Consider the following 72,089-nt stretch of genomic DNA (forward strand, 5'->3'; position numbering starts at 1 on the left):
GCCTCCACCATTTTCAATAGTCCCCTGCTGATATGCATGGTCCATGGATTCATAAGGTTGTCTTCTTACGCGTGATCAACAGTCAAATGTCATTGTTGAGGGGTCCAGGCGAGGTGTAAAGCTTCGTGTCGTGCAGTCATCAAGGGCACACGAGTGGGCGAAAGCCGATATCGATGATGCGTCGTTGAGTGGTTCGCACGCTGACACTTGTTGATGGCCCAGCATTGTAATCTGCAGCAATTTGCGGAAGGGTTGGACTTCTGTCACTTTGAACGATTCTCTTGAGTCATCGTTGGTGCCGTTCTTGCAGGATCTTTTTCCGGTCACAGCGACGTGGGAGATTTGATGTTTTACTGGGTTCCTGATATTAACGGTACAGTCGTGAAATGGCCGTACGGTAAAATCACCACTGCATCGCTACCTAGGAGATGCTGTATCCCTTCTCTACCGAGCCGACTGTAACAGAACGTTCAAATTCACTTAAATCTTGATAATCTTGTCATTGTAACAGCAGTAACCGATCTAACAACTGCACCAGACACTGGTCGTCTTATATAGGCGTTGCGCCCGCAGCGTCGTATTCTGCCTGTTTACATATCTCTGTATTTCAATAAGCATGTCTATACCAGTTTCTTTGGCGCTTCAGTGGAGATGTCCCATTACCAACACCACTCAGTGAAAGGGATTGGTATTTAACTTAAAGTCGAGCGCCCCGTATGGTGCTAACAATGTTAATACTATCGGCATGTACTTTAGTCGGCGGGAAAACTCTTTTTGTTCAGTCCGTGCGCTTGTAGTCTAGTATTTGTTAGTGTTGTTTATTAGCGCACTTTGTGAGTTTAATTTTTGTTAAGTGTCAAAACAACCACTAATACAGTGTTTGTATGTTACATTACATTAACGTTATTGCATTTACAATGATGCGTTCATTTATACTACTACTTAGGAATGATGTGTACAGTTTTAATGTGGATTCTAGAACAATATCTATCCACAAACTATCTAATTACTTCTACTTTTAATTACATGCATGCATAATGATAAATAAATTGCGATTTTTAACTGATGTTCATGTTACTTGTTGTGTATGTTTTATGTGTTTTGCGTTGTATGTATTTTGTGTATTTATGCTATGCCAGTGTTGTCACTGTCACTAGTTTCATTGTCAGTACCCGAGCTACTCGAACTACCTACCTCGGCCTGTCTTTGTCTTCTGTTCCTTCTATGCTTACGAGTCTGTTTATGTATGTCATGATATGCGTTTGAAATGTTGTTGGCGATTGCACTCAGTTGTGTCCGTGTATTTGGGTTCCTCAGTGCTTCGTATAGTGGAGTCTCTGTTATGCGTTCTATATTGTTACGTTAGTGCCTGTATCTAAAGCATTTCAGAAGAAACTGTTCTGGGGAACCAGTTTCCCCACATGTGCAGTGTTTCCTTTCTGAAAGCGACACGCGCTACTAGTGCGTGGTTCAAAAATGGTTCAAATGGCCCTGAGCGCTATGTGACTTAACTTCTCAGGTCATCAGTCCCCTACAACTTAGAACTTCTTAAACCTAAGTAACCTAAGGACAACACACGCATCCATGCCCGGGGCAGGATTCGAAACTGCGACCGTTGCGGTCGCGCGGTTCCAGACGGTGGTGCCTAGAACCGCTCGGCCACCCCGGCCGGCTCTAGTGCGTGGGATAAAGGCCGTGTCCACTCACAAAATGAACCACGCTCACGGGTAATGGGGAAAAATGAACAGACTCGACGGCCTTTATCGCTTCCGTCCCACTGTTTTTGCCAAGTATGCACACGCCAATATTTTAGTTGGCGCGTATTTTCTATTGTTTGAATGTTGTACAAGGGGCAGTTGAATTTAGTGAAACTAAACTTCTAATTGTTATTGTTTATAGGTCCCCTAACTCTGACTTCAGGGAATTTTTGCTCAAGCTAGAGAGAGTTCTTGATTCACTTTGTAGGAAATACCAAAAATTAGTTACATTTGGTGACTTCAATATAAATTTTGTGTATGATGATGCAAGGAAAAGGATGTTACTAGATCTCCTAAATTCATATGATCTGATGCATACTGTGTTTTTTCCAACTAGGATGCAGGGGAACAGTATCACAGCCATAGACCATATTTATATTCATTCTTCATTACTAGATGGACATTCTGTTAGTAAGAGGGTGAATGGCCTTTCAGACCATGATGAAAAATTGTAACACTAAAAGGCTTTTGTACTCAAACAAATGTCACATATAATTACAAACTCTGTACGAAAGTTAATCCAACAGCAATAGAGAGTTTTTAAACCTTGTCAAGGAACAAGAGTGGCAGGATATTTATAGTGCCGATAACATAGATGATTAATATAATGCTATCCTCATGCTCTTTGAGAGTTGCTTTCCATTAGAAGGTTCTAAACAGGGTACTAGCAGTAATAGGCAACCTGGGTAGGTGATTAGTGGGATAAGGATATCATGCAGAACAAAGTGGGAATTATATCAAAATGTTAGAAGTAGTCACAATCAAGCTACAGTAACCCATTACAAACAGTATTGTCAGGTGCTTAAGATGTTATTAGGAACGCAAAGAGTATGTGGTATGCAAATAGAACATCTAATTCACAGGATATAATTAAAACCATATGGTCAGTTATGAAGGACGTGTCTGGTCAGCAGCACAAGAGGGACGATATAAAGTCAGTTCTTTGTCAAAATATTTCTGCTGCTGATAAATCAGATATATGCACAGTATTTAACAATCATTTTCTGAGCATTGCTGGTGAATTAAATAAAAATTTAGTTTCTATGGGGAATCATATAACTTTCTTGGCAAATGACTTTCCGAGATGAACGTCTGAAATAGTCCTCTGTGAGAGGGGGGAGTTTGAGTCAGCAATTAAATCACTGAAGACTGAGGACTCTCATGGTTATGATGGAGTGCCTAGCAGAATATTAAAGTACTATGCCGCACATGATAGCCCTGTATGTAGCCATATTTGTAATTTTTCCTTTGGGAATGGTCACTTTCCTGAATGATTAAAGTACTCAGTAGTAAAGCCCCTTTATAAAAAGGAAGAAAGGGATAATGTAGATAATTTTAGACCTATTTCTATGCCACCAGCGTTGGGTAGAGCTATTGAAAAGACTGTATATGTAAGGACAATTGATCATTTTATATCACATGATTTGTTATCAAATGCACAGTTCGGCTTTAGAAGTCGTTTAACAACTGAAAATGCTATATTCTCTTTTGTCTGTGACGTACTGTATGAGCTAAACGTAAGGTTTCGAACGCTAGGCGTATTTTCTGATTTAATTGAGGCGTTTGATTGTGTTGCTCGCAAAATATTGCTCCAGAAGTTGGACCATTACGGAATACAGGGAGTAGCTCACAGTTGGTTCACCTCTTACTTTCGCAACAGACAGCAAAAGGTCATTATTCACAAAGTTGAGAATGGCTGTGGGGTCTGGGTGGGGTATGGTCAAATGGGATGTGCCACAGGGATCAGTGCTGGGGCCACTCCTGTTCCTTATTTATAAAAATGACATGCCCTCTAGTATTACAGGTAACTCTAAAATATTTCTGTTTGCTGATGACACTACCTTGGTAGTAAAGGATATTGTGTGCTAACATTGGCTCTGTTTCAAATAGTGCAGTTCATGGTTTGTAAAAAATAAACTAACGCTAAATCTCAGTAAGACTCAGTTTTTACAGTTTCTAACACACCATTCAACAAAAACTGACGTTTTAATTTTACAGAATGGGTAAATGATTAGCGAAACTGACCAGTTCAAATTTCTAGGTGTTCAGATAGATAGTAAACTGTCATGGAAAGCCAACGTTCAGGATCTTGTTCAAAGACTTCATGCTGCCATTTTTACTATTCTAACGGTATGTGGAGTAATCGTTTGACACGAATATTAGTCTACTTTGCTTATTGTTGTTGGCTTATGTCGTATGGTATTATATTTTGGGGTAACTCTTCCCCTTCTAAAAGGATATTTTTGGCTCAGAAACGGGCGGTTCGCACAACAATTGGTGTAAGTTCACGAACCTCTTGTCGATTCCTGTTCACGAGTCTGGGTATTTTGACATTGGCTTCTCAGTATATATATTCCTTACTGTCATTTCTTGTTAACAATATTAACTTATCCTCACGAATAAGCAGCTTTCACTCAGCTAATACTCTGCAGAAATCCAAACCGCATTTGGATCGGACTTCCCTAACTCTTGTGCAGGAAGGTTTGCAGTATACTGCTGCATCCGTTTTCAATAAGCTGCCACTCGAATTCAAAAATCTTAGCAGTAATCCACGCGCATTCAAATCGAAACTAAAGAGTTTCCTCATGGGTCACTGCTTCTATTCTGTCGAGGAGTTCCTTGGAAAATGAAGCTGATTCTTGTTGTATTGTTGATTGTTTTTGCTTAAACTTGTGTACTGACTTTTTGCTAGTTCATAAACATCTTACTTTTATGTGTTATTATTTTTATGCTGTAATTTCATGTACTGACACGTCCCATGAACTTGGAGTTTTGCTCCTCAATTTGGCCCTGTGGAACTTCACGTCTGAATAAATAAAAATAATCAGCAACACTCTTCACCAACTGATGTTTTCCCATGATCTCTCCATGCAGACATGATAGTAGTTTCAGTGTGCCTGGACACACCTAGCAGATCTGCGACGTTCGCCAACTATCTGCCAACTAAGCGAACGCAAACAATATTTTGTCGTTGGGAATTTACGGCGCTCGAAATGATGGTAGGTGAAGGCTACACTACTTAAATACCAGAAGCACTAGTCTCTTACACCGAAAATAGGTGATGTCCCATGTGACTTTCCCCCTCGTGCGTGTTTTAACTAAGCTTAACAGTAGCAGTCCCGAACTTCAGCACTGTATGGTGCTTCTATAAAACCTGGTATCCGTTGTCGAAGCTGGTACACTTAGAGATAGTTAAAGTATTCAATCGTGCTCATAATTAGAATTAATAATTCGATTTTTATAATTAAACTGCTTGTAATCATTGAAATCCAAATATATTGGTCGTGCGTAAAGTATAATTATCAAAACTGTATCTTCTGAGGACCACCGTGCGTAGTCATTGTCGGCAGCGTGCCAGTGTTTATATGTACAGGGTGACAATTATTGAATCTTGTGAAAAGAAACGTAAATTAGTTTGAAACGACGACATGCACATACCTTATTCAACATTTAAACGTCACTACATATATATGGATTTAGGTTATGACATGTTCGATATGCCTGCAGGCATTGGCGATGATGTGGCGCAAACGAATAGCTAAATTCTGGATGACCCGCTGGAATGTCGGGACACCGATGCTGTCGATGACCTCCGGAATGACTAACTCAGCAATGGTTTTCAGCTTATTGCTGTACAACTTGTTCTTAATATAGCCACACAAATAGGAGTCCCATGTGTTCAGATCCTGAGAATATGGCGACCAATCGAGGCCCATGCCAATGGCCACTGGTACCCCAAAGCCCAACGTGCTCATCCAGGAGATCAAACTCTCTCCTGCTTCAATGGGGTCGAGCTCCGCCTTTCATGAACCAACTCTTGTCGAAATCAGGGTCACTTTGAATAAAGGAGATGAAATCATCTTCCAAAACCTTCACGTACCGTTTGGTAGTCAATGGCTAGCAAGGAATAACGCACCGATTATTCCGTGACTAGACATTGCACACCACACGGTCACCCGTTGAGGGTGAAGAAACTTCTCTATCGGTAAATGTGGGTTCTCAGTCCCCTAAATGCGCCAATTTTGCTTATTGACGAACCCATCCAAATGAAAGTGGGCTTCGCCGCTAAGCCAAACCATAATAATGTCCATCATGTCCAGCGGCCAACCGCGCAGTTTGAACATCCTAACGGAAGTCGTTCAGAAGTTATGACACTTTTATTTAATAGAGTGCAATAATTGTCTCTCTGTAAGTGACAAAGCAGAGCAGCATCTGTCGAGAATCATGACAGTGTGCTTCTGGTCAGCATAGGTACTTTCACCTCACCTCTATTTCATTCCAGCTTTAGCTTCGTCTTGCTAAAATCTAATGTTACTTCTTTCCACTGTTATACGATCCAATACTTGTACGTTATCAGGAAGTAGAAATCGATTTATGTGCTGTAAAAATTACATAAGCATATTAGTATTACTCGAATGTTTCCAAGATGTATTTTCACTAAGTGACGACAAACGCCTTTTGTGAGGTTACATTATACCACTCAATTCTTATCTAGGGAATTCCATTATGGTAAACAAATGCACGAAATATGATCCCAGTTTCCAAATCACAGAAAAGTGACATAAAAATAATGACCAGAATTAAGAAGCTGGCTGATGGTGAAAGTTTCAATGAAAATACCTGGTTTCATTTGTGGTCTATATGATATATGGTCTAAAGTAATAAGTAAGTTCAGTCTCAATTTACCAACATCCCTGCCATGTTTTCTGTCGGACTGTATCAAGGGACCTGGGAACTTACATCGTGGCACGACTGTAAACGCCCCCAGGTTGAGATTTTTCGTCACAGGAACTATACAGCGTTTTGTGTTCGTCTAGGCGACTGTTAGCCATGTTCTTCTGAGATGGTAAGAACAAGGGAACGTGACCAAACCTCTGGTGGACCTACTACACTGACGAGTGCAGGAAAACGAAAACTTCCTTCCATTCCATCGTTGTGGCTGATACTGAAACCAGCGTAAAATGTGAGTCCGTATTTTTATCTCAAACGAAATCTCATAATTTTCATGGCTGCGCTGCTCCCAAGAACACAATGACCTAAAGACAAGTGTCACATTTCTCAAGTATATGTCATTGATGGTTACCATGTCTGTGTTTACACAGTGTCTGTATCTTAAAAATACAAGCACGCATGTCTGAAGGAACAGACTATGTTATTGACGATCACAGCTGTGGTGAACCTTACCAAATAGATTCGCATCCTCCTACTAGTTATTGACGTCAGCTGCTTCGACACATTAAATTTTGTGCCTGACCGGGACTCGAACGCAGATTTCCCACTTTCACCTTAACCACTTCGGCTATCCGAGCATGCTTCCTGGACCGATCAAAACTTCCGTATCTGACATAGTCACAACCCTTACGCTCCCACAATTCGTGGTTCCGCACAGCAAGACAAATTTTATATAATTTTAGCCTGCCGAGCCTTGGATACACCATTGACAGTCACAATGTCTGTTCCTTCAGATATGCACGCATTGTGAAGATATAGACACCGTATCAACATACACATTGTAACCATCAATGAAGTGTGCTCCGATAGCCGAAGAAGTGCTTTTAGGTGACCGCTCGAAATGAGCAGCAAATTCAGCTTCGAGTCTCGGTCCGGCACAAAAGGATGTAGAGGCTTATCTCACTACGGGTAAGATAGATACTGCCTACAGGAAAATTAAAGAGACCTTTGGAGAGAAGAGAACCACTTGTATGAATATCAAGAGCTCAGATGGCAACCCAGTTCTAAGCAAAGAAGGGATGGCAGAAAGGTGGAAGGAGTATATAGAGGGTTTATACAAGGGCGATGTACTTGAGTACAATATTATGGAAATGGAGAGGATGTAGATGAAGAAGAAATGGGAGATAAGATACTGCGTGAAGAGTTTGACAGAGCACTGAAAGACCTGAGTCGAAACAAGGCCCCGGGAGTAGACAACATTCCATTAGAACTACTGATGGCCTTGGGAGAGCCAGTCATGACAAAACTCTACCATCTGGTGAGCAAGATGTATGAGACAGGCGAAATACTCATAGACTTCAAGAAGAATATAATTATTCCAATACCAAAGAAAGCAGGTGTTGACAGATGTGAAAATTACCGAACTATCAGTTTAGTAAGTCACAGCTGCAAAATACTAACGCGAATTCTTTACAGACGAATGGAAAAACTGGTAGAAGCGGACCTCGGGGAAGATCAGTTTGGATTCCGTAGAAATGTTGGAACACGTGAGGCAATACTAACCTTACGACTTATCTTAGAAGAAAGATTAAGAAAAGGCAAACCTACGTTTCTAGCATTTGTAGACTTAGAGAAAGCTTTTGACAACGTTAACTGGAATACTCTCTTTCAAATTCTGAAGGTGGCAGTGGTAAAATACAGGGAGCGAAAGGCTATTTACAATTTGTACAGAAACCAGATGGCAGTTATAAGAGTCGAGGGGCACGAAAGGGAAGCAGTGGTTGGGAAAGGAGTGAGACAGGGTTTTAGCCTCTCCCCGATATTATTCAATCTGTATATTGAGCAAGCAGTAAAGGAAACAAAAGAAAAATTCGGAGTAGGTATTAAAATTCATGGAGAAGAAATAAAAACTTTGAGGTTCGCCGATGACATTGTAATTCTGTCAGAGACAGCAAAGGACTTGGAAGAGCAGTTGAACGGAATGGACAGTGTCTTGACAGGAGGATATAAGATGAACATCAACAAAAGCAAAACGAGGATAATGGAATGTAGTCAAATTAAATCGGGTGATGCTGAGGGAATTAGATTAGGAAATGAGACACTTAAAGTAGTAAAGGAGTTTTGCTATTTAGGGAGTAAAATAACTGATGATGGTCGAAGTAGAGAGGATATAAAACGTAGACTGGCAATGGCAAGGAAATCGTTTCTGAAGAAGAGAAATTTGTTAACATCGAGTATAGATTTAAGTGTCAGGAAGTCGTTTCTGAAAGTATTTGTTGGAGTGTAACCATGTATGGAAGTGAAACATGGACGATAACCAGTTTGGACAAGAAGAGAATAGAAGCTTTCGAAATGTGGTGCTACAGAAGAATGCTGAAGATAAGGTGGGTAGATCACGTAACCAATGAGGAGGTATTGAATAGGATTGGGGAGAAGAGAAGTTTGTGGCACAACTTGACTAGAAGAAGGGATCGGTTGGTAGGACATGTTTTGAGGCATCAAGGGATCACAAATTTAGCATTGGAGGGGAGCGTGGAGGGTAAAAATCGTAGAGGGCGACCAAGAGATCAATACACTAAGCAGATTCAGAAGGATGTAGGTTGCAGTAGGTACTGGGAGATGAAGAAGCTTGCACAGGATAGGGTAGCATGGAGAGCTGCATCAAACCAGTCTCAGGACTGAAGACTACAACAACAACAACAACAACAACAACATCCTTACATTTGTCCTCTATCCATCCCTGCTTAGCCATTTTGCACTTCCTATTGATCTCATTTTTGAGACGTTTGCACACAGTCTTAATCTGCCATTAAGTTTCAGAATGGCACACATTCCCATAGAGAAAAATTGGAAATTTGTGGTAAGGTCTAATTGGACCAGGTTCGAATCCTGCCTCGGACATGGATGTGTGTGATGTCCTTAGGTTAGTTAGGTTTAAGTCGTTCTAAGTTCTAGGGGACTGATGACCTGAGAAGTTAAGTCTCATAGTGCTCAGAGCCATTTTGAGTTAAATATTTATCGCTCGATCGATTGTGATGTGTTTTATGTTTATTTACTCTTTTGTAAACCTGAATTCTGTTCACTGAAGTCTCTTTTTTATCGAAAGATAAACGTGGGTAAACGTAAAGTGATTACAAATTGTCTGAAGGCTGTTAAGAAAACGAGAGCTATTGGGAAGCCAAATGGTAGTTGTTATTACCGTAAACAATAAAAACGATAACCGAGTGTGTAAATCTAACCTTGCTGGTACACCTGCCCATTGTAATGAAAGTTAGAAAGAAAGTACCTGTACTTCGCAGAGGAAGCTTGGTTCAGTTAGTGAAATGCATGAATCTTTTATGGGCGGATCGGATGTAAATGAAATATTTGATATGTCAGATCTCAACGGAATTTTTGCAACCAGTAGAAGACGTATTCACTGTAGTGAAGTCGGTATGGAATTCTCTATAAAAATAAATCACGTAGGACTTTCGAGTAAAATATAACTGAAGTGTGGTAAATGTTCATATGTGACCACCTTTTGGAACAGCGTTGCAGTAGCTCCAAGTGAAGAAAATGGTAGCATAATCTACGAACACAAAATTACGTTTGTTTATGCCTTGTGTGCAATTGGTAAGGGTGCTACTACAGGTGTACTTTCCTGTGGTATGATGAATCCCCCAATCCCTTTTACGGACTATAATAGATTTATTGAGTCTAAAGTAGCTGACGGAATAGAATCTATGCAGGAAGCTGTAGAAGAGGCAGTAATAGAAAACAGTGGTAACAGAGACTTGACTGCAGACTTCGATGGTACTTGGCATAAAAGGGGCACGCATCTCCAAATGGCGTAGTATCTGCCACCAGTATATATACAGGGAAAGTTTTAGATGTAGCAATAATATCTAAATATTGTAGGTGTCCACAAAAAAATAAAGGTAGACATGGAAATAATTGCACAGTTAACTATAGTGGCAGTAGTGGAGGAATGGAAGTACCGGTGTTGCGCGTGATAAAGTGTGATATGCGAATTACCTTCATGACGATGATTCTAAAAGTTTCAAACATATTCAAAAACTGAAGTCTTATGCTGATGATGTTGTAGCACAGAAATCTGAGTGTATTGGACACACACAGAAAACGAATGGGTTCAAGATTTCGGCTACTGAAAGCTTCTTGCAAAAAACAAAAACTCAATGATGGTAAAGGGTTAGATGGAGGGGAAGGTTAACTGACAGCGTAATTGACAAAATACAGAACTGCTATGGAATGGCTTTTAGGCAAAACACATACAGTGTCGATGAAAAGAAGAAGGCAGTTTGGGCTCTTTTTTTTTCATACTTTTTCAACCGATGAAAGTCCCTATCGTTACTTGTGTCTCAAAGGAAAAAACAAGTGTTCTAGGTGCTTCAGTTTGGAACCGCGCGACCACTACGGTCGCAGGTCCGAATCCTCCCTCGGGCATGGATGTGTGTGATGTCCTTCCGTTAGTTAGGTTTAAGTAGTTCTAAGTTCTAGGGGACTGATGACCTCAGATGTTAAGTCCCATAGTGCTCAGAGCCATTTGAACCATTTCAAAAAACAAGTGGTGTAAGTACAACAAGGGATTGCTAGCTGCTGAAGTGTACACTTGTAAACATAGTCTGCCTAATGCGATAATGGAGGTAATAAAACCTATTTTCAGAGACTTAGCAGCAACTGAACTATTGAAAAAGTATATTCATGGAAAAACTCAAAACCCCAACGAAAATGTAAATATCGTTATATGGTCAAGAATCACCAAGACTATGTTTGTTGGAATAGAAACACTTCACTTTCGTGTGTATGATGCTATTGCTATTTTCAGTGATGCCAACGTTCTAAGGCGCAAAGTATTTCAGAATATGGGAAGGTAGGTAGGTTTCAACATGGTACGAACGATGCTTGCTTTAGACAAGGAAGGTCTTCGGTCTGCTGATAAGGCTGTAAATAGCCTAGAAATACAAGACAGAGTAAACAGGAGGAGGACAAAGAGGATGCTGGAGGAGCCGTTTGAAGAAGATGAAGATAATACAACCTGTGGACCTGAAATGTACTAAAATTTATCCAAACTTTGTCGCCTAATATACGAAAGTTTTACTTTTTCATACTAATTACATGTTTTCCCAGGATCTACCAAACCAATTTGCTTCAAATTTTCAAGAAATGTTACATAGTTCCTACTGAGTATCTTAACACAGCCTTTTTCCACAAACCTTTATACGGTTGAATTTATAAACAATAAATGGCACAAAAAGTAGAGAATTTTCATTACAGAAGAAAATATTAATTTCTGACAACTGAATGCAAATTTTTAAAAATCCCTGTGTTAAGTTGTAGCTACTATTCCAATACGTAACCAGCAAAACTTTCAATTTCCTAGCTCAAATACTTTCTGAGAAAACACGTAACTTATAAGCGCTATTTTAACATTGGAAAGATAGGGCTTTCCGAAGCCGCATAAGGATAGAAATTTCAAAATAAAATGTGTGTGCGAGGAATAGCTTGCCTATGTTTTGATGTGCACGTTAAAGCAGACTGCCTCGATCAACAATACAGCATCCATATACCCAAAGTGAATAATATAGCTAAGTTTAAGGCCGCATACTGAACATGAACTATACTGGGAAATTTTCAAATATCTGTACGTTACAAAAACTCTGTCAATAAAGGGACCGTCTGGTTCCTTCTAAAGTGAACTGTGTACACTATAAACACGCGGATGTGGTACTGGGAAAATCTCCAGCGCAAGGAGCGTTCACGCGTTAACCCTAGAACACTAAAGTTGGAAAATGGCACAGTGGTACCCAACAAATCTTATTATTTCATATTTTATTCAAAGGAAGTCGTAATTTATAGTTTATGCACTAGTTAACTACAATTATAAGGTCTCCAGTGGTATGTCACACACAAAATAAGTACAAATGTCCTGCTCCGCACCCTATACTGACAATACCTCATTGAAGGGAATCGCGAATTGGTACAAACTGCAATCGTAAATTTTACGAGGCTTTAATAATCTGGGATTAACACCACTCGCCAGTTCGACGAGTGCAGGAACAAAGAATGTCGACGGAAGTTGCAATTCTCTACGTTTTATTCATTGTATGATGTTTTCAAAAATGGCCCTGAGCACTATGGGACTTAACTGCTAAGGTCATCAGTCCCCTAGAACTTAGAACTACTTAAACCTAACTAACCTAAGGACATCACACACATCCATGCCCGGGGCAGGATTCGAACCTGCGACCGTAGCGGTCGCTCGGTTGCAGACTGTAGCGCCTAGAACCGCTCGGCCATCGCGGCCGGCGTTGTATGATGTTTCCTCGGAAAGATGTTGCGGTTAAAGTGAGGATATTTTCACAAACCCAAGTCGCATCGCTGTTCTGGATGGGGAGAAACTAACAAACACTTTAATAACATTTTTTATGTCCCAAATACGTGTGGAGAGGTGTTTACTGGTTTTGTGGTGATTTCCAGTGACATCTTGAAAATGTATTACGTTATGCTACGAATGACGAGGGGAACTTCATATAATGAAATGTAAAGTTATTTATTTCACGAAATACATCCCTGGAATGAAGGCTGAATAAATCACAGAGGGAGTCAGTCATTTAATACAAATAAAAATATAATTAAACGACAATAATGATTCACTCATGGGTACAGCACTAACTAGGTTGCTCTGCGCAGGTGAACCACTAGACAATAACACTTTTCAAAGAACAAGACGTATGTACCAATTTTTTTACGTCGTATATGAGACTAGTGCTACTGTATGTGGGACCCACTACCATTCTTCACACTGTGAAATAAACCAACACATATTACTGAGTAATAAGTCATGGCTGCAAAATACTGACACGAATTCTTTACAGAAAAATGAAATAATTGGTGGAACCCTACCTTAGGGAAGATCAGTTTGGATTCCGAGCACTTAGGAACACACGAGGCAATACTGACTCTATAAATTATCTTAGTAGATAGGTTAAGGAAAGACAAACCTACGGTTATAGCATTTGTAGACTTACAGAAAGCTTGTGACAGTATTGCCTGAAATACTGTCTTTGAAATTTTGAAAGTAGCAGGGGTAAAATACAGGGAGCGAAAGGCTATTTACAACTTGTACAGAAACAAAACGGCAGTTATAAGTGTCGAGGAGCATGAAGGGGGAAGCAGGGGTTGAGAAGGAGTGAGACGGGGTTGTAGCCTACCCGCGATGTTCTTCAATCTGTGTATTGAGCGAGCAATAAAAAAAAAAAGGAAATTTGGCATAGGAATTAATGTCCAGGGAGAAGAAATAGAAACTTTGACGTTTTCCGATAACATTTAGATTCTATCAGAGACAGCAAAGGACTTGGAAAAGCAGTTGAATGGAATGGACAGTGTCTTGAAAGGAGGATATAAGATGAACATCAACAAAAGCAAAACGAGGTTACTGGGATGTAGTCGAATGAAACCACGTGATACTGAGGGAATTAGATTGGGAAATGAAATACAAAAGTAGTAGATGAGTTTTCTATTTTGGCGGCAAAATAAATCTTGATGGTCGCAGTAGAGAAGATATAAAATGTGGATTGGAAATGACAAGAAAAGCATTTCTGAACAACAAAAATTAGTTAACATCGAGTATAGATTTAAGGGTCAGGAAATTATTTCTGAAAGTATTTGTACGGAGTGTAGCCATGTATGGATGTGAAACATGGACGATAAAGAGTTTAGACAAAAAGAGAAAATCCTGAAGATTAGATGGGTATATCATGTAACTAATGAGGAGGTACTGAATAGAATTGGGGAGACAAGAAATTTGTGGCACAACTTGACCAAAATAAGGGATCGGTTGATAGGACACGTATGAGACATCAAGGGATCACCAATTGCCGGCCGGAGTGGCCGTGCGGTTCTAGGCACTTCAGTCTGGAGCCGCGTGACCGCTACGTTCGCAGGTTCGAATCCTGCATCGGGCATGGATGTGTGTGATGTCCTTAGGTTGGTTAGGTTTAAGTAGTTCTAAGTCCTAGGGCACTAATGACCACAGATGTTAAGTCCCATAGTGCTCAGAGCCATTTGAACCATTTGATCACCAATTTAGTATTGGATGCAAGTGCGTGTTGTGAAAATCGTAGAGGGAGGCCAAGAGATGAAAACAGTAATCAGATTCAGATGGATGTAGGTTGCAGTAGGTACTGGGAGATGAAGAAGCTTGCACAGGATAGAGTAGCACGGTGAGCTGCATCAAACCAGTCTCTGGACTGAAGACCACAATAACAACAACTTTGTGCCGGCGTACGTCAGTAACTCGATGTGGCGTGGACTCAACAATACGTTGGAAGTCCCCTGCAGAAATATTGAGCCATGCTGCTTGTACAACTGTTCATAACCGCGAAAGTGCTTGCGGTCCAGGCTTTTGTGTACGAACTGACTCCTCGATTATGTCCCATAAATGTTCTATGGGATCCACGTCGGGCGATCTAGCCGAGTCATTCGTTCGAATTGTCTAGTACGTTCTTCAAATCAATCTCTAACAATTGTGACCCGATGACATGGCGTATTGTCATCCATAAAAATTCCGTCGTTGTTTGGGAATTTAAAGTCCATGAATCGCTGCCTGTGTTCTCCAAGCAGCGACACATAATCACTTCCAGCCAATGATCCACGTAAACACAGCCCACACCCTTGTGGAGCTTGCACAGTGCCTTGTTGACAACTGGGGCCCACGGCTTCGTGCGATCTGCGCCACACTCGAACCCTGCCAACAGCTCACACCAACTGAAGTCGGGACGCATCTGAAGAGGCCACTGTTTTGCAGTCGTCTAGTGTGCGACCGGTACGCTCGGGAGCCCAGAAGGTTCGCTGCAAGGGATGTCGTGCTGTTGCCAATGGTATTCGCGTCGGTTTGTAGGGAAGCAGCCTACTCACGCCATATAGAATTCATATGCTTTCCATTGTGTTCAAAAATGGTTCAAATGGCTCTGAGCACTATGAGCCTTAACATCTGAGGTCATCAGTCCCCTAGAACTTAGAACTACTTAAACCTAACTAACCTAAAGACAACACACACATCCATGCCCGAGGCAGGATTCGAACCTGCGATCGTAGCGGTCACGCGGTTCCAGACTGAAGCGCCTAGAACCGCTAGGCCACTAGGGGCCGGCTTTCCATTGTGTGCCAGCCTACTCCACTGTAACTAGCTATGACATCACAAATGTTGCGCAATACCTTAAAAGTAAAGCAAATAATCTGAAAAGTTAATAGCATGTCAGGAGTGATGCTAAAATGATATTGTGTTAAGTTTCAGTTTAGTAACTTTAACAGTTTTCGAAATTTGGACGTTTTACATAAAAATTATCGGCGCAACAGGAAGGAGATAGAAACTTCAGAATTTCCTTTTTCATTGTAATTTAATGGAAACAGCATGCTGGATCTCACAAAGCAATATTTTGGTTGAAATTCATGATTTTCTGTTTTTGTGTCCTAAGAGGACGGAAGCAAGATAGATTAAGTAAGTGATTAGATAAAGCTAGCATGTTTAGATTTAGGTAGTATGGAGATACGCTATAATAACAAAGATGTGAGACGTTTCCAAAAGGTAGCTATAAAACTATAACTGTAGCGTCTCTCCAAAGGGCGAGCTCATCTATTGCGCGCAGTACAACTAAAATAATTCTCTCGCCAAAAGTATTTAACCTAACCACACAGGAATTTTGTTATAGATACTTACCGATGTGCTGATAGCACAATTAAATTGAAAGCATCATTGGCCTTCAGGGAATGAAGCAATTAATTATTTCGTAACTTGAAGTGGTGCTCTACTAGCCCAAGCAGCTAGTCAGGAATGCAAATTTTGTCTGCTGCCCCTTCGGCGGTCCGCACCGCGGTTATATAAAGAAGAGCGCTGCGAGCTGGATTCAGGCCCCAGTTCTCTTCTAGATTCATGTCAGCACGCACTCCGTGTCGGAAGCTGCGTCGCGTCTGTGTAGTTGCAAGGAACAGCCTTGGATGCCGTATTACATAACTCGGTATGAACGTAACAATGAGTTCGCATTGGGGTAAAGTGTTAATTGCGGAACGACTTCAGTGATTTATTCTCAGTTTGTGTATGTCGTAATTTCACGTGTCGACACAGGACAGACCTTCTACCATTAGTAGTGTGGCATTTGATGAGTATTAACATAAAATTTTGGCGAGAATTCACTTTGAACATTTACATTGATAATGATTATTGAACTGTTTCATTATCTAGGGATAATCGCATCCGAGCAATAGACTCTGAACAGCTCCGATAGTTACAAGAGCTGATAGTAGCATTGCTTGGGTAAACTTTTGTCTGGAACTTTACGCTTTATCGTTTTCAGAATATAGTGAAAATTTTCTATGAATCCCAGACATCATCCTAAATCCGCAGCGTAATGAACTTCAATGATCAATGGCTTTATTTCTCCATGAGAGTGGGCACAGTCAACTTTAATTACAGGCATCACGTTTTTGCTAATCACTTTCTGGTTGCCAACATTGTAGTTAGAGAGCTTGTGTTGAGAACGGCAACAATAACAATTTTCCATCCACCACCCCACAGGTCGTCTGCTGCCGCAGCCCGTTAACGCCAAATTTCACCGCACTGTCCTGGCGTATACGTTCGTCGGACGATCCACATTGGTTTCTGCGGTTATCTCACGCAGTGCTGCTTGTTTGTTAGCACTGACAACTCCAGGCAAACGCCACTGCTCAAGGTCGTCAAGTGGACACTGTCGGCCACTGCGTGTCGGTGGCGAGAGGTAATTCTTGAGATGTGGTACTCTCGGCACACTCTTGATACTGTGGATCTTAGAATACTGAATTCCCAAACGTTTTCCGGAATGGAATCTCGCATGCGTCTAGCTCCGGCTACCAAACCGCGTTCAAAATCTATTACCGGTCGTGCGGCCACAACCACGTCGGGAACCTTTTCTCTTGAATCACCTGAGTACACGTGACAGCTGCGCCAAAAATGGCTCTGAGCACTATGGGACTTAATATCTTAGGTCATCAGTCCCCTAGAACTTAGAACTACTTAAACCTAACTAAGCTAAGGACATCACGCACATCCTTGCCCGAGGCAGGATACGAACCAGACTGAAGCGCCTAGAGCCGCTCGCCCACTTCGGCCGGCTAGCTGCGCCAATCTGATACCCTTTTATACCTTGTGTACCCCATACTAGCACCGTCTGTTTATGTGCATATCGCCATCCCACGACTTGTGTGGTCCCAGTGTACATGCATATTTAGAGGTGAAAAAAATGGGAGGAAATATGATGAGAAAGAGATGAGGAGGAAATAATGACTTCCTGCTTCACAGATCAATGCGGCAATGCAACGTAGAGAGTTTAAAATTTGTACGAACGCCGATGCTTTGCTTCTCTATGACGGTTGCCTTCCGTCTCAACCACCTGGGGACTCTTTCCGTCAGACCCAGCTCCCATGTTACCGAACGTCGCACCACAACGGCCCCCGCCCATTGTCCGACAGAAGAGACACCACTCATGTCTGTAATAGTATGTGCGTTATGTGTGTTTGATGAAAAAGATTCAGTGGGGATGCACAACCAACATACGAACTCCTACGGGAATCGGACATCTGGGAGTAGGTAGTTATGGAAGAAGGTCGTTGCGGTACGACGAACGGGAAGTTGGGAATTGGAGTCTGACGGACAGCGTGTCCGACCGGGCGAGGCGATCCACGCAACCATTCTAGAGAAGCGGAGCATCCGGGTTCGAGTCCCGGTCCGCCTCAAATTTTCAACTCTTGCCTTTACATTGCCGCAATGCCCTATGCGATTAAAGCAGTTATTTTCTTCCTATCTCTTTCCCACCCCGTTATCTGCGATGCCTTTCCCCCAAAATATACAGTTAAGACGAGGGTGTCGCAGGACGTCGCCCAGACAATGATTTTTTGTCCCGAATGCGGCTGGAAGCAGGTCGTCGACACACCAAATGGGCCACTATGCCGTATAAATAACTGTCAATTTGAGCAGAGATGATAGCAGCAGCGCTTACCACGAAAAGAGGCTACGCTAGATGCCGGAGCGGTACGTCAAAGCGAACACATGCTGCGAGTTCCTCCTTCCTGGGCTTCGTGCATCTCCACTGGTGAACCACCTCCGGGCTCACGCCACAGCAGCCAGGTTGATGCCCTCGAGGGTTTCCGATCGAGACTGGGCTAGTACAGCCGCTCACCTCTCTGCAGTCTTACGCCGCCAGTCGCAGGGATAAGATGCAACACCAGAGGCTCGTATCCACAGCAAGTATTCAGGGAGTCGTGAAACTTCGTGGCAGATTAAAACTGTGTGCCGGACCGAGACTCTAACTCGGGACCTTTGCCTTTCGCGGGCAAGTGCTCTACCATCTGAGCTACCCAAGCACAACTCACGGCCAGTCCTGTGTGTGCTGTGAGGACGGGGAGTGAGTCATGCTTGGGTAGCTCAGATGGTAGAGCACTTGCCCGCGAAAGGCAAAGGTCCCGAGTTCGAGTCTCAGTCCGGCACACAGTTTTAATCTGCCAGGAAGTTTCATATCAGCGCACACTCCGCTGCAGAGTGAAAATCTCATTCAGGCAGTCTTCTGCGCCAACGACACCATCGGCGAGCAGCTGTGCTATGTCTAAATGGAGCGCTTGTCGCTGGACAGACTCCTCGAGTCAGCATTCCTGGAGCCAGACATGACAGTCTTCCAGCCAAGAGCTAGCCGCACCAGGTGCCGGGAGAGGTGTGACTACTACTACGTGACTCTATGAGTGTACTGACATGAGCTATAATAATGTATTTTACTTTTGACATTGTTTATCTCAGCTGCAATCGGCCTTCATCCTCGAAACGATTCATCGTCGCAACCAACACATACGTACAAGTGGCCCTTCACCCCCAATTCACAACATAGCTTGCTAAAACTTGGACCATGTATAGAAAGAACTGCTACAGTCTAGTAAAGAAGGTAACTGAAACAAATACGCATTGAGACAAACAGAAATATTTGTTTTGTCCAAAGATATTAACGGCACAATAGTCACCGCGATTTATGATGGTGCTTTGGGTATTGCAAAACGCAGAAAATGGTTCTTAATTGGTTTGTCATCACAACGGTTAGCGGTCCGTGTTCTGTAACGTGCACCCAAGCTAGCCACAAGGTTGGTCAGCACTTCTTGTGGTACGGCGTCCACCAGCGCCGTTGACAACTGCTGGATAGTCGTTGGTACATGTGGACGTGCTGCAGTACGTCTGCCCAACACATTCCACATGTGCTCCATGGGATGTAAGTAAGGGAACTGGCGGGCCAGTCTAATCGCCGAATGTCCTCTCGTTCCAAGAGCTCTTCCACGGACGCTCTTCCATGTGGTCGCAAATTCTCATCCACAAAAATCGAGTGAGTGCCGAATGCACCCCAAAGACACTTATTGCGAAGAAGTACAAAGGCACAGTAACGTTGACTGATCAGTGTACAGTGTTAAAAGATTTGGAGGGAAGTCCGCCCACGCAACGTTATGCCTCCCCACTCCATAACACCAGGACCACTATAACGAGCATGTTCGACGGTGTTCCTGGGTGCGTTACGCCTTCCCACCTCTCGACATATGACGGTACGTCCAGCATTGTCGAATATGATCGTCTTGGAGGTCCACTTGTTATGGCTTGTGGCAGCGTACTGATCTCCACATCTCTGAACACGGTACACTCATCTCCAAACGCTATTGTGAGACTGTACTTCTTCCCCAGTTGAGACTTTTCAAGGGGTGCCTTCCGTCGTGACTTCATTTTTATGGGTGACAGTTCAGAACCGGAGCTCTTGGAGCGAGAGGATATCCCGCGAATGGACTGGCCTTCCAATATCACCGACTTAAATCACATCGAGCACGTGTGGGAAGCATTGGGGAGGCGTACTGAACCACGTTCGCGTGCACCAGCTACCATCCAGCAACCATCAATCACTCTGGTGGAGGAATTCCTTGCCAACCTTACGGTCAGCTTGGGAGCACACGTCAGAGCATGCACTTCCGACCATGGTGATCACGCAACCTATTAATAACCATGTCCCGCCGTTTGTAACGTTCGTAGGGCCATCATGAATAGCGGTGACTTCAGTGTAATAAATTGTTTGAATAAAAGTGTCATTCCTGTTCGTTTCACTGCGTCTTTCTTTCAATTATCATCTGTATTATATTGTACCAGTCCTTCCTATGTATGGTCCAAATTTCATAGAGCTATGTTAACTGGCAGTGACACATCGTACGACAGTTTCTTTCACCTTTCAACTTCTGCACACCAGTGTACTTCCTTAACCCGTGCATCGAACAGTATGCACTATTCTGCAGGTTCCATTTTCAAAATGCTTGCAAAATAAATGGAAAATGTGAGAGAAAATCTTCAGATTTTCAAATCCAAGTCGGGAATCTTCTGTCATATGGAACAAGGCTTGTTTGTTGTATTTTCGAAAGTTTCGCTCTTTGTGCATGCTATAGCATTTCTTTTTTATGTTGTTTTTCATTAGTATCCTGTCAATTATACATACAGTGAAATTTAAGAGAATATTTTTCAGGTTGAGATATTTCTAAGCAGCTCCTGAAATAACTTTTTAGTCTAAAAATTAATGGTCGTCTTTTTCAGTTAGGTTATGGATGGGCAAACCAGAAACCCTTCCCGGCAACGCGCGCATTAGAACTCTGTGTGACAAAATCCATCTGCGATTGTTAGAAATGCACGAGGATGAACAAAAATAAGTCTATGGCAGTATGGGTGCTAGAGTGCTTTATCCAGCTGAATAAGCCGTTCAACAAAGTTAATTAATGTCCCAGAAATAGATACGGTAAGCCACTTTTTCTAACGTAAACACTACAGAAGTTCGCGAATTCACATTGCATAAAAAATGTACGATTAGAGAAGCTTTACTAACATTTTTGAATTACCCCTTTGCTTCTGCAACTGCAGGCGCACAACCATAAATACACTCCTGGAAATGGACAAAAGAACACATTGACACCGGTGTGTCAGACCCACCATACTTGCTCCGGACACTGCGAGAGGGCTGTACAAGCAATGATCACACGCACGGCACAGCGGACACACCAGGAACCGCGGTGTTGGCCGTCGAATGGCGCTAGCTGCGCAGCATTTGTGCACCGCCGCCGTCAGTGTCAGCCAGTTTGCCGTGGCATACGGAGCTCCATCGCAGTCTTTAACACTGGTAGCATGCCGCGACAGCGTGGACGTGAACCGTATGTGCAGTTGACGGACTTTGAGCGAGGGCGTATAGTGGGCATGCGGGAGGCCGGGTGGACGTACCGCCGAATTGCTCAACACGTGGGGCGTGAGGTCTCCACAGTACATCGATGTTGTCGCCAGTGGTCGGCGGAAGGTGCACGTGCCCGTCGACCTGGGACCGGACCGCAGCGACGCACGGATGCACGCCAAGACCGTAGGATCCTACGCAGTGCCGTAGGGGACCGCACCGCCACTTCCCAGCAAATTAGGGACACTGTTGCTCCTGGGGTATCGGCGAGGACCATTCGCAACCGTCTCCATGAAGCTGGGCTACGGTCCCGCACACCGTTAGGCCGTCTTCCGCTCACGCCCCAACATCGTGCAGCCCGCCTCCAGTGGTGTCGCGACAGGCGTGAATGGAGGGACGAATGGAGACGTGTCGTCTTCAGCGATGAGAGTCGCTTCTGCCTTGGTGCCAATGATGGTCGTATGCGTGTTTGGCGCCGTGCAGGTGAGCGCCACAATCAGGACTGCTTACGACCGAGGCACACAGGGCCAACACCCGGCATCATGGTGTGGGGAGCGATCTCCTACACTGGCCGTACACCACTGGTGATCGTCGAGGGGACACTGAATAGTGCACGGTACATCCAAACCGTCATCGAACCCATCGTTCTACCATTCCTAGACCGGCAAGGGAACTTGCTGTTCCAACAGGACAATGCACGTCCGCATGTATCCCGTGCCACCCAACGTGCTCTAGAAGGTGTAAGTCAACTACCCCTGGTCAGCAAGATCTCCGGATCTGTCCCCCATTGAGCATGTTTGCGACTGGATGAAGCGTCGTCTCACGCGGTCTGCACGTCCAGCACGAACGCTGGTCCAACTGAGGCGCCAGGTGGAAATGGCATGGCAAGCCGTTCCACAGGACTACATCCAGCATCTCTACGATCGTCTCCATGGGAGAATAGCAGCCTGCATTGCTGCGAAAGGTGGATATACACTGTACTAGTGCCGACATTGTGCATGATCTGTTGCCTGTGTCTACGTGCCTGTGGTTCTGTCAGTGTGATCATGTGATGTATCTGACCCCAGGAATGTGTCAATAAAGTTTCCCCTTCCTGGGACAATGAATTCACGGTGTTCTTATTTCAATTTCCAGGAGTGTATAAAAGGCAGAACAAGAAAACTTGGCCCCTTATGCTCATGCGTGTGACGGGGCTTACTTTGCAACTGTACGTTTTCCGATAATTACTCTGTTTCCCATGTTATACAAAACAGAACAAAGTTTCTTGGAATACAACTGCACTGCATTTTAATGTTTTATTATTCAAGTAAACCCCTCGCAAATACATCCAGATCAGACCACAGGATTTTTTTGAGTTGTGAACGCGTGGCGCGGGGGAAGGGGGGCGGGGAAGAGGAGGCCGGTAGTAAATCGGTTTTTTATATCCTTCTTTTCCAACCTGTCGAGTCCAATACGTTCGTTTCTAGAGTGTGCTACATTCTTTTAGCTACGTCATGCCAAAGTATAAAGCATAGGGTACACAAACGAACTGTGGGTTTACGTAGGCCGATCACAAGCTTCAACTGGAGGATTTTAGTACGGAAAACAAAACAAATGAACGTGTGAAAATATCCCATAGGGGCAACGCTCAGCAATGTATTAACAACACGTTCTCAGTGTGCGACCCCTGTCATAAAGCATTGGTCTTTTGGTTGCGATTCGGCCGGGGTGGCCGAGCGGTTCTAGACGCTTCAGTCCGGAACCGCGCGACCGCTACGGTCGCAGTTTCGAATCCTGCCTCGGGCATGGATGTGTGTGCTGTCCTTAGGTTAGTTACGTTTAAGTATTTCTACGTTCTAGGGGACTGATGACCTTAGAAGTTAAGTCCCATAGTGCTCTGAGCCATTTGAATCATTTTTTTTTTTTTTTTTTTTTTTTTTTTTTTTTTGCGAGGCCGCCTGAAATACAATGTAATACGCTGTTTCTGTTAGCGGTGTGGAAAGAGAAACGGCTGTACCGCTGTTCCGTGCTGTCCACATTCATCTACTGCCTTCACAGGAAACCGCTGAGGCATGTTCACGCATAGATTGCAGTATACTTAGGGTATCCCCTTTGATGTGTCCACCGCACGCGCTGTAACGCTGGAGCATGTAATTCGGTTACAGCGCTTGCGACGAACCGGCTCTCTTCGTCCCTAGTGTAACAGACCACACAGTACTGAAATTACTTGGCAACAATGGCATCCACACATTGTCCGCGCAACTAGAAAATTAGCGAAGCTTTGCTGAAATAGGTAATGTAAATCCATAGTTACAAATTGGGTTTGGCCTCAAAATGTTTCTCCAAAGCAGTGACAGAGTTCATTCTTAATCCTATGTTTTAACAGTCTTTGGAATTGTAGTGGATAGCTGGTGCACTAATTGGGGCGAGGGCCAATCATTTGTCATTCGCAACGTACACACAGGTGACAAAAGTCACTGGAGACCCATAAGCACATGTACAGATGGCGGTAGTAACGCGTACACAACGTATAAGGGCAGTGAATTGGCGGAGCTGTTATCTGTACTCTGCTGATTCATGTGAAAGTGTTTCCGACGTGGTTATGGTCGCACGACGCTAATCAGCAGACTCTGAACACGGAGTGGTAGCTGGCGCATGGGACATTCCATTTCAGATATCGTTAGGGAATTCCGTATTCGAGAGTGTGCCGAGAATATCACATTTCAGGCATTACCTCTCACCACGGACAACGCAGTGGCCGCAGCCTTCACTTAACGACCGAAAGCAGTGGTGTTTGCGTAATCAGTGCTAACAGACTAGCAACACTTCTTGAAATAACCGCGGACATCAATGTGGGGTGTACGACGAACGTATCCGTTTGGACAGAGCGGCGATATTCGGCGTTAATGGGCCATTGGAGCAGACGACCGACGCGAATGCCTTCGGTAACAACACGAGATCGTCTGCAGCCCCTCTCCTAGACTCGTTACCATGACGGTTCGACCCTAGACGGCTGAAAAACCGTGGCCTGGTCATATGAGTTCCAATCTGAGTTGGTAAGAGCAGATGGTGGGGTTCGAGTCTAACGCAGAGCCGACAAAGCCACTGATCCTACATGTCCACAAGGCACCGTACAGCTATTGATGCCTCCGTGAGAGTGTGGGCTGTGTTTTCATGGAATGGACAGGGTTCTCTTGTCCCATTGAAGCGATCGTTGACTGCCAATGGCTACGTTCGGATAGTTGGAGACCATTCGCAGCCATTGGTGAACTTCACGTTCCCAAGCAACGATGGGATTCTTATGGATGACAATGCGCCATGTCACCACGCCACATTTGTTCCCGATTGCTTCGGAGAACATTCTGGACATCTCGAGGGAATGATTTGGCCATCCAGATCACCAGACATAAATCCCAGCGAACATTAATGGGGACATAAACGAGAGGTCAGTACGTACACAAACCCTGAACTGGCAACATTCGCAATCATGGAAGGCTGTAGAGGCAGCATGGCTGAACGCGTCCGCAGGGGACTCTCGACAACTTGTGGACTCCATGCCACGTCGAGTTTCTGCACTGCCCCCTGAAAAACGCCGGCCGACACGATATTAGGAAGCATCTCATCACTTTTGTCAAATCATGTGTATAACAGAACAGCGTTACTTTGAATTCACGTAGTGTGTTGTCACACCGAGCGTGAGTGAGAGCTTCACGAACCCAGCACGACCCTACGACTCTAGCCGGCCGCGGTGGCCGTGCGGTTCTGGCGCTACAGTCCGGAACCGCGGGACTGCTGCGGTCGCAGGTTCGAATCCTGCCTCGGGCATGGGTGTGTGTGATGTCCTTAGGTTAGTTAGGCTTAAGTAGCTCTACGTTCTAGGCGACTTATGACCTAAGATGTTGAGTCCCATAGTGCTCAGAGCCATTTGAACCTACGACTCTAGTTCTACTACAACTGCTAGTGAATGTTGAAAACCAGGGAAAACGCAACATAGAGAGAGAGAGGGACAGAGAGACTGCTTAGACACTCAAGGATACATGTATATGTAGCTTTTATAGCGAATATATTTTGAACAAATAAATTTATGTTTAAGTTCTTTTATAGTGTTTGATGTGTTCTAGAGCCAGCTCTTTACACCGACGCACACAGCACCAACTACAGCTGTAATCGCACAGAAATGTAATTCAGATAGAGGTTATCACTCGGAACATGAGGAGGATGATATGACGGGAAGAGAAATTAATAGTACTGCAGGACTAGTTTGATGTTGCCAAAGGAGGGATATGATGCAGCTTCTTGTGGCAATAGGATGTATCAGGAGAACATGTTCTGAAGTGTTGATGTTTGTTTAATGAACTTGGTCATTTCTGTGATGGTTCCAGTGAATAGGAGAATGAAAAGGAGGAGAGAATAAAGAATGAAGGGAGATCTGATATGCGTTCTATCTTATCCAATTACAACAAAGTGTAAGTAATAGAACATATCGCAAAGACGAATGCCGAAGAAGAAATAATTCCACTTTCAAATAAAAGAAAATAGGCTCGTTCCAAATAAAGATTTAACTTTCGAAGATAGTAAGAACGATCCTGAAATGTTTCTCATAGAAATCCTCAATGATTACAACTTTTATGAGGTTGAAATTGATATGTATTATAATATGTGTGGTGTACAAGCAGGGAAGAGTAATGAACATCATGTATCCAACGACAATGAAACAGTACCGCCCAAAAGAGTGAGTAATTGAAGTAACCACTGGCTGAGCGGTTCTAGGCACTTCAGTCCTGAACCGCAGGTTCGAATCCTGCCTCGGGGATGAATGTGTGTGATGTCCTTAGGTTAGTTAGGTTTAAGTAGTTCTACGTTCTAGGAGACTGATGATCTCACATGTTAAGTCCCATAGTGCTCAGAGCCATTTGAACCATTTTTTAAGTAAGCACTCTCAGAAAGGATCAGAGGTTGACAACAAACAAGTTGTCAGGCAGAGTCAGGCTGCAGTAGAAGACCTAAACAGACGCAGCAACAGGGAAGTAACCGCTTTTGTGTCATTTACGAGTTCCTAACCAGGAGCGAATTTTATTGTATCATCTGTATGCTTTAACAGTTTAGTTTCTTGAGTTTCTGCGTTTTCGTTTGCATCGGAAAATAAACCGATATTTTGACATATTGCAAGTTCCTAATCAGGGGCAAATTATTTAGTTTCACCTGAGCGCTTCGAATATCTCTGTATTACTAGACACAGTTCGTGCGTTTCCGTCAGGGTCTAGAGTAAAGTTGCGCAGCACGTGCCGATAGCCCGTTTGTCTGCATAGTTTAGTTTTCCGCGTTCTTTCCCACCTGCCCACTACCACCCTCCTATCCCTCACCCCCCCCCCCCCCCGTCCCCGTCCCCTTTCTGTGACCATCTCCTTCCTTCCCCTGCCTCTGTCCATCTCTTTCTCTCCCTTTCTCTGTCCACCTCCTCTGTTCGGTACACATATCCCTCACCCTCACCTCTCTGTCCATATCCTACTCCCCCTCTCTCTGTTCCCGGACTTGTCCCCTCACTCCCACCCCCACTCGTGCCCCTCCTCCCCCTCCCTGTCATGTCACCCTGTTTTCAGTCCTCCACTCAGGCAGGTGGTTCCCCCCCCCCCCCCCCTCACTTCCCCAACACTGCTTCCTTCCAGACAATAAGTATTGTGTATACAAAATTACGTTGAAATCGATCCAGTAGTTTAGGAGTAGATGTGGAAACGACTCACATATGTTACACACACATCAAAAAAGTTTTGCATCTCCCCAGTTTCCAGAACTCCTGAACATATTGTATCACAGACATAGGCCCTTTGTTTAGAGATGTCACTAAATCCGTACTAAAAAGTAAACAACCATGCATGAGCAGCGCCTATTACACGGAGGGGGTCCGACAACCGATCAGTTCCAGTCATTCCACCAGGAAGGAGGTACACGGCTCGTGTTGTCTGCAGTTCAACCATGCCTAGACGGTCCATACCGCGGTTCGATCGCGTCCGCATTGTTACTTCGTGCCAGGTAGAGCTCTCGATAAGGGAAGTGTCCAGGCGTCGCGAAGTGAATCAAACCGATGTTGTTCGGACATGTAGGAGATACAGAGAGACAGGAACTGTCGATGACATGCCTCGCTCAGGCCACTGAAGGGCTACTGCTGCAGTGGATGATCGCTGCCTACAAACTGTGGCTCGGACGAACCCTGAGAGCAACGCCACCATGTTGAATAATGCTTTTCGTGCAGCCACAGGACGTCGTGTTACGACTTCACTCCCGACGTCCATGGTGAGGTCCATCTTTGCAACCACGAGACCATGCAGCGTGGTACAGATGGGCCCAAAAACATGCCGAACGGACCGCTCAGGATTGGCATCACGTTCTCTGCACCGATGAGTGTCGCATCTGCCTTCAACCAGACAATCGTCGGAGACGTGTTTGGAGGCAACACGGTCAGACTGAACGCCTTAGACACACTGTCCAGCAGGTGCAGAAAGGTGGAGGTTCGCTGCTGTTTTGGGGTGCAATTATGTGGGGCTGATGTACGCCACCGATGGTCATGGAAGGCGCCATAACGGCTGTACGATACGTGAATGCCATCCTTCGACCAGTAGCGCAACCATATCGGCAGCATACTGGCGAGGAATTCGTCTTAAAGGACGACAATTCGAACCCCTATGACTTCCTTCAGGATGACGACATCGCTCGACTAGAGTGGCCAGCATATTCTCCAGGCATGAACCCTACCGAACATGCCTGGGATAGATTGAAAAGGGCTGCTTATGGACGACGTGACCCACCAATCACTCTCAGGGGTCTACGCCGAACCGACGTTGAGAAGTGGGACAATCCGGACCAACAGTGCCTTGATGTTCAGAAATGCCACGACGAATACAGACATGCATCAGTGCAAGAGGACGTGCTGCTGGGTATTAGAGGTACCAGTGTGTACAGCAATCTAGATCACCACCTCTAAAGGTCTCGCTAAATGATGATACAACATGCAATGTGTGGTTTTCATGAGCAATAAAAATGGCGGAATTGATGTTTGATCTCTATTACAAATTTCTGTACAGGGTCTGGAACTCTCTTAACCGAGGTGACGCAAAACTTTTTTTTGCTGTGAGTATGTGGTGTCTGTTCTTTTGGACATGTCCGAAAGAACAAACATCATTTTGATACAGCAGTTACTATGTATTAAGACACAAAAGAATTACAGACATCGGCTGCGAGTGGTCATTGTTTTAAATCAATGGGGAAAGTTGAAAATTTGAGTCCGAATGGGATCCGAACCCGGGTATCCCGGATCTCCTAATACTAACCCACCTGGACACGGCTGTCATTTTAGCTGCACGGACAACCCTAGCACGCATCCCGTCAGGCCAAATTTCTCAACTTATCCAGCCACTACTAATGTAATGACCCCTTACCAATTATCCTCATTACTTGTGGCATTTTGATGACTCCCTTGACTACACATATGTGGTTCCCCTTCTTATGGGCGTCCTCCTCCTCTCTGCCCATCTCTCTGTCTATCTCATTTCTCCTCATCTCTCCTAAACCATCTCCTCCTCCTTCTCCTTCTACTCACGTCCTCCCGGAGCCTATCAGTCCTATCCATCCTCAACTCTCTCTCCCTCCATCCAATCCTTGCCCCCTCTCTCCCAAACCATCTCTTCCCTCTCCCAAACCATCTCTTCCATCACTGGTCTCTCTACCTCCTCCCCACCTCTCTCTCTTCATCTCCTCCTCCCCACTTCTCCCTCTTTATCTCCTTCTCCCCATCTCTCTGTCCATGAGGTTGAAATCGATCAATTCGCTTAGCAGCATATGTGGAGCGTACCCCCCCCCTCCCCTCCCATAACACACACACACGAACACGACAATTTTTGTATATTTACAAGTGCAGATACAGATGCATCTAGCAAGAGACAGTCGAATGCACGAAGTCAGCCAACGTTAAGAGCTTCATACGAGTGTACTTTTCCTACTCAGTTGCAAACATACTTACATAGACAGTAGTATTTTAGGATGTATTTAATGTCAATGGGCTTCGGTGAATTCAGTCACGAACTAAGTAAGCCTGCTTGCTTATCCCAGGGGTAGACGGGTAAGTTGTGTTGCCACTGCAGGGATAGAGAATTTGAGCAGGGAGGATTTTTATTGTTTCTCTTCAAATACAGACAATTTAAGGACGTGTGTGACTTTTACCGAACGCCTGGAAGGATATAAATTTTGACAGCAAAGTAACATACACTATGTGATCAAAGGTATCCGGACGCCTGGCTGAAAATAACTTACAAGTTCGTGGTACCCTCCATCGGTAATGCTGGAATTCAGTTTGGTGTTGGCCCACCCTTGATGACAGCTTCCACTCTCGCAGGCATACGTTCAGTCAGGTGCTGGAAGGTTTCTTGGGGAATGGCAGTCCATTCTTCACGGAATACTGCACTGAGGGATGTATCGATGTCAGTTGGTGAGGCCTGGCACAAAGTCGGCAATCCAAAACATCCCAGAGGTGTTCTGTAGGATTCAGATCAGGACTCAGTGCAGGCCAGTCCATTATAGGGATATTATTGTCGTGTAGGAGTAGGTTTAATAATGAATAGGAAAATAGGAATGCGGGTAAGCTACTACAAACAGCATAGTGAACGCATTATTGTGGCCCAGATAGATACGAAGCCCACACCTACTACAGTAGTACAAGTTTATATGCCAACTAGCTCTGCAGATGACGAAGAAATTGAAGAAATGTATGATGAGATAAAAGAAATTATTCAGATTGTGAAGGGAGACGAAAATTTAATAATCATGGGTGACTGGAATTCGAGTGTAGGAAAAGGGAGAGAAGGAAACATAGTAGGTGAATATGGATTGGGGGACAGAAATGAAAGAGGAAGCCGCCTGGTAGAATTTTGCACAGAGCATAACATAATCATAACTAACACTTGGTTTAAGAATCATGAAAGAAGGTTGTATACATGGAAGAACCCTGGAGATACTAAAAGGTATCAGATAGATTATATAATGGTAAGACAGAGATTTAGGAACCAGGTTTTAAATTGTAAGACATTTCCAGGGGCAGATGTGGACTCTGACCACAATCTATTGGTTATGACCTGTAGATTAAAACTGAAGAAACTGCAGAAAGGTGGGAATTTAAGGAGATGGGACCTGGATAAACTAAAAGAACCAGAGGTTGTACAGAGATTCAGGAAGAGCATAAGGGAGCAATTGACAGGAATGGGGGAACGAAATACAGTAGAAGAAGAATGGGTAGCTTTGAGGGATGAAGTAGTGAAGGCAGCAGAGGATCAAGTAGGTAAAAAGACGAGGGCTAGTAGAAATCCTTGGGTAACAGAAGAAATATTGAATTTAATTGATGAAAGGAGAAAATATAAAAATGCAGTAAGTGAAACAGGCAAAAAGGAATACAAACGTCTCAAAAATGAGATCGACAGGAAGTGCAAAATGGCTAAGCAGGGATGGCTAGAGGACAAATGTAAGGATGTAGAGGCTTATCTCACTAGTGGTAAGATAGATACCGCCTACAGGAAAATTAAAGAGACCTTTGGAGATAAGAGAATGACTTGTATGAATATCAAGAGCTCAGATGGAAACCCAGTTCTAAGCAAAGAAGGGAAAGCAGAAAGGTGGAAGGAGTATATAGAGGGTCTATAAAAGGGCAATGTACTTGAGGACAATATTATGGAAATGGAAGAGGATGTAGATGAAGATGAAATGGGAGATATGATACTGCGTGAAGAGTTTGACAGAGCACTGAAAGACCTGAGTCGAAACAAGGCCCCCGGAGTAGACAATATTCCATTGGAACTACTGACGGCCGTGGGAGAGCCAGTCCTGACAAAACTCTACCATCTGGTGAGCAAGATGTATGAAACAGGCGAAATACCCTCAGAGTTCAAGAAGAATATAATAATTCGAATCCCAAAGAAAGCAGGTGTTGACAGATGTGAAAATTACCGAACTATCAGCTTAATAAGTCACAGCTGCAAAATACTAACACGAATTCTTTACAGACGAATGGAAAAACTAGTAGAAGCCAACCTCGGGGAAGATCAGTTTGGATTCCGTAGAAACACTGGAACACGTGAGGCAATACTGACCTTACGACTTATCTTAGAAGAAAGATTAAGGAAAGGCAAACCTACGTTTCTAGCATTTGTAGACTTAGAGAAAGCTTTTGACAATGTTGACTGGAATACTCTCTTTCAAATTCTAAAGGTGGCAGGGGTAAAATACAGGGAGCGAAAGGCTATTTACAACTTGTACAGAAACCAGATGGCAGTTATAAGAGTCGAGGGACATGAAAGGGAAGCAGTGGTTGGGAAGGGAGTAAGACAGGGTTGTAGCCTCTCCCCGATGTTGTTCAATCTGTATATTGAGCAAGCAGTAAAGGAAACAAGAGAAAAATTCGGAGTAGGTATTAAAATTCATGGAGAAGAAATAAAAACTTTGAGGTTCGCCGATGACATTGTAATTCTGTCAGAGACAGCAAAGGACTTGGAAGAGCAGTTGAATGGAATGGACAGTGTCTTGAAAGGAGGATATAAGATGAACATCAACAAAAGCAAAACAAGGATAATGGAATGTAGTCTAATTAAGTCGGGTGATGCTGAGGGAATTAGATTAGGAAATGAGGCACTTAAAGTAGTAAAGGAGTTTTGCTATTTGGGGAGCAAAATAACTGATGATGGTCGAAGTAGAGAGGATATAAAATGTAGGCTGGCAATGGCAAGGAAAGCGTTTCTGAAGAAGAGAAATTTGTTAACATCCAGTATTGATTTAAGTGTCAGGAAGTCATTTCTGAAAGTATTCGTATGGAGTGTAGCCATGTATGGAAGTGAAACATGGACGATAAATAGTTTGGACAAGAAGAGAATAGAAGCTTTCGAAATGTGGTGCTACAGAAGAATGCTGAAGATTAGATGGGTAGATCACATAACTAATGAGGAAGTATTGAATAGGATTGGGGAGAAGAGAAGTTTGTGGCACAACTTGACCAGAAGAAGGGATCGGTTGGTAGGACATGTTCTGAGGCATCAAGGGATCACCAATTTAGTATTGGAGGGCAGCATGGAGGGTAAAAATCGTAGAGGGAGACCAAGAGATGAATACACTAAGCAGATTCAGAAGGATGTAGGTTGCAGTAGGTACTGGGAGATGAAAAAGCTTGCACAGGATAGAGTAGCATGGAGAGCTGCATCAAACCAGTCTCAGGACTGAAGACCACAACAACAACAACATTGTCGTGTAACCAGTCCGCCACAGGCTGTGCACTATGAACAGGTGCTCCATCATGTTGACAGATGCTACTGCCATCCCCGAATTGCTCTTCAACAGTGGCAAGCAAGAAGACCTTTAAAACATCATTGTAGGCCTGTGCTGTGATAGTGCCACTCAAAACAACAAGGGGTGCAAGCGCCCTCCATCAAAACCACGACCACACCACAACACCACCGCCTCCGAATTTTACTGTTGGCACTACACACGCTGGCAGATGACGTTCATTGGGCATTCGCCATACCCACACCCTCCCATCGGATTGCCACATTGTGTACCGTCATTCGTCACTCCGCACAATGTTTTTCTACAGTTCAATCGTCCAATGTTTACGCTCCTCACATCAAGCGATGCGTCGTTTGGCATTTACCAAGTTTTCTCACCTTCCGCCTATCTGTCATAGTACTTGCTGTGGATGCTGATGCAGTTTGGAATTCTTGTGTGATGGTTTGGATAGATGTCTGCCTATTACACATTACGACCCTTATCAACTGTCGGCGGTCTCTGTCAGTCTAAACACGAGGTCGGCCTGCACGCTTTTGTGCTGTACGTGTCCCTCCACGTTTCTACTTCACTGTTACATCGGAAACAGTGGACCTAGGGTTGTTTAGGAATGTGAAAATCTCACGTACAGACGTGTGACACAAGTGACACCCAATCACCTGACCACGCTCGAAGTCCGCGAGATCCGCGTAGCGCCCCATTCTACGACTACTGTGGTCGCTGTTATTGAGTACCTGGCAGTAGGTGGCAGCACAATGCACCTAACATGGAAAACGTATGGTTTTGTGGGTGTCCGGATACTTTTGATCACAAAGTGTAGATTCATTAATGCACATTACGGAGATGGTCACCTTCAAATTCGGTACATTTCTGAAGCAAGGAATATGAAATTAAATTTAGGCTGTTGTAAACTGTGTAGTGAGCAGAAGCAATATGACATTCGAAACATGTAAACATTTGTAACCGTGTCTCATATTGCATTATTCATTTAAATAAATTACTATTATTAATCAGTTACCATCCGCTCACACAGACAACATGGCACGACTTCTTCAGTCAGTTACTGTCATATCTTCGCGGTCACTGAGGGCGGTAGAAATCTGAAAGAGAGAAAAGTCGACACGAAGTATCACAAACTGTGCCGAGTTCTAACGACCAGTACTTGGTTGCTGGCGGCCAACTGATCGTGGCCTTGCTGTAGCTGATCTTTTAGGAGCCCATAAAATTCTAATCTATGTGGGTTACTAGTCAATATTAAGATCAGTACGAATACAGCCCCAGATTCCGCTCTCCGCAATGTCGTTACATTAGGGTGGCAAATGTCATGGAATAGCGATATGCACATAATACAGACGGCGGTAGTATCGCGTACACAACGTATAATAGGGCAGAGCATTGGCGGAGATTTCATTTGTACTCAGATGTTTCACGTGAAAAGGTTTCCGACTGTGATTATGGCCGCATGAGGGAATTAACAGACTTTGAACTTGGCATGGTAGTTCGAGCTAGACGCATGGGACATTCCATTTCGGAAATCGTTAGGAAATTCAGTAGTCCGATGTTCACAGTGTCAAGAATATGCTGAGATCATCAAATTTCACTCGTTACCTGGCACCACGGACAACGAAGTCGCTGACGGCCTTCACTTAACGACCGAGAGCAGCTGTGGTTGCGTGGGGTTGTTGGTGCTAACAGAAAAGTAACAATGCGTGAAGTAACCGCAGATATGAATGCAGCAAGTACGTACGACGAATGTATTTCTGCGGGGGACTTGCACTGACTTGTTGAGCCCATGTCATGTCGAGTTGCTGCACTACGTCAGGCAACAGTAGGTCCGACACGATATTAGGAGGTGTGTCTTGACTTTTGTCACCTCTTTGTATTGGCTCTGGAGCAAAAATGTTTGTCGACGACTGGTCTAGACAGTAAAACTTTAAATATGGAATTGGGGCTACTTAGCGCATATGTTTCTTAAATCGCACCACAATAATTTTGGAAATGTTTGAATACTTCAATTAATGCTAGCACGAGAAGTGCCCTCAGTCTCAGCTACGTGAACCAGAGTTGTATGTAGACAACTGGATCAGCTAACAGAGCTAGGTGCACGCGGTAAAAGTTTGAGTAGTGGTGAGGAGATGCGCAGAGACAGCAGACGTGTTTCGAGTCGGAGCTAGATGCCTGCAGGAGGCAGCCGGGTCATGACAGCATCAAAGTAAGAATTGGCGCTACGCACATAATAAGCTATATATTGAGCGAAACTCGGCACATACCTGGGGAAACTAGAAATAATAATTAATAAAATAGGTTTTCTTTGGTTAAATAATGTCTAAAAGCTAGATAGAAATCCCATTGTTGATGCAATAAGCGTTTTGTGAAACTTTCTCGTAAATCCGTGCTATAGAAGTTTTTCTTACTTTTTCACATGTGCCTTAAAATTTTGAACAATAAATATTTGTCAGATAAAATTAGAGTTACATCTCACACCTTATATCATTCTCCGCATCCTGTGCTTGCTTTGAACCAAAAGGTACATTAAAGTAAAATTCCCATGAGTAAAGCTAATAATTTCATTTATCAAAGTAAAGTAATCTATATGCCATTGCACAGTTGGCAAATTATTCAGGTCAGAACAGAATTTTTATTAAGTAATAAACAGGGCCAAAATGAGTAAAGTTATCTAGAATGACAATTTTATGCCATTGCACTACGGCTGAGTTGAATATATGTTTTATTATCGGCTAAACGGGAAGGAGTGCACGAGCTAAGTCCACAGACGCAGTCAGATGCAGGTTGGTGACTTTCATTTATTTTTACCACTAAACTTTCATGCAGTCAGATGTGTATTTTGAGTATTAATTTTCCAACAATATTTTCATGCAGTCAGATAAAGTTCAGTTCAGTTAAATACGCAGTCAGATGCAAGTTTTATTAAAGACTAAAGCAGTCACATGCAGTTCAGTCTAGTTTAAATAAAGAAGTTTTATTAACAATACTTTCAACACCTCCCGTAAACTCGATCCTCCTCACCCGCTAGTCTCACCCATCCTCTCCCGCCCCCGTCCGCTGCCGCGCCTGTATTTCCATGACCCACCTGCTCTCCGCTCTCCATACCCTCTCCCAAGGTGGCTTCCGCCAGCTCCCCCTCCCTGATGATGCCCTCCTCCCCTCCCTCTACCTCTCCTACCAACTTTGATCCTCCCTCCCTCTTCCTGTGTTTGTTCCTATGGGCACCCGCTCTCCCTCCTCTCCCCCTTCCCTCCCTCCTCCCTTTCTCCCCACTCCTCCCCCGGGCTTCCCCTACCCCCATACCTCCATACTTCCTCCCATTGGCATCTTTGCTCTTTGCTCTTCCCTCTCCCTTCCCCTCCCCCTTCTTCCCCTCTTGGCAGGTCCCCGGACTCGCAAACGTTACGTGGACATTCGCATTTTCTCATTGTTAACTCTGAGGCTGAAGAGCAGCGTAAGATGCTGCTGCCAGCATACCTCATGTACAGGTGTTGAAATAATAATAAAGAAAAAAAATAGCTCAGCCTGCACCCTTCTTATGGGTCAGGTCCTCCATCGGCTCCTTTCCCCTCCTCGCCCCCCTTCGTTTTTCCTCTCCTTCTCCCCTTTTTATTTTCTCATCATCTGTCCAGTTTCCCCCCACCTGCCCTCGGCTGTGGTATGTCACATTTGCCAACTTTTTAGTGCAGTGTTCAAGTGAATGTTCAGTGTTGTTCGTCTTTCCAAAGTGTTGCGAACAGAAGTCATGCTGTCGCTGGGTGTGAATTTTATGTCTCTTGCGAACAGAAACCAGACTGTCGCCGTATTTTTTAATTGTCTGTCTATTATTTTACCTGTCTGCTTCATATTTATTTTATTAGCATCATGATCCCTTTGTTTCTATGTTTTAAGTTCCACGACTTCTTCCGCCATGTTACCGTTTAAGTCTCCGATTTTATCGCCTGTTTTTATTGTTTATTATCTTCCTCTTTTTAAAACAAGTTCTGTAGGCTGAAGAGCGGCGTACTAAGCTGCTGCCGGCCCGCCCCCTTCGGGGGGCCAGTCTAACCTTGAGTACGTCTCAGGACATATCGCCTCGCATTAGACAGCATATTTACTTTCGTGTTTTCTTTACGAGTGGACGTGGTCGTCTTGTTTGGTTTTCTTGACTCTGTTGTCCGTTCTTCTTGTCGTGTCGCTCTGTCCTCCGCTGGTCGTGTCCCTCCTCTCCCGCTGTGTTGTTGTTCGCAGGCCGCTCGGCAGGTCCCGCCACGTTTCCGTCACTTCAACCCCGCGACTGTTCAAAAAAATGGTTCAAATGGCTCTGAGCACTATGGGACTTAACATCGATGGTCATCAGTCCCCTAGAACTTAGAACTACTTAAACCTAACTAACCTAAGGACATCACACAACACCCAGCCATTACGAGGCAGAGAAAATCCCTGACCCCACCGCGCGACTGTTCCAGTTGCCGTTACAACAAAAAGCGATTTTGCGACAGCCGTCTACATCATGAGACACCACTACTCCAATTACATCACTACTACTCGTACAACGAATATAAAAATCAAACACCAGAATTGTGCAAAATACTTTCCGAAACAAGATGAATATAACGATAACAGTATTTAATTTGTTCACCTAATTTTGATTATGTGTATTTTATTCCTGTGTTAATTCATTTCAGAAGCCTTATTTACAAACGTAGTTGATTCATTAAACAAGACTGATGTAGGCGTCCCTTCAAGTCCTGTAGGTCTTGGTTCAGTACACCAGACTCTTTAGAAAACCCCACAGGACGAATTCGTGTGGTGTGAGATCAGGGGACCGTAGCAGTCATCGATCTGGACCATCTGGTCCAATCCATCTATCCGGAAACTTGTCATCTAGAAACTGATGGACATTTACCAACCAGTGGATTAGTGCCCCATCCTGCTGGAATATGGCAACAGGTTGTAGGTGTTCCAATTGTTGCACAGGGAACTCTTGTAACATGTCCAGGCAAACTCCACCGTCACAGCACACTCAATGTTAAAGAATAGGTCAATGAAGGCAGCTATGCATCAGTCCGCACCAAACATTGACTGTGTCTCTCCGTTTCACGTGCAACATAAGGATGCTGTGAACCCCAGTTTGCCGGATACAAGAAACGTTGCCCCTTCAGAGAAACAAATCTCTTCCCAAAAGTCATTCTTTGCGTCAATCTTGCATTGATCGCGATGACGTTTGGCCATCTGCTTTAAAGCCTGAATATGCCTCATCTTGTAGGGATATAGCCGTAAGCAAAATATTGTGCACTGTTGATCGTCTTATTTCCAACTCTCTGCCCGTCGTACCCACCGGTTTTGTCGGACTCTTGTAAACGCCTGTCCTACCTTGTCCACGTTGGCATCTGAAACAGATGGCCTTTTTGTGAAGAACACTACCTGTTTCCATAAATGACGTATGTGAAGTCGGGACGGTGGTTCCTTCCATACCGTGTTCGAAATTTTCCTTCTAGTTGCGCATCGCACGTCGTCTGTATGAACCAGCCCACTCACTGAGCTTTGTTTCTTGGCGTTCACATTTTGTGAAAAAAACTTTACAAGTTATCCTACCATAGATTTAAAGTAATTAAAGACAATTTATGTACACCTTGCATATCGCTCTATCAAATGTGTACTGCATTATAACTTCAGTATTCACTATTCGTTTTTTCTGAAACACGAAAGTATACCGTGTTTGTTCCCTCCTTTACCTCTTATTTCGTGATAAATGCACTACACACAACAGTACTTGTGTAGAGGTCTACAAAAATTTTGTAAGTACTTTATCTCACATGTGTAAATCTAAGCGTAATAAAGATAGATACGAGGCTAGTTGACACGTGGAAACCATGTAGTGCAGAGTGTTACACCTCGACCAAAGTGCAGCTAGGAACACGTGATGGTTATTTTGGTCGGTATTTAAGTCTAGTGACCGATTTTAGAATCACATGTAGGGATGCGCGCTAGAGACCGCCATAGGCAGTTTTTGACATTTTCTGCACTTTCTAACACAGTTAGCCAAGAGATTGGAAAATATTTCACGTTCTAGACATGTAAGTGCTGTATAACGTATTTACGCTGATGTTCTGTTTGCAGTACACTGCTAATTCCTCAGGTATCGAGTTTCGTGGTGAGTAAAATGTTATATACTTTTAGAACGGTTTATGTCGTACTTTAATGGAGAGTACCGTCTTCTCTCTTGAAAGAGAACAATGTCTTTTTTTTACCATGGAATAAGTGATATTGCAAACGAATGGGGTTTCTGGATAAAATCTCGGTTTCCAAGCAGCGCCAATTCCAATGAAATGCCCAAGTTTTTGATGGCTAGCTCCGCCATCGTCGTCAGGAGTAAAACTACTGACTACCAGGTCTGGTTTTCTTTCCTATATTGTCATTTCATCCCCTGAACCATGAGGGCAGGGGGTTGGCCGGCAGTGGCACAATTCGCCACTCTTCAGCCAAAAGATTGCATAAAAAACCACAGGAGAATATCACATATACAAAATATGGGAATAGAAGATGAATTGTATAAATGAGAAGGGGGAAGCAATTGGAGTTAAAATACTCAAAGGGAGGGGGGAGTTTGATGAGGCACATTTACATAAAATCCGCATACAGCTAAAATGGCACTCGAGGAAGATATAGCAGATAACCGTTGGTGGCAGGAATATCACATTTAAAAACGGTGTTCACAGTATGGGATGATGACACTGAACACGCAGTGCACTGATGTTACATACACAATGGGCACCAAAACACGAAAAAGTAACTGCATTAAAATTTGAAGAGCCTGAGGGGAGGTCAGAGACGAGGGAAAGAGAAAAGAAAGATGGGTGGTTGAGGGAGGAGGGGAGAGGGAAAAGATGCAAGCAGTAGCACACCAAGGGACAGTAAATAGGGAGGGAGCTCAAGGATTGAGAAAGGAGGAGGACAGGGGGGAAGAGGGAGGAAACAGCAGGGGGGAGGGGAAGGAGAGTGAGCCCATGGGAGGAAGGAAGGCGAAGAGGAGGGTCATAGTTGGAAGGAAGGATACATATCAGGGGTAAGGACATCATCTGGTATGGGGTGACGTTATAAGTTCCTTTGGGAGAGGAGATGGAGGGTGTGGAGATGGAGAGAGGGGAAGAAACATCGGCAAAAGAGTGGCGGCAGGCGGGGAGTGGAGAGGAATGGAGACACCAGGGCTTGAGGGGGATCGAGGTAATGGTTGGTGTAGGGGAGACAGATGTTTCCAAAAGAAAGGAGGGGATGTGGGAATGGGATGAAGTCATAGAGGATCCTCATGGAAGATAGGAAACTGATACAGAAAGTGATGGGGAGCGCATGGCGTTCAAGGATTTGGATAGGGCGGTCACAGATGGTGAGGTAGAAATCATGGAGCCGGAAGGAGGGCTGGTACGTCCTATAATGATTACCTAGATTTTGGAAGGATTGATTCGAAGTAGCCATTAGTTGCACTAAGTGGCAAACTGATTTCAGTGGGTTTCGAGGGAGCGCTGGGGCTGTTGAAGGGAGGATAGAGGGTAAGGAAGGCGGTGTCATCAGCATATTGAAGGAGATGGACGGGTGGGGAGATAGAGGGGAGGATGAAGTATGGAGCCCTGGGGCACACCTACGGTAAGGTAGAAGTTACGGAAATTAGTATTTTGAATGGTGATATAGGAAGGACGACGGGAGAGCCGGGGTTGGCACTATTTCATGCTTATATATCTAAGTCTAAGGCCGCTGGCACCAACGAGAGATGGCCAAAACGAATACATGCGCTGAAGGCAAGTTGAGCAGCTCGTAGCAGCTCCGGCCCGTCGCGGGAACGAGTGACGTCACGTAGCGCGAGGGTGAACAGGAGTCGACAAACTTACGTCACTTATTGCCCGAACTGCCCATTTCTGAGCAAAAAATGTCCTTTGAGAATGGCAAGAGTTACCCCAAAATAAAATACCATACGACATAAGCGAATGAAAATAAGTAAAGTAGACTACTTTTGTTGTCGAACTAACCCTTACTTCAGATACCGTTCGAATAGTTAAAATGGCTGCATTAAGTCTTTGAACAAGGTCATGAACGTCGGCTTTCCATGACAGTTTACTATCTATCTGAACACGTAGAAATTTGAACTGTTCAGTTTCACTAATCATATGCCCCTTCTGTGAAATTAAAATGTTGGTTCATTAAGCATATATAAATTAAAACGTTGGGTTTTATTGAATTGTGAGTTGGAAACTGTAAAAACTGAGTCTTACTGCGATTTAACGTTAGTTTATTTTCTTCTAGCCATGAACTTATGTCATGAACGCCACTATTTGAAACAGAGTCAATGTTGCACACAACATCCCTTACTACGAAGCTAGTGTCATCAGCAAACTCAAATATTTTACAATTAGTTGCCTGTAATACTAGAGGGCATATCATTTATGTAAATAAGGAGCAGGAGTGCACCCCCCCCCCCCCCCCCTCCGCATTTGACTGTGGCCCACTCAGAGCCCACAGCACAGTCATTCTCAACACTGTGAATAATGACATTTTGTTGTGTGTTGTTAAAGCAAGAGATGAACCAATTGTGAGCTACTGCTCGAATTCCACAATGGTCCAACTTCTGGAGCAATAGTTTGCGCTCAACACACTCAAACGCCTTAGTTAAATAAAAAAAAATGCCTACCGTTCGAAACCTTTAGTTTAATCCATCCAGTATCTCACAGAGAAAAGAGAATATAGCATTTTCAATTGTTAAAATACTTCTAAAGCCGAACTGTACATTTGTTGGCAAATCGTGTGATATAAAATTATCAATTATCCTTACATACACAGCCTTTTCAATAACTTTAGCAGACCTTTACTACCAAATACTTCAATCATTCAGGAAATTGACCATTCTTAAAGGAAAAATTACAGGTATGGCTCAGTACAGGGTTAACACAGTAATTTAATATTCTCCTAGGCACTCCAGCGTATCTATGCGAGTCCTTGGGCTTAAATAGTGTAATTATTGACTCAGTCTCCCCCTTGTCAGTATCACAGACGAGTATTTCAGACATCAATCTCGGCCGGCCGGAGTGGCCGAGCGGTTATAGGCGCTACAGTCAGGAACCGCGCGACCGCTACGTTCGCACGCTCGACTCTTGCCTCGGGCATGGATGTGTGTGATGTCCTTAGATTAGTTAGGTTTAAGTAGTTCTAAGTTCTAGGGGACTGATGACCTCAGAAGTTAAGTCCCATAGTGCTCAGAGCCATTTGAACCATTTGAACATCAATCTCGGAAAGGCATTTTCCAAGAGAGATACATGATTCTCTGTAGAAACTACGTTTTTATTTAATTCACCAGCAATGCTCAGAAAATGATTGTTAAATACTGTGCATATATCTGATTAATCAGTAACAGAAATATTTTGACAAAGAACTGACTTTACATCGTCGACCTTGTGCTGCTGACCAGACACTTCCTTCACAACTGACCATATGGTTTTAATTTTATCCTGTGAATTAGATGTTCTATTTGCGTACCACATACTCTTTGCCTTCCTAATAACATTTTAATCACCTTACAATACTGTTTGTAATGGGCTACAGTAGCTTGATTGTGACTACTTCTAATATTTTGATATAATTCCCACTTTGTTCTACATGATGTTCTTATCCCAGTAGTCTGCCATCCAGCTGCCTTTTACTGCTAGTACCCTGTTTAGAACGTTCTAATAGAAAGTATCTTTCAAAGAGCATGAGAAATGTGTTAAGGAAAGCATTATATTTGTCATCTATGTTATCGGCACTATAAACATCCTACCACTCTTGTACCTAAACGAGGTTTAAAAACTCTCTATTACCGTTGGATTAGCTTTCCTATATAGTTTCTAGTTATATGTAACATTTGTTTGTGTAAAAAAGGCTTTTAATGTTAACATTTGAGCATCATGATCTGAAAGACCTTTCAACCTTTTACTAACAGAGTGCCCATCTAATAATGAAAAATGAATAAAAATAATGTCTATGGTTGCGCTACTGTTCTCCTACACCCTGGTTGGAAAAACAGTCTGCAAGTCTATATCAAATTATACGAGTTTAGGAGATCTAAGAGCATCCTTTCGTTTGCACAATCATACACAAAATTAATATTGAAGCCACCACATACAGGGTGTTACAAAAAGGTACGGCCAAACTTTCAGGAAACATTTCTCACACACAAATAAAGAAAAGATGTTATGTGGACATGTGTCCGCAAACGATTAATTTCCATGTTAGAGCTCATTTTAGTTTCGTCAGTATGTACTTCCTCGATTCACCGCCATTTGGCCCAATTGAAGAAAGATGATGTTGACTTCGGTGCTTGTGTTGATATGCGACTCATTGCTCTACAGTACTAGCATCAAGCACATCAGTACGTAGCATCAACAGGTTAGTGTTCATCACGAACGTGGTTTTGCAGTAAGTGCAATGTTTACAAATGCGGAGTTGGCAGATGCCCATTTGATGTACGGATTAGCACGGGGCAATAGCCGTGGCGCGGTACGTTTGTATCGAGATAGATTTCCAGAACGAAGGTATCCCGACAAGAAGACGTTCGAAGCAATTGATCGGCGTCTTAGGGAGCACGGAACATTCCAGCCTATGACTCGCGACTTGGGAAGACCTAGAACGACGAGGACACCTGCAATGGACGAGGCAATTCCTCGTGCAGTTGACGATAACCCTAATGTCAGCGTCAGAGAAGTTGCTGCTGTACAAGGTAACGTTGACCACGTCACTGTATGGAGAGTGCTACGGGAGAACCAGTTGTTTCCGTACCATGTACAGCGTGTGCAGGCACTATCAGCAGCTGATTGGCCTCCACGGGTACACTTCAGCGAATGGTTCATCCAACAATGTGTCAATCCTAATTTCAGTGCAAATGTTCTCTTTACGGATGAGGCTTCATTCCAGCGTGATCAAATTGTAAATTTTCACAATCAACATGTGTGGGCTGACGAGGATCCGCACGCAATTGTGCAATCACGTCATCAACACAGATTTTCTGTGAACGTTTGGGCAGGCATTGTTGGTGGTGTCTTGATTGGGCCCCATGTTCTTCCACCTACGCTCAATGGAGCACGTTATCATGATTTCATACGGGATACCCTACCTGTGGTGCTAGAACATGTGCCTTTACAAGTACGACACAACATGTGGTTCACGCACGATGGAGCTCCTACACATTTCAGTCGAAGTGTTCGTACGCTTCTCAACAACAGATTCGGTGACCGATGGATTGGTAGAGGGGGACCAATTTCATGGCCTCCACGCTCTCCTGACCTCAACCCTCTTGACTTTCATTTATGGGGGCATTTGAAAGCTCTTGTCTACGCAACCCCGGTACCAAATGTAGAGACTCTTCGTGCTCCTATTGTGGACGGCTGTGATACAATACGCCATTCTCCAGGGCTGCATCAACGCATCAGGGATTCCAAGCGACGGAGGGTGGATGCATATATCCTCGCTAACGGAGGACATTTTGAACATTTCCTGTAACAAAGTACTTGAAGTCACGCTGATACGTTCTGTTGCTGTGTGTTTCCATTCCATGATTAATGTGACTTGAAGAGAAGTAATAAAATGAACTCTAACATGGAAAGCAAGCGTTTCCGGACACATGTCCACATAACATATTTTCTTTCTTTGCGTGTGAGGTATGTTTCCTGAAAGTTTGGCCGTACCTTTTTGTAACACCCTGCATAACTAATTTTTGGTACTTCCTATAAAGTGGACCAAGAACCCTCTCTAGCTTGAGCAGAAATGTTCTGAAGTCAGAGTTAGGACACCTATAAACAACAACAATTGGAAATTTACTTTCGCTAAATTCAACTGCCCCTGCACAACATTCAAATACCTGTTCAGTGCAGTGCCGTGACACGTCCACAGATACGGATGGAATACTGTTTTTTACGTACATGGCCACTCCTCCAGTCCGCCAAGAATTCCTTCAAAAACAGCCACCTAATCTGCATCCTGGTAAGGGAAGCCTTGGGATTGTCAAATTATTTAAGTGGTGCTCCGATACACCAATAATAGAGTCAACATCTTTAAGCAGTTCACTAACTTTATCTCTAATACCTCTTATATTTTCATGAAATATGCTAATTCCTTCTCTGCTTGGATACCTGACCTCTTGTGAAGGTGATTCACTTGTTAGAGGGACTTCCTTTAAGTACGTGTACCTATCAGATGACTAAAATCTAAAAAAGTTGCAGCTCTAACATTAACTACTGCAGGATCTTTTTCCGTGGGTGATTCCACCACTACTCACTACACTCTCACCTATAAGCTTATCCAGCCTACCCTTCCTATACCTATTGATTTGCAGGCCATGCCTAGTGAAACCCGATCTATTGACAGACTCGACTGGCACCACTGCAATCTGAGCTATGCCCTCCGCCATCAGTGCGTTCTCCGGCCCCATGTTAACACGCCTAACAGCAGCATCAAGATGAGGCCGATCATGACGCTGAAACAGTTGCACGAAGTGCACATTAGTGCCATCAGTTTGAGTAGCTAAATTCTGTGATGGAACTGTTTTATGTGAGAATACGTGTTTGTAAATCATACGTTTAATTATAGTTGTTACAGGAGTGTTAAATAGAGATAAATTAATTAATGACATCTGTTAATGCAGAATTTCTGTGCTGGTGTAATATTGGCGGTGCTTGTTGTTTTCCCGTAGTAATTAATTTAATTAGTCGAATCAAAAGGAGAGGTTCGACTTTGATGAAAAATTTGAAACCGAGCTATCAGTACGATGTCTTAGGATTATTGATTATTTCATTTTCAGCGTTTATGTAATTGGATAATCAATAACCTTTCCTGTACGGATTTCCAGTATTCGTTAAATGTATGAATTTTAAGCAGTATAGAGGAAGCTGTCCGTTGGTGACACTGCTCTTTTATATTTCTTGGAAGTAATTAACAGTTTCCACTTGCGACGTTGAAAACGAACGTTTTTTCGTCCCCGAACTCGAGAATGCTGATACGTCTTAGGGAGACTTCAACACTGTCACCTAGTACACACAATATGTTCTTCCATAAAATTGTGCTACGAATGAGATTGCACTGGAGACAAAATTCGGTACACACGGCACATTTCGAACCTTGTGCACGTTTTCGTTGAATGACCCCGTTATCTTCGTTAGATGCTGGCGCTGGTACGATCGACACCGGCAATATATAATGGGAAAAACTCCACAGGACTCCGTAACATCGTGCATACATTATAATGAAGGTTTGTAGCTTGTTCAAGCTGATGTTCATTTGGACTTCATCATTCTTATTTTGGGTGCATATAAATTGATTCATCGTATTGCATTTTGCGTTGCTACTAAGAAACCATTATTCTTTACATTTCGCTATGTCAGTTTCCATTAACTGTACTCAGAACAAAGCACTGAATGACTAAATTTTAAAATCAGTTTTCCTCAAATTCTTATAAAATGTACCTTGATCGATATTCCCCTGTAATGTTCTTTTTTACTAAGAATGAGACGTGGAATAATGGAATCGTCACCCGCCAGAAAGTCTGAGACATACTACTTGCACCTTGTTCTACTTGACAAGAAATCAAAAAACTGGATTTGTCATTGAGAATGACAATGCCACTATCAGTATCCATATGATGACCAGCTAGGTAGCTATGAAAAATAAATACACTTTAACGTTGAAACCTTCCCGTCTCCTCTTTCGTTACGCAACCTTCCCTTCTACAATAACCTATGAAACCTTCTCTCAGGATTTCTATCTCTTGCTTAATAATAACGAATGAAATCTTCCCTTTGAAATTAATTCTCTTTCTCAATCTTCGCATACTAATTTAAATGCTGCTTATTAAAAGTGATTTTCTGATTATTTCGACGAAACATAGAATGTGTCGTCGTCGTGGCCCTCAGTCGTTACCTGCAATAACCCAAAACTGTTCCTTAACTTTTTTACTGTTACTGGATCTCCATCTGACTGCTACATCGAACTGCGACATGAATACACTTACTCTGGTTCAATATACTGTATTAGCTGCTGCTCGGCTGTCATAATAAGTGGCTGTATATATTACCAAAGCTGACGTTAGACTTTAATAGCAAAGCTGACGTTATTCTTTAATTAATTTGACTGAAGTTACGTAATTCATAGTTAAAATTTCTTGAGAACAATAAAATTTTTGCAAAGTTTTATGTTGATGGTTTTTGGGATGGCTTATAATCAGTAATGCAACATTGATGGCAAAAATTAATTATATTCTGAAAACGCTTCAAATATTTACTGTTGGTAATGAAATCATTTTACAAACTTTCAAATGGGACTTACTTTTTACAATAATTTAACAACTAGCATTGCGCAAACATACCTTCAGTAGTCTTGAGTTTCTCAAAAGAAATAATTCAATAATATTAGTTCTTCTTATGATAATAGTTAGCTGATGTCTCTGTACATTCGTTTATAATCTCTTGTAAATCATAGCTGGTGGCTGGCAGGCACACGGCTCCTCTCAACCTCTCGCTTCAGACCTGCTACCGACTCGCTTCACATCTAGCTTCACATCTCGCTTACTACTGACTTCCTACGAATGCTAAAGTGCGGTCTCTCCCGCCAACAATGCTTTCTGGTGCAGACAATGCCAGCTACCATTACAAAATGTATCAATGCGCGGTCTTTCCCGCTCTTTTCTTAAAATGTATCCATATGCGGTCTCTCCCGCCCTTTTTAAAATTATATCAATGTGCAGTCTCTCCCGCCAACAATACTTTGGTGCAGACATTCCCTGCTACCACAACTATTTCCAAAATTTCACCAACTGCGACACAATCCAAAATGACAAATATTAATGATTCCTACTTAATCCTGTTAATAAAATATAAACATCTTTCGTAAATTGTAATTTGATAATAGACAATAGAAATATACACGTCTTATAACGTACTGCCTGTCAGGCAAAGACTGATTGTTACACGATGATATTGACGTAATGTATGTGTTCGATTTGACCTCATACTCTAAGATTCACATGGGTTGAGCGTGCTATCTGTATCACTCGGGCGAGATTCAAAGAAGTTCACATCTCTTACCAAACTGTTCAGGCCTTGGCACGATTAAGATCGTGGAAGGTGGTATTGCCAAGTACAGGTTCTGATCTGGGTGAAGCAGCACTGGGATTGGTAGTCTGACAAAACTCAGGAACAAGAAACCCTTACTCACTACTGCGCCGTACATAAAGTTTAGCTGATGAAGCTACAATCTCAGAGTCCCAACTACTTCTATTATTACACTCTTATACAGAACCGAAGGGTCTGAAGATCTGCCAGGGGAGGGAGAAGCGGAGTCTGAGATATAACTGGGAAGACCGACGGTCAGGTAAACTTAAGATTAGGATGTATGAAGGGAGAGTTGAAATGAAATTCAATTATAGAAAACTGAAGAAATATTACAGATTACGACGTTTCTGCAACAAGGTACTCCAATCACAGCACCTGCTACCTACAACTACATGTGCACGGCTAACTTATGCCTGCAGAGCAGGCGCTACCTGGTAATGAATCTCTGCCATCTTTACCCTGTTTGTCTGGTCTGAAAACACATAACTAACACCTAAGAATATTACCCTGACATAATGACTAGCACAGTAGCTATATTTTCTTTTCTTTGTTGATCTATCTAAATCAGCGGTTCCCAATATGGTGGTAATATGATCAACAATAGCGATCGACGGTATTTCGATCAGGAAATTAAATTAGTTTTAAGAGATCATTACTCTTATCACTATTTACTAGGACCACAATACTGATTACATAAGTTAGCAATAGTCACATTTTCTAAAAGCTACCGTTAACGTTTGACACAATGTGTTGTAGCTTGCAGTTTGTGAAACGAATGTATTACCATATTCTTCTCACTGGTACGCCCAGTACAGACAAACTTTGTACCACGCATTTTTTACAGTAAGACTGACATGTACACTATGTGATCAAAAGTATCCGGACACCCCCATAACATACGTTTTCCATATTAGGTGCATTGTGCTGCCACCTACTGCCAGGTACTCCATAACAGCGATCTCAGTTGTCATTAGACATCGTGAGAGATCAGAATAAAACGCTCCGCGGAACTCACGGTCTTCAAACCTGGTCTGGTGATTGGGTGTCACTTGTCCCACACGTATGTTTGCGAGATTTCCACACTCCTAAACATCCCTAGCTCCACTGTTTCCAATGTGATAGTAAAGTGAAAACGTGAAGGGACACGTACAGCACAAAAGCGTACAGGCCGATCTCGTTTGATAACTGACAGAGACCGCCGACAGTTGAAGAGGGTTGTAATGTGTAATAGGCAGACGTCAATCCAGACCGTCACACAGGAATTCCAAACAGCATCAGGATCCATAGCAAGTACTACGACAGTTAGGCGAGAGGTGAGAAAACTTGGATTTCATGGTCGAGCGGCTGCTCATAAGCCACACATCTCGCCGGTAAATGCCAAACGACGCCTCGCTTGCTGTAAGGAGCGTAAACATTGGACGATTGAACACTGGAAAAACGTTGTGAGGAGTGAAGAATCACGGTACACAATATGACGATCCGATGGCAGGATGTGGGTATAGCGAATGCCTAGTGAACGTCATCTCCCAGCATGTGTAGTGCCAACATTAAAATTCGGAGGCGGTGGTGTTATGGTGTGGTCGTGTTTTTGCTTTTTGCGTGACACTATCATAGAACAGGCCTAAGTTGATGTTTTAACGACCTTTTTGCTTCGCACTGTTGAAGAGCAATTCGGGGATGGCGATTGCATCTTTCAACACGATGGAGCTCCTGTTCATAACGCACGGCCTGTGGCGGGGTGGTTACACTACAATAACATCCCTGTAAGATTAGATGGGTAGATCACATAACTAATGAGGAGGTATTGAATAGAATCGGGGAGAAGAGGAGTTTGTGGCACAACTTGACTAGAAGAAGGGACCGGTTGGTAGGACATGTTCTGAGGCATCAAGGGATCACAAATTTAGCATTGGAGGGCAGCGAACCAGTCTCAGGACTGAAGACCACAACAACAACAACAACAATGGATTGGCCTGCACAGAGTCCTCACCTAAATGCTATAGAACACTTTTCTGATGTTTTGGAACCCGAATTTTTGCCGGGCCTCACCGACCGACATCGATACCTCTCCTTAGTGCAGCACTCCGTGATAAATGGGCTGCCATTCCACATCAAACCTTCCAACACCTATCTGAACGTGTGCCTGCGAGAGTGGAAGCTGTCATGAAGGCTAAGGGTGGGCCAACACCATAATGAATTCCAGCATTACCGATGGAGGGTGCCACGAACTTGGAAGTCATTTTCATCCAGGTTTCCGGATACTTTTGATCACATAGTGTACATCAGGTAAGATTAATAATATGTCATGAAAATGCCTTCTCCGAGTTGTAGGTAGTTTCCTTGTAGGTAGTTTCTACATTTACATCAATATTTTGCAGACAACCTTGAGGTGCATGGCAAAGAGGACGTCCCATCGTACCGGTCGTTAGGGTTTCTTCCCATTCCATTCAAGTATGGAGTGTAGGAGAATGAAAGCTAGAATGCTTCTGTGCAGGTTGTCGTATATTCCTGGAGCCATCATTTAAAGCCGATTCTTGAAACTTTGCAAGTGGGTTTTCTCTGGATAGTTTGTGTTCATCTTCACGAGTCTGCCAGTTCAGTTCCTTCAGTATTTCTGTGAGACTCTTCCACGGATCAGACAAACCTGTGATCATTCGTGTTGCCCTTCTCTGTACACGTTCACATCCTCTGTTAGTCCTGTTTGGTACGAGTCCCACACATGAGCAATATTCTAGAACCGTTCGCATGAGTGATTTGTAAGCTATCTCCTTTGCAGACTCATTGTATTTCCCCACCATTCTACCAATAAACCGAAGTCCACCAGCTGTTTTACACACGACAGAGCCTGTGTGATCATTCCATTTCAAATCCCTGCAAAGTGTTACACGCAGCTATTTGTGCGAGCTGGCCGATTCCAACAGTCACTCACTGATATTATAGTTACAGAATTCTACGTTTTTTTCGTTTTGTGAAGTGCACAATTTTATATTTTTGAATATTTAAGGCAAGCTGGAAATCTTTGCACCGCTTTGAAATCGTATCACGATTTGACTGAATATTTTATGATATTGGAATTAACCAAATGAATAAGTCTCACACGAAACCAGTTATCCTATTCAAGGTTCCGCGAAGGACCAGAAATTGTTTCATTATTCACTTGACACCTAATTGACGGGCTACACAGTACTATTGTTATTGTTATTATTATTGGCAGTGGTGATTTACACAAGGTATTAGCAGCCTGAAACATTCCACATTCAGCCAATCCAGAAGTACGGAGTCCAGAAATCGAGTGATTTACAAACTAAGAACAGTGCACACATTTTAACTTGGTTGATTTTAAATGGGGGCGTGGGGTGTGGGTGAAGTAAGTGTCGCTGCGAGAGGAGTGGTGCAGTGGAAGCACATAATACTAACAAGCGTCTACCCACAATGTGGACAGTTAGCTTTCATTTCTTGAAAAGGATTTTCAGGGAACATTCCCAATGCACTGCAAACTGCTTCATCATTCTAATAGAAATTTGTCAGAAATAATCAATTCCAGTTATCTCATCAGCTCATTAGTTCGTGGTTTAATAAAATACCTTCAAAACTAAATATCATTTATTTTCTTTATTTTAAAAACAAAAATGTTCAAAGAAAATTTATTTCATTCTGAAGTTTAATTAGACACTAATGTTGATGGTACTCGGGGTATCAGGAGGGATGAAGGGGTGCCAGCTAATATTCGATTGCATTCAAGGCTAATGGTGACAGAAAGGTTGGGAACCACCGTGATTGCAGAAGTGAACTCTGGCACCAGAAATCTGGAATTTGACAGTGGCCGTTGAAATTCATCACATGATACTGATGAAATCCACAACTTAGATTTGTGGTACAAATGAATGGAGACTCAGAATTTATTTTTATCCACTTCACGAGTGGAAACGTCACAAGGAGGATAGGGGGTACTAACAAATATCTAACTACACTTAGTAGTAATGGTCTCAGATATGTTAGGAACCACTGATCTATGCCTACATTAATATGTAATGGGGAAACGTTGTTAGCAACAATCTCGAGAAGTTCGTGACCGATTAACTTAATATTTTTCCATGATACTCCAACAAACATTGTCCATCTCCATAGCTCTATGGTCAGCGTCTCTGTCTGCTACGCAGAGGATCCGGGTTCGATTTCCGGTACTGCCAAGGATGTTTCCTTGGTGGGAACACGGGAACAGGCTGCACTCAGCCTCGTAATGCCTACTGAGGAGGTACTCGACTGAGAAGTAGCGGCTCCAAGATCAAAATGATTGCCCCATTGGAGCTAGAATGCAGAGCTGCGTCCTGTTAATAAATATTCGAATGGTTAGTATAAGTATTCGGATGGATATAGGCTACACATATTCTAATATACATTGTGTTCAAAAACAGTTTGAAAATCTTTTAAAGCTGTTGCAAGGGATGTTTTGCAGAAAATAATTGTTGAGCGAAAATTCGATATGTTGTGCCGTTTCCGAGTTATTTAGCATTGAAGTTATTCAAACAGATCATCGCGCGCAAATTCAAGCACTTGCAGGAGCTAAAGTGCGGTAATGCACAGGCATCTGTTTACTCGTGAGTTACCACTGATCAAGACGCTCGTTACAAGTTAAATTGTGCTTTTCTCGGATGTCATGAATTTATGCTAGATGAGCAAAAGCTACGCTTGTTCGGTTTGGGGAAACCAAACGAAGCACATGTTTGGCGACATTGTCTCTTCTATCTGATTGGCTAACTTCAATGCTAAACAAATCGGAGACGGCGCAGCATACGAGGGTAATCCCAAAAGTAAGGTCTCCTATTTTTTATAAGTACATAGACCTGTTTATTTCTACAATGGTTTACATCAGTTTACAGCTTGAACATTTAGCCATTTTTCGACATAATCACCATTTCTATCGATGCATTTTTGTAGACGCTGTGGCAGTTTTTGTATGCCCTTGTCATACCAGCTCGCCGCCATGCTGTTCAGAAAGTTACGAACCTCTTCTTTCACCTCGTCGTCGGAGCTGAATCGCATTCCGGGCCAAAGCTAGGGAACAGGTGATAGTCACTGGGAGCCAACTCAGGACTTAAGGGTGGCTAGATGATTATGTTCCACTGAAACTGTGGCAGGAGAGCAACGATTTACCGAGCGATGGCTGGACGAGCGTTGTCATGGAGAATGTGTACGCCCTTGCTCAACATTCCTCTTCTCCGGTTCTAAATTGCCCGTTTGAGTTTTTTCAGAGTCTCACATAACCTGTGAGCGTTAATTGTGGTCCCAGTGGGCATAAAGTCGACAACAATACCCCTTTCCGATCATAAAAAACGGTTGTCACGACTTTACCGGCAGACTGTGTTTGTTTGAATTTCCACGGCTTGACGAAGAAAGATGCCGCCACTGGCGTGATTGTTGCTTGGTCACAGGTGTAAAGTGGTATGCCCAGGTTTCGTCACCCGTCACAGTTGAGTGCAGAAAGTTGTCCTGTTCGGCTGCAAGGCGGTGAAGAAATGCGCGAGAAGCATCAACTCGTAGCCGCATCTTGTCCTCGGTCAGCATGCGTGGCACCCATTTTGTGCACACCTTCCGGTAGTTCAATGTTTCCATTAAAATTCTGTGAGTGGTGCTTCGGGAAACCTCAGGAACGAACTTGCAGAGATCGTCCAGGGTGATCCACCGATCTTCACGCATGCTTTGCTCAACCTTCAACACTGTCTCCTCAGAAATTGACGGTCTCCCACTCCTTTGTTCGTCGTGAGTTTCAGTCCGACCAGCTGCAAACTCTCTATACCACTTACTAACATTTTTGACATCCATGCACGACTCACCATACACTTCGGTCAACTGGCGATGGATTTCAATCGACGCAGTGCCCTATGCGTTCAAAAACCGAATAACTGCGCGCAATTCGCACTTGGCGGTAACATCCAACGGGATTTCCATTCTCATCGGCTGCCAAGCCAAGACCGAGCGCCTCTGCGCGGCGTGCGCATGTTTACACACAGCGCGTGAAGCACTCTTCATAACAGTGTGACCAACTGCCACACAATCAGACTTCTCTACTTATAAAAAAATAGGAGACCTTACTTTTGGGATTACCCTCGTACGTAATTTTCTTCATAACCATTATTTCTCTCCACATCCTCTCCCGCAACGCTCTTACAAACTTCTCAGACTGTTCTTGACCACGCTGTATATAATACACAGATCTATACTAATATATAAAGGTGAAACGTTGTTAGCAAAAATCTCGAAAAGGTCACAACAAATTTCATTCAAATTTTTACACGATACTCCAGTAATCGTTCTTATGGACATAGGCTATTTATTTTTAAACGACAATGCAAAAGTTTTCTCTTAAAACCAACTATGATAAAGAAAATGGTCTGCTATGAAAATGCGCGGTTTCGTTTTCTTTCTCGCAGTCTCTTTTAACAACGTTAAAAATGGTTCAAATGGCTCTAAGCACTACGGGACTCACATCTGAGGTCATCAGTCCTCTGGACTTAGAACTACCTTAACCTAAGGACATCACACAATCCATGCCTGAGGCAAGATTCGAGCCTGCGACCGTAGCAGCAAGCCGATATTCAATAAATACAACTTTTCTAATATACAGGTTTCCTGGTGAAACATTGTTGTGTGTAATGTCTTCGTTTAAAATTGTATATACCGCGCAACTATATATATATATATATATATATATATATATATATATATATATATATATATATATATATGTGTGTGTGTGTGTGTGTGTGTGTGTGTGTGTGTGTGTGTGTGTGTGTGTGTGTGAATACATTTTCACGCAAATTGGTTGCATAGATCCCGAGAAATCAGTACCCAGAACAACCACCTCTGGCCGTAATAACGGCCTTGATACGCCTGGATGGCGTGTACAAGTACAGCTGCCCATGCAGCTTCAGCACGATACCACAGTTCATCAAGAGTAGTGACTGGCGTGTTATGACGAGCCAGTTGCTCGGCAACTATTGACCAGACATTTTCAATTGGTGAGAGATCTGGAGAACGTGCTGGCCAGGCCACAGTCGAACATTTTCTGTATCCAGAAAGGCCCGTACAGGACCTGCAACATGCCGACGTTCATTATCCTGCTGAAATGTAGGGTTTCACAGGGATCGAATGAAGGGTAGAGCCACGGGTCGTAACACATCTGAAATGTAACGTCCACTGTTCAAAGTGCCGTCAATGCGAACAAGAGGTGACCGAGACGTGTAACCAGTGGCACCCCATACCATCACCCCAGGCGATACGCCATAATGGCGATGACGAATACACGCTTCCAGTGTGCGTTCACCGCGTTGACGCCAAGCACGGATGCGACAATAATGATGCTGTAAACAGAACCTGCATTCGTCCGAAAAAATGACGTTTTGCCATTCGTGCACCCAGTTTCGTCGTTGAGTACACCGTCGAGGGAACTTCTTTCTGTGATGCAGCGTCAAGGGTAACCACAGCCATGGTCTTCGAGCTGATAGTCCATGCTGCTGCAAACGTCATCGAACTGTTCGTGCAGATGGTTGTTGTCTTGCAAACGTCCCCATCTGTTGTCTCAGGGATCGAGACGTGGCTGCACGATCCGTTACAGCCATGCGGATAAGATGCCAGTCATCTCGACTGCTAGTGATACGAGGCCGTTGGAACCCTGCACGGCGTTCCGCATTACCCTCCTGAACCCACCGATTCCACATTCTGCTAACAGTCATTCGATAACGACCAACGCGAGCAGCAATGTCGCGATACGATAAACCACAATCGCGATAGGCTACAATCCGACGTTTATCAAAGTCGGAAACGTAATGGTACGCATTTCTCCTCCGTACACGAGGCATCGCAACAACGTTTCACCAGGCAACACGAGTCAACTGCTGTTTGTGTATGAGAAATCTGTTGGAAATTTTCCTCATGTCAGCACGTTGTAGGTGTCGCCACTGGTGCCAACCTTGTGTGAATGCTCTGAAAAGCTAGTCATTTGCATATCACAGCATCTACTTCCTGTCGGTTAAATTTCGCGTCTGTAGCACGTCATCTTCGTAGTGTAGCAGTTTTAATGGCCAATAGTGTATACATACAATGTGGTCCATTGATAGTCACCGGGCCAAATATCTCACGAAATCAGCGTCAAACGAAAAAACTACAAAGGACGATGTTGTGTCTAGACAAGACAGCCTAGACACAATGAGAGGAAGCCGAAAGGCACGCGCTAAGCTAAAGCAGGATGGCGTGAGGTCTGAAACAGGATACGTAATGAATGCTATAAAGAAAAGTACGTAGCTTCTGGAATACTTAACTTTAATCCATCCTTTTGGTACATCTGGAGATTGTGGCGATACAAGTGAGACTCTTTAGATACATGCAATGTTACTAATGGCGCCTTGCTAGGTCGTAGCCATTGACTTAGCTGAAGGCTATTCTAACTATCGGCTCGGCAAAGGAGCGAGGCTTCGTCAGTATAGTCGCTAGCTACGTCGTCCGTACAACTGGGACGAGTGCTAGTCAGTCTCTCGAGACTTGCCTTGTGGTGGCGCTCGGTCTGCGATCCCTGACAGTGGCGACACGCGGGTCCGACATGTACTAATGGACCGCGGCCGATTTAAAGCTACCACCTAGCAAGTGTGGTGTCTGGCGGTGACACCACAGACGAAACTTGTCTAGCTTGAAGGGGGAACCATATGGCGCTACGGTTGGCCCACTAAATATCGCTGCCATAGGTCAAACGGATATCAACTGCGTTTTTTCAAATAGGAACCCCAATTTTTTATTACATATTGGTGCAGTACGTAAAGAAATATAAATGTTTCAGTTGGACCACTTTTTTCGCTTTGCGATAGATGGCGCTGAAATAGTCACGAACACATGGCTCACAATTTTAGACGAACAGTTGGTAATAGGTAGGTTTTTTAAATTAAAATACAGAACGTAGGTACGTTTGAACATTTTATTTCGGTTGTCCAATGTGATATATGTACCTTTGTGAACTTATCATTTCTGAGAACGCATGCTGTTACAGCGTGATTACCTGTGAATACCACATTAATGCAATAAACGCTCAAAATGATGTCCGTTATCCTCAATGCATTTGGCAATACGTGTAACGACGTTCCTCTCAACAGCCAATAGTTCACCTTCCGTAATGTTCGCACATGCATTGACAATGTGCTGACGCATGTTGTCAGGCGTTGTCGGTGGATCACGATAGCAAATATCCTTCAACTTCCCCCACAGAAATAAACCCGGGGACGTCAGATCCGAAGAACGTGCGGGCCATGGTATGGTGCTTCGACGACCAAGCCACCTCTCATGAAATATGCTATTCAATACCGCTTCAACCGCACGCGAGCTATGTGCCTGACATCCATCATGTTGGGAGTACATCGCCATTCTGTCATGCAGTGAAACATCTTGTAGTAACATCGGTAGAACATTACGTAGGAAATCAGCATACATTGCACCACTTACATTGGCATCGATAAAATGGGGGCCAATTATCCTTCCTCCCATAATGCCGCACCATACGTTAACCCGCCAAGGTCGCTGATGTTCCACTTTTCGTAGCCGTCGTGGATTTTCCGTTGCCCTATAGTGCATATTATGCCGGTTTACGTTACCGCTGTTGGTGAATGATGCTTCGTCGCAAAATAGAACGCAAATCTGTCATCGTCCCGTAATTTCTCTTGTGCCCAGTGGAAGAACTGTTCACGACGTTCAAAGTCACCGCCATGCAATTCCTGGTGTATAGAAAAATGGTACAGGTGCAATCGATGTTGATGTAGCATTCTCAACACCGACGTTTTTGAGATTCCCGATTCTCGCGCAATTTGTCTGCTATTGATTAGCCGCGAGAGCAGCTAAAACACCTACTTGGGCATCATCATTTGTTGCAGGTCGTGGTTGACGTTTCACATGTGGCTGAACACTTCCTGTTTCCTTAAATAACTTCGTCCAGGATACCGAGCAGCATACATAGCACACGCCCGTTGGGCATTTTGATCTGAGTAGCCAAACATCAACACGATATCAATCTTTTCCGCAATTGGTAAACGGTCCATTTTAACACGGGTAATGTATCACGAAGCAAATACCGCCCGCACTGGCGGAATGTTAAGTCATACCACGTACTTATACGTTTGTGACTATTACAGCGCCATCCATCACAAAGCGAAAAAAGTGGTCCAACTAAAACATTCATATTTCTTTACGTACTACACGAATATGTAATAATAAATGGGTTTCCTATTTTACAAAAATCAGTTGATATCCGTTTGACCTATGTCAGCGCCATCTAGCGGGCCAACCATAGCGCCGTCTGGTTTCCCCTTTCAAGTTAGACGAGTTTCGTTATTTGTAGTTTTTTCGTTTGATGCTTATTTCGTGAGATATTTGACCCGGTCACTATCAATGGACTTATAACAGAAGCAGTTTGTCTAATGGTTTAAATGCACTGTTATCGTAGTTCAAATCAACAGTGAGAAAGAAAACCACACATTTCCACATCGTGGTGTTATCTTCCCGCAGTCGACCCTAGCAAGCAATCTGTGCATTGTTGGTGAAGTACTATATAGCCTATGTGGATCCTAATGTTCAGACAATCGTGGAAAGATTTGACGTTAGCCGGTCACGGATATTTCGAGATCTTTTCCATTTATGTTCTATATAATTTATTATAATTTCGAATTCCATATCTTCAAAATACGCGAAATCGCAATGAGGAGCCCAAATTTGCCTCCTGGCACAATCTTCAGAGATATCCTCCGTTATGTCGTACACCCATAATTCCTGTTACAGTATTCTATTAACAACTGCACAGCGATCTTGGGTTCGCTACTATGAGATGTTGTTGTTGTTGTTGTGGTCTTCAGTCCTGAGACTGGTTTGATGCAGCTCTCCATGCTACCCTATCCTGTGCAAGCTTCTTCATCTCTCAGTACTTACTGCAACCTACATCCTTCTGAATATGCTTAGTGTATTCATCTCTTGGTCCCCCTCTACGATTTTTACCCTCCACGCTGCCCTCCAATGCTAAATTTGTGATTCCTTTATGCCTCAAAACATGTCCTACCAACCGATCCCTTCTTCTAGTCAAGTTGTGCCACAAACGTCTCTTCTCCCCAATCCTATTCAATACCTCCTCATTAGTTACGTGATCTACCCACCTTATCTTCAGCATTCTTCTGTAGCACCACATTTCGAAAGCTTCTATTCTCTTCTTGTCCAAACTAGTTATCGTCCATGTTTCACTTCCATACATGGCTACACTCCATACAAATACATTCAGAAACGACTTCCTGACACTTAAATCTATACTCGATGTTAACAAATTTCTCTTATTCAGAAACGACTTCCTTGCCATTGCCAGTCTACATTTTATATCCTCTCTACTTCGACCATCATCAGTTATTTTGCTCCCCAAATAGCAAAACACCTTTACTACTTTAAGTGTCTCATTTCCTAATCTAATTCCCTCAGCATCACCCGATTTAATTTGACTACATTCCATTATCCTCGTTTTGCTTTTGTTGATGTTCATCTTATATCCTCCTTTCAAGACACTGTCCATTCCGTTCAACAGCTCTTCCGAGTCCTTTGCTGTCTCTGACAGAATTACAATGTCATCGGCGAACCTCAAAGTTTTTACTTCTTCTCCATGAATTTTAATACCTATCCGAATTTTTCTTTTGTTTCCTTTACTGCTTGCTCAATATACAGTTTGAATAACATCGGGGAGAGGCTACAACCCTGTCTCACCCCCTTCCCAACCACTGCTTCCATTTCATATCCCTCGACTCTTATAACTGCCATCTGGTTTCTGTACAAATTGTAAATAGCCTTTCGCTCCCTGTATTTTAGCCCTGCCACCTTCAGAATTTGAAAGAGAGTCTTCCAGTTAATATTGTCAAAAGCTTTCTCTAAGTCTACAAATGCTAGAAATGTAGGTTTGCCTTTTCTTAATCTTTCTTCTAAGATAAGTCGTAAGGTTAGTGTTGCCTCACGTGTTCCATCATTTCTACAGAAACAAACTGATCTTCCCCGATGTCCGCTTCTACCAGTTTTTCCATTCGTCTGTAAGGAATTCGCGTTAGTATTTTGCAGCTGTGACTTATTAAACTGATAGTTCGGCAATTTTCACATCTGTCAACACCTGCTTTCTTTGGGATTGGAATTATTATATTCTTCTTGAAGTCTGAGGGTATTTCGCCTGTCTCATACATCTTGCTCACCAGATGGTAGAGTTTTGTCATGACTGGCTCTCCCATGGCCATCAGTAGTTCTAATGGAATGTTGTCTACTCCCGGGGCCTTGTTTCGACTCAGGTCTTTCAGTGCTCTGTCAAACTCTTCACGCAGTATCTTATCTCCCATTTCGTCTTCATCTACATCCTCTTCCATTTCCATAATATTGTCCTCAAGTACATTGCCCTTGTATAAACCCTCTATATACTCCTTCCACCTTTCTGCCTTCCCTTCTTTGCTTAGAACTGGGTTGCCATCTGAGCTCTTGATATTCATACAAGTGGTTCTCTTCTCTCCAAAGGTCTCTTTAATTTTCCTGTGGGCAGTATCTATCTTACCCCTATTGAGACAAGCCTCTACATCCTTACATTTGTCCTCTAGCCATCCCTGCTTAGCCATTTTGCACTTCCTGTCAATCTCATTTTTGAGACATTTGTATTCCTTTTTGCCTGCTTCATTTACTGCATTTTTATATTTTCTCCTTTCATCAATTAAATTCAATATTTCTTCTGTTACCCAAGGATTTCTATTAGCCCTCGTCTTTTTACCTACTTGATCCTCTGCTGCCTTCACTACTTCATCCCTCAGAGCTACCCATTCTTCTTCTACTGTATTTCTTTCCCCCATTCCTGTCAATTGTTCCCTTATGCTCTCCCTGAAACTCTCTACAACCTCTGGTTCTTTCAGTTTATCTAGGTCCCATCTCCTTAAATTCCCACCTTTTTGCAGTTTCTTCAGTTTCAATCTGCAGTTCATAACCAATAGATTGCGGTCAGAATCCACATCTGCCCCTGGAAATGTCTTACAATTTAAAACCTGGTTCTTAAATCTCTGTGTTACCATTATATAATCTATCTGATACCTTTTAGTATCTCCAGGATTCTTCCAGGTATACAACCCTCTTTTATGATTCGTGAACCAAGTGTTAGCTATGATTAAGGTATGCTCTGTGCAAAATTCTACAAGGCGGCTTCCTCTTTCATTTCTTCCCCCCAATCCATATTCACCTACTACGTTTCCTTCTCTCCCTTTTCCTACTGACGAATTCCAGTCACCCATGACTATTAAATTTTCGTCTCCCTTCACTACCTGAATAATTTCCTTTATTTCGTCATACATTTCATCAATTTCTTCATCATCTGCAGAGCTAGCTGGCATATAAACTTGTACTACTGTAGTAGGCTTGGGCTTTGTGTCTATCTTGGCCACAATAATGAGTTCAGTTTGCTGTTTGTAGTAGCTTACTCCTATTTTTTTTATTCATTATTAATTCTACTCCTGCATTACCCCTATTTGATTTTGTATTTATAACCCTGTAATCACCTGACCAAAAGTCTTGTTCCTCCTGCCACCGAACTTCACTAATTCCCGCTATATCTAACTTTAACCTATCCATTTCCCTTTTTAAATTTTCTAACCTACCTGCCCGATTAAGGGATCTGACATTCCACGCTCCGATCCGTAGAACGCCAGTTTTCTTTCTCCTGATAACGACGTCCTCTTGAGTAGTCCCCGCCCGGAGATCCGAATGGGGGACTATTTTACCTCTGGAATATTTTACCCAAGAGGACGCCATCATCATTTCATCATACAGTAAAGCTGCATGCCCTCGGGAAAAATTACGGCTGTAGTTTCCCCTTGCTTTCAGCCGTTCGCAGTACCAGCACAGCAAGGCCGTTTTGGTTAATGTTACAAGGCCAGATCAGTCAATCATCCAGACTGTTGCCCCTGCAACTACTGAAAAGGCTGCTGCCCCTCTTCAGGAACCACATGTTTGTCTGGCCTCTCAACAGATACCCCTCCGTTGTGGTTGCACCTACGGTAAGGCCATCTGTATCGCTGAGGCCCGCAAGCCTCCCCACCAACGGCAAGGTCCATGGTTCATGGGGGGAGGTAGTATGAGATAAGAAGACGAAAACTATTTTAGTATTAGTTTTTTAAAGCTTAACTGTAATACATCGAATCATGGTACAAATAGATATCGTTTCTGAAAATGAAAGCATTTATAACGTGTTATATTTCCATTCGTACACCTCATGCATCTAGTTATTTTATTTTTTATTGATCAGAAATTTTGATTCAGGTGAAATCCTAACAGTTAGTGAGAGGAACTGATATTGGCTTCTTAAGAAATAAAACGTAAAAACCCATCACCACTAAATCAATTATTATCTCGGGCATAACTATAGCAGCACAACATAAAACATCTGCTCATCATGACCTCTATGTGTTATTATAAGTGTAGTCCCGAACTGAGTTTCTTTCAGACTTTTTATCCTCTAAATTCACAAATTTTTTTTTAAGCCAAGCTACTCCTTGAAAACAACGAAGTAAATAGATGCAACAAGGAATTGGCAGAGCAAGTAGTTAACATCAAGCGAATGAACTTCTGTTGTTCGGTTGTAATGTGATTTCAAGTTTTGTTTCAGTTATGATTTTCTTTATTTCGCTATTGTGTTGTTTTTCTCGTCGTCATATATCAGCAATGTTTCGCTGTCGAGAATTTTTTTATTTAATTCATAGCAAAAAGACACAGAGTTCAAAAACGTATGTGCTTCATAATTTCGAGGTCAGGAATAGAAAATAACATGAGTTCAGCCGAGCTAATGGTCCATAAGAGTTCGACAGCGAGAAATCAAAAAGCATGAGTGTGGATACACACTTCACCGGAGCATATTGAGGATAAGTGGCGTCGACTCATGTAAGTTCAGGACACTCAGAAAACGAAAAATTCGTCAATTTGTTCGTGATGCTTAATGAAGATGCAAACCATAGACAACCGTGCTTATGTAATAAGTTACAGTAATTCATAGAGATGCGAAAGAATTTTACTAAATATTAAAACATTTAATCTCAATATGTGATGGAAAGATTTTAGTAGTTACGGAGTATTTGCAGAAAGTAAATGAGTGGTATAATCACTGGCAGTTATCTCTCAATATTAGTAAGTGTAACCTACTGTGTATAATAAGGCGAAAATCCCCATTAATGTATGAGTATAAAATAAATGATCAGTCTTTGGAAGCGGTAACATCAGTCAAGTATCTGGGTGTGACTATTCGAAATGATCTCAAATGGAATGATCATATTACACAAGTAACGGGTAAGGCGCACTCTAGATTGCGGTTTATTGGTAGAATCCTGAAGCGATGCAGTCCTTCAACAAAGGAAATAGCTTACAATACGTTAGTTCGTCCAGTCTTATTGTTCATCTTTATGGGACCCTTACCAGTTGGGTCTGAATCAAGAGATTGAGATGGTCCAAAGAAGAGCGGCAAGATTCGTGACTGGTACATTTAACCATGGGGAGAGCGTTACAAATCTCATAGAAAGTTTGAAGTGGGACAGACGTGCAGATAGATGACGCGCTAAACAGAAGGGGCTGCTCACTAAATTCCGAAATCCAATCTTCGCCGAGGATATAGAGCATATATTATTACCACCAACTTCAAGTCCCATAATGATCATCGTTCAAAGATAAGGGAAATAAGAGCTCGTACTGAGGCGTTCAGACAGTCGTTTTTCCCTCGCGCGATCCGCGAGTGAAACAGAGGGGGGGATATGACTTTGGCGCGAATTGTGCCCTCCCCCAACCACCGCTTGGTGGCTAGCGGAGTATATATGTAGATGTAGGATACGTTTTGTAGAAGGCAGCTATAGCAAGATACAGAAGGAATCTTAGAATAGCAAGGCTTGTTTTACCACTAAATAAAATACATTTCCAAGAAGCTATCCAAACTATGCATCATCATGCTAACAGTTTGATGATGAGTTACAATAGGGATCTTCCGAGAAGAGTAAGATATTTCGCCTTAATGCATTCTCCCAGAAGACAAGAAATAAAAAGCGGAACTGACAGGATAAAATGGGACTAAAATTAAATTAACCAGGTTTTATCAAACAACACGGAAGTTATACTCCTCAGTTTCAAACTCAGAGTACACAGAGGTAGAAAGAAACCAACTCATCAGGCAGGAACTCGAATATAAGAGTACGTTTTGGGGCAGGGAGACATACCAGATATGATTAAGTTCAGTTAAGGTTCAGTAGGACTATGTAAGTAACAGCAGACTTTATAGGCAGAGACGAGATGCTTCTTAACAACGGCAGGAAAGCAAAACGCAAAAGATCTAGCAGAAACAAGTAAGCCAGTTGTCAGTTATCTCTTATTAGTGAAGTTTTTCACTTACACACCATTTGCAACACACGTAACAAGAAATAACAGATCCAAACAAGATAAGAGATGGTTGATGTGGGGAGAGAGATGGCGGAGTTTTGAAATTTGTCATGAAATGCTATATATATTATGACTATTGAGGTAAATACATTGGTTGTTCTCTATCAAAATCTTTCATTTGCTAACTATGCCTATCAGTAGTTAGTGCCTTCAGTACTTTGAATCTTTTATTTAGCTGGCAGTAGTGGCGCTCGCTGTATTGCAGTAGCTTGAGTAGCGAAGATTTTTGTGAGGTAAGTGATTTCTGAAAGGTATAGTTTAATGTTACTCAGGGCCATTCTTTTGCAGGGATTTTTGAAAGTCAGATTGCGTTGCGCTAAAAATATTGTATGTCAGTTTAAGCACAGTCATGTATAATTGTTCAAAGGGGACGTTTCATATGTCGACCCTTAGCCGAGGATACCTCACTGGAATCTTCTGATTTATTCTTGTAGTTTGTGTAATTAGTGTAGCTATTGTTTATTGCTAGCGCGTAATTGTAGAGAGAATCTCCTTTGTAGTTGCAGTCTTTCATTGTTGTTGTGGCATGCATGTTAATTTGTACCAAGTATTTCGCTGCTGCGCTTGCAATTAACGAGATATTATTTTCAGTACTATGTTAATGTGTTCTCTTATTTTTGCTCTTCAAATTGTGCTTTTCTGTGTTATCGTGTGAAATATTGTGACAATAATGGTGTGTGAAAAACGTAATACTAGGCTCCAAAGTAAACTGAGAAATGACAGTGAAAACGAAAGCAGTGTGTTAGCGCCACCGAGTAATGAATTAACTGATGTTCAAAGTAGTAATTTGGTAATTGTGCATAGGGAAATGGAGCGGGCTGCAAACAATGGTGTAGACAGTGAAACAATTAGTGAACAGGGAAGCATTATCGATCGATCGGTCGGAAACAGCTCGCCTCAGGAATCCGAAATGACAGAACACAATATTGCAAATACTGTAGACTTAGGTTTTGGGTCCTCACCGTTTTCTCAAATGAGTCAAGACACATTTTCTGCTTGTCGAAATGTGAATGTTGCCGGTGAAAATGCACTGCCAAAAAGCATAGAGAAACAGATTCCAGACACTAATACATTATTATTGCAATTAATGCAACAAATGGAACAAAATCAGAGACAAATGGGACAAAAGCTTCAAAAGTTAAGACACAATGGAACAACACCAGAGACAAACACAGCAACAGCTTCAAAAGTTAGACTCATTGGAACAAACTCTTGAACAAACGCGTGAAGATTTAACTACTGAGCTACATAACATCGAATCGAAATGTCAAAAAGTTTGTAATGACGTAAAAACACAAATTTGTGAGCATTTCCAACCTATTTTTTCGCGGCTTGAAAATGCATTACAGAATCACGAAGCAGCCATAAAAGAACTGCAAATTATTGTTCATGAAAATCATGAGACCTTGCAAGCTAAATTTGACTCAGTTGCATCTACCGATTTGGTTACGCAACTTGCAAAAGCTCAGGAAAACTTAAAGGAGACAGTAGATACTCTGAAACTTGGTTCAGAAAAACACACTGAGGAAATAAGTACACTATCGGAGAAGGTAGCCGAACTTTCGGATCAGTTCACTAATTTACCTACGAAGGTAGATGATAATCTGAATGACACAAAACCGGTAGTCTTTAATGACACAGAAGAGTGCGAACAAATTAGGAAACTGAAACAAAATCTGAACCAAATTAATACGCAACACCAAAGAGAAATCCGGGAAGTACAAGATCAGCTGACACAGGTAATACAAGAATTACATATTTCAGAGGACCCTCGCGCTCCAGTACAGGAAGAGGGACATAGAAATACGGAACAGCCACAAAATAATAACACAGCGCATTTCGGAAATTATGAAAGAAATTGGCAAGGTGCACCGAATTTTGAAATGGAACCGCCGAAACGACGTAACAATGACTGATATGCGACTCGCCGACATGATGACTTTGACTATAAGCTGTTCATTACTACACGTAAATTCAAAACATTTAAGAATTCTGGCAACGACATTCATCCACAAGCGTGGCTCCATCAATTCTCTCATTGTTTTCCTCCCAACTGGTCGTTAGAAAACAGATTAGAATTTATGTGTGGCTACTTGGAGAATGAACCAGCTGTAAGAATGCGATCGGTAATTCACGATTGTCACAGTGAAGGAGAGTTTTACCATGCCTTCCTCTCAGCATATTGGTCTCAAACCACACAAGACCGAGTAAAACATGGTATCATAATGATGAAACATTTCGAACAATCTGAATTCTCCAGTCTTGTGAAATATTTTGAAGACATGTTGCATAAGAATCAGTACCTGACAAACCCATACAGCCCCTCAGAACTCATCCGCATTTGCTTAATCAAATTGCCTGAACATTTACGACATATCATTTTGGCAGGACGTTGCAAAGACGACATTGAAGCTTTTCAGGGACTCCTACAAGAATTAGAAATTGACACAGACAGTCGCCGGATGCGAAAACAGGAAAACAATCACTACAGGTCACATACGTCACAATTCCGTGATGACAGAAACAATAACTGGACACGAAAAGGCTATTCTTACAACGCAAATCGTGACCAAAACAGACACCACCCATATGACAACCGCTGGCGGAGTAATAATAGTTACAGAGAAAGATCGCATTTCCGTAGTAATGACTATCACAGAGACAATCAGAGAAACAGACAATATGGAAACCAAAACAATTATTATCAAGGGAGGCAGAATAACTTCAGACGCAACAGTTCGGCGCACAGTTACGATTCAGGGAGAAACCCTCCACCACGTGACGGACAAGGAAGAAACTACGGAATCTACCGACATGACGACAGACGATATATTCGTAACGACAGACCTCAATTGCATCAGAACTGGCGGGATTCAAACAGAGCAGGGCACTTTCGACAACGTGAATTTGTAGAAGTTAGGTCTCCTAATCCCAATAACAACGCGCGCCAACAAAGAGACAGACAATGACTCGCGCCGCAGGCACCCACGTGCGCCGGCTGGTTCAGAGAAAAATAACATAGACGCTAACCTTGAGAAAAATTCCAGTATTCTTTAACGACGTATACCGCATGATAATTGCATTGAAGTTGAAACGCTGCGCACTAGAAAGGGTAAAAGATTGCAATACATTTCACATATAAAACCGTTTGTTGAAAGATAATCTGCTTTTTAACTTTGTTTTTGCCATAAAACTTTTCACTTTACATTGCTAGTATGCTTTGTCAGACTTAAGAAACTGTTAACATGCAACAATGTTTGAAGTTCACTATCCAGTCTAGAACCTAGGGAACATATTTAGACAGTAATTACCACTGCATTGTTATTGTGAACAGACGACACAGTGTTATTGTGTGTGTGCATTCTTGCTTGTTAGTTGCACGATTACGTAACGACTATCAGGCTTACATACATAGAACATGTACTGGTACTGCTAATGAGATTTTAATGCAACATTTTGGTTTACTTGAAATTTGGTGTATCATGAGGTAAGTACATTGGCTTCTGCAGAACTTAGCTTTTGGAGGACGATAACTACGACACTTCCACAGAGATTATCTTACAGCAAGACGCACATTTAGCGCTACAGGACACGTATTTGAGTGATTAATTTCGCACTTAAAACATGTATTTTGTAAGATATTTGAAGTACAATGATACAAGGGTTTTCCGCGATATATTTCATTCCATTGCGGTAATCTGTAACACCTGAGGGTATAACTACATTAATCCTCAGGGGGGTACACGCTCACTTTGTGTACCATGTGTTTGGCAAGCACAAGGAACCCTAGCTAATATGGTATTTGCTTATACAACTTTACACATCAGTACCATATTTCTCTAACACACAAATTACACAGCTATCTGATAATTTAACTGAGAGATAAACATTTTTTTACTACATCAGTGACACATGTTTTACGCAATTACACTGTTGGATAACTTCACACTTACAAAATTGTATGTTGTCTGTACTTTGTGAACTGTTCATATTTTTTCGGAACCATTGTGATACTATGAGAGCTTTGAATGATGTATTTGGTATGAGATCATGATTTTTAAACTACGTTTGAGGCAGCTGACACTTTTGACATGAGCAGAGAATTTTTTGTAGGCTTCGAAATTATTGGAGGAAGTTACGACGATTTTGAGATTTGACTGAGGTGTTATGATGTTATTATTATGACGACGATGTGTATTATGTTGTTGAGGAATGTTAATTATGCTATGTATTTCTCATGATGAAATATTGAAGAAGTGTCGATGAATATGTACACTCCTGCAATTGGAAAAAAGAACACATTGACACCGGTGTGTCAGACCCACCATACTTGCTCTGGACACTGTGAGAGGGCTGTACAAGCAATGATCACACGCACGGCACAGCGGACACACCGGGAACCACGGTGTCGGCCGTCGAATGGAGCTAGCTGCGCAGCATTTGTGCACCGCCGCCGTCAGTGTCAGCCAGTTTGCCGTGGCATACGGAGCTCAATCGCAGTCTTTAACACTGGTAGCATGCCGCGACAGCGTGGACGTGAACCGTATGTGCAGTTGACGGACTTTGAGCGAGGGCGTATAGTGGGCATGCGGGAGGCCGGGTGGACGTACCGCCGAATTGCTCAACACGTGGGGCGTGAGGTCTCCACAGTTCATCGATGTCCCCAGTGGTCGGCGGAAGGTGCACGTGCCCGTTGACCTGGGACCGGACCGCAGCGACGCACGGATGCACGCCAAGACCGTAGGATCCTACGCAGTGCCGTAGGGGACCGCACCGCCACTTCCCAGCAAATTAGGGACACTGTTGCTCCTGGGGTATCGGCGAGGACCATTCGCAACCGTCTCCATGAAGCTGGGCTACGGTCCCGCACACCGTTAGGCCGTCTTCCGCTCACGCCCCAACATCGTGCAGCCCGCCTCCAGTGGTGTCGCGACAGGCTTGAATGGAGGGACGAATGGAGACGTGTCGTCTTCAGCGATGAGAGTCGCTTCTGCCTTGGTACCAATGATGGTCGTATGCGTGTTTGGCGCCGTGTAGTTGAGCGCCACAATCAGGACATCATACGACCGAGGCACACAGGGCCAACACCCGGCATCATGGTGTGGGGAGCGATCTCCTACACTGGCCGTACACCACTGGTGATCGTCGAGGGGACACTGAATAGTGCACGGTACATCCAAACCGTCATCGAACCCATCGTTCTACCATTCCTAGACCGGCAAGGGAACTTGCTGTTCCAACAGGACAATGCACGTCCGCATGTATCCCGTGCCACCCAACGTGCTCTAGAAGGTGTAAGTCAACTACCCTGGCCAGGAAGATCTCCGGATCTGTCCCCCATTGAGCATGTTTGGGACTGGATGAAGCGTCGTCTCACGCGGTCTGCACGTCCAGCACGAACGCTGGTCCAACTGAGGCGCCAGGTGGAAATGGCATGGCAAGCTGTTCCACAGGACTACATCCAGCATCTCTACGATCGTCTCCATGGGAGAATAGCAGCCTGCATTGCTGCGAAAGGTGGATATACACTGTACTAGTGCCGACATTGTGCATGCTCTGTTGCCTGTGTCTATGTGCCTGTGGTTCTGTCAGTGTGATCATGTGATGTATCTGACCCCAGGAATGTGTCAATAAAGTTTCCCCTTCCTGGGACAATGAATTCACGGTGTTCTTATTTCAATTTCCAGGAGTGTATATGTATAATGAGGTAAGGAATAATGAGTAGTGTTTAGGGACTCTGATTTGTGGAAAAGGTTGTTGGAAACCAAGAATCGTACTTTAAGAGTTATGAAATGTGTGTAAATGCATGAATGTATCACAATGCTGGCGAAAATTTTTTGGACTCTGTTACATTTACAGGATTTTGTTTCTACACATTTGTAACGCAAATTCTTAACCTGTGAATTTTTTTATATGAGGCTGTCACTGTAGCGGAAACTGGTGTCTTAAATATTTCGGTAAGAAAGTTAAGTGACCACCTGCATGTAATGCGTCGTGGGCACCCAGCTGTGTCAGACGCCTAGAGAAGAAGCCATTAGCACGTGCCTTTTCAGAGCACAGGAAGAAAAAAAAAGAGGGGAGGCCATTATCCTCGCTATCGACATTCCTTTGTAGAAAGCACCGCAAATACGACACGCTCATTACTTGGAAACATATCGCACTTTCTGATATTTACTGAAATGCCTAATTAAATGACAAGAAATAGTTTGTCTACACACCTGATTATGACTACTGTCTTTCTAGATGAGAGATTTTTTCTACTAACTTATGAAATGCCTAATGACTACTGAATGATGTTCTTATGCTTTACTTTGTACATAGTTGCTTATTTCATTTGATATCTAGTTCCTAGCTGCACTGCAGCATTGGTTAAAATAAAATTTTATGGATGTACTAATATAAATATTTTCTGTCTACAGATCGAGTAAATAATAATTTTTTTTCCAAAAAATGAGGGAGCACAAAAAGACATTTACCTTCACAGGAACTGCATTCATAATTTTCTTTTCAAGTACTTGGTAATTTCTTTTGTAGAATAAATCGTGATGCATCTCTCTAGTGTTAAGATGTGACATAGGTATTAGACATGGCCATTTTTAGTGTAATATTTTTTCTGCTCGAGCTTTGTCATGTTTAGATGCTGCTGCTGTTTGCCAGGCGTAGTGCTACTAAATTTCACGTTGCATTACTCTGTTAAGCCAGTTTACTACTGATTTATTTTACTTGTTTGCTGCTCATTGCCTTATATTAGTTGTAATTTATGCTGCTTGCTTCGCCATTTGTATTTTTGATCATTGCTGTGTGTGTTAATTGTTTTGTGCTGCTGCATTGCCTCATCCCTTAGTTTAGCATCTGAGCTCAGTAGATTTAAGTTAGCTTAAGAGAGGGTAGACTACATAAGAAACTGACTATGGACAATAGGAAAAAAATGCATTGAGAAGTTATACGAAAAAAAAAGTACAGAAATCAGGTATAGGTAGGACTTTTGGGAATAATGATGAACCAAGGGAGATCTCCATGCAAAATACTGCAGTAAAACAAACCCTGTCCTTTCCTTTTGTATTATTTTGCTATGTGTGTATGTACCATTGTGTATTTGTCTTTTTCCTGTCTTTAAGTGTTTAGCTAATAAGATTTATGTTGTAGAATTTTTCTAATACTAAGTCATTCACTTTGTAAAGATGTTTAGACATTATTTATTCTGTTTTGTTTTAATGCTCATGTGTGAAGTTGATGTTTCGAAAGTTATTCTGATCTTTATGTATGTACTTATGTCACTATTTTTGTAACACTGATGTATATGTTTATTTCTATTCTTTTGTAAGGCCCCTATTACTACAAATGTTATCTGTATTATTATGTTTTAATGATGTTTTCTGTATCTTTTTAATGGTATTTTCATGTTGTAAATTTATAATTGTATAGACACCAGTTCTTCAAATTAAGTTACATTTCACTGCACACATTTCTGTTGGTCACAGTATATGGACAATATGTGAGAAGTAGGGACTGTTAGT

The sequence above is a fragment of the Schistocerca serialis genome, chromosome 7 (genome assembly GCF_023864345.2).
Source record: "Schistocerca serialis cubense isolate TAMUIC-IGC-003099 chromosome 7, iqSchSeri2.2, whole genome shotgun sequence".
In the NCBI taxonomy this organism is placed as follows: domain Eukaryota; kingdom Metazoa; phylum Arthropoda; class Insecta; order Orthoptera; family Acrididae; genus Schistocerca; species Schistocerca serialis.